The sequence below is a fragment of the Nansenia antarctica genome (assembly GCF_963989245.1).
Source record: "Nansenia antarctica genome assembly, chromosome: 7".
Taxonomy (NCBI): Eukaryota; Metazoa; Chordata; class Actinopteri; order Argentiniformes; family Microstomatidae; genus Nansenia; species Nansenia antarctica.
Genome location: NC_137677.1, coordinates 4,248,496 through 4,320,584, shown reverse-complemented (window position 1 = coordinate 4,320,584; position 72,089 = coordinate 4,248,496). Strand labels below are relative to the sequence as shown.

General features: G+C 43.0%; 3 protein-coding genes across 3 annotated transcripts in view; all 3 read left to right on the top strand.

Annotated features, from left to right (window-relative positions):
- zfr2 (zinc finger RNA binding protein 2) overlaps nucleotides 1-15,743 on the top strand; it is a gene marked incomplete at its 5' end in the record, with an annotated part of 23,277 nt that extends 7,534 nt beyond the window's left edge. The window contains 14 exons of the mRNA XM_080535841.1: nucleotides 135-323; nucleotides 1,774-2,002; nucleotides 2,656-2,792; nucleotides 3,288-3,407; nucleotides 4,095-4,240; nucleotides 5,299-5,425; nucleotides 5,695-5,957; nucleotides 6,298-6,466; nucleotides 7,417-7,579; nucleotides 9,423-9,511; nucleotides 9,998-10,093; nucleotides 10,239-10,350; nucleotides 13,164-13,261; nucleotides 13,711-15,743. Coding sequence (XP_080391967.1) covers nucleotides 135-323; nucleotides 1,774-2,002; nucleotides 2,656-2,792; nucleotides 3,288-3,407; nucleotides 4,095-4,240; nucleotides 5,299-5,425; nucleotides 5,695-5,957; nucleotides 6,298-6,466; nucleotides 7,417-7,579; nucleotides 9,423-9,511; nucleotides 9,998-10,093; nucleotides 10,239-10,350; nucleotides 13,164-13,261; nucleotides 13,711-13,890 — 2,118 coding nt within the window. The 3' untranslated portion in view covers nucleotides 13,891-15,743. The remainder of the gene's footprint in view (nucleotides 1-134; nucleotides 324-1,773; nucleotides 2,003-2,655; nucleotides 2,793-3,287; nucleotides 3,408-4,094; nucleotides 4,241-5,298; nucleotides 5,426-5,694; nucleotides 5,958-6,297; nucleotides 6,467-7,416; nucleotides 7,580-9,422; nucleotides 9,512-9,997; nucleotides 10,094-10,238; nucleotides 10,351-13,163; nucleotides 13,262-13,710) is intronic.
- Nucleotides 15,744-17,508: 1,765 nt separating this feature from the next.
- Nucleotides 17,509-53,258, top strand: matk (megakaryocyte-associated tyrosine kinase; the record flags this gene model as incomplete). Its single annotated transcript, XM_080535902.1, has 16 exons — nucleotides 17,509-17,529; nucleotides 17,877-17,990; nucleotides 18,612-18,727; nucleotides 19,311-19,530; nucleotides 21,129-21,222; nucleotides 21,762-21,827; nucleotides 22,243-22,342; nucleotides 23,723-23,807; nucleotides 24,024-24,097; nucleotides 24,497-24,692; nucleotides 25,144-25,230; nucleotides 27,652-27,850; nucleotides 32,620-32,683; nucleotides 37,556-37,624; nucleotides 43,550-44,630; nucleotides 53,181-53,258. The coding sequence occupies 16 exons, from the start codon at nucleotides 17,509-17,511 to the stop codon at nucleotides 53,256-53,258; spliced, it is 2,664 nt and encodes an 887-aa protein (XP_080392028.1).
- A 5,219-nt stretch (nucleotides 53,259-58,477) lies between these two features.
- Nucleotides 58,478-67,602, top strand: rx1 (retinal homeobox gene 1; the record flags this gene model as incomplete). Its single annotated transcript, XM_080535457.1, has 3 exons — nucleotides 58,478-58,778; nucleotides 65,269-65,522; nucleotides 67,153-67,602. 3 exons carry the CDS (start codon nucleotides 58,478-58,480, stop codon nucleotides 67,600-67,602), a joined length of 1,005 nt encoding a protein of 334 aa, XP_080391583.1.
- Between the last annotated feature and the right edge of the window lie 4,487 nt (nucleotides 67,603-72,089).

Sequence of the window (72,089 nt, the reverse complement as noted above, 5' to 3'; positions counted from 1 at the left end):
GTAGTTAGTAGTTAGGCGGGCAGAAGGGATGACAAGTTGGTTGGCAGAGGAGGATCTGAGACTACGGGAGGGAGATGATATAAGACACGGGTTGGAGTCTATCCTCTGACCTGGTTCCATCCTTGTTTCCACAGACGTACCGCGAGCATCTAGAGGGACAGAAGCACAAGAAGAAGGAGGCGGCCCTGAAGTCAGGTGTCCAGGCGGGGAGCAGCAACGGGCCGAGGGGGGTCCAGACCCAGCTACGCTGCGAGCTCTGTGACGTGTCCTGCACCGGGGTGGACGCCTACGCTGCTCACATCAGAGGAGCCAAGCACCAGAAGGTCAGCACAGCTGCACTCGCTGCATATGAAACGAAATCAAACAACTTGGTGTCTGGTTGGAGGATATCAGAAGGCAGCTGTCTTAGCAACTGTTAGCATGCCGATTAGCCTCAGTTGGGATGTTAAGGGCAATACGTGTTGGGTGTTTTCTTTGATATCCCTCCTCACCACTCCACCCCTCCCTAACCTCACATATGTGATGTGGTATTTGTTCTCTCTCTCTCTCTCTCTTTGTTTGTTTTTTGGGGAACTTCAGTTTCAGCAACTTGTACAATCATGTCATGTTTTGTCTACATTTTTTTCCATTCTCTTAGCTGTACACGTATTAAGGTCTATGAATGTGGTTCAAAGCAAGACACACACAAAGCAAAAAATGAGCGATCAACAAAAACATTGAGATGTCAGTGACGGAATAAAAGGAAAGATTTTGAAAGGAAAGAAAAAGGGTTGGGGGGGGGGGTAGGGTCAAGTGGGGCGGGGGGTTGTGTGTATGTGTGTGTGTGTGTGTGTGTGTGTGTGTGTGTGTGTGTGTGTGAGTGAGAGAGAATGCGAATGCAATGCAGGCGTATATATCTATGTATAGTGATATGAGGTGAGTCTAGGACACAGAAATATATGAGTCAAGATGTGTGGAAGGGTTCACTGTATTAATATGGACATGACAGGGGCGCTTAGGTGGCGTAGCGGGTTAAGTGTCGACCATGTAACCGCAGGGTCCCTGGTTCGAGTCCGGCCGGGGACATATCCTGCATGTCAACCCTCCTCTCTCTCTCACCCATGCTTTCTGTCTAAATCTTCACTGCATCTGTCAAATAAAAATGAAAAATATGAGTGGGACTGCCCCACTCAGAAAAAAATTAAATAATAATAACAATAATAATAATATGGACATGACAGGGCTCCATCTTTTAATAAATATATAGTGATGTTAGAATTATAAGGTTCTATCTAAATGTTTGGTCAAAATCTAGTTTTTTACATAATCTGATCCATTAGGTGTTTATTAATGCCTGTGTGGTGTTATTTTTAAAATGTTGACATTTTTTAGTTAGTAATTAATAAAATACAAAGGTTCCATCTCACAAAACATAATGGAATGTAAAAACTTTGACGCTCAATATCTCTGAACTGCCCTAAACGGAGATAGAACCTTATCATTCTAAACGGAGATAGAACCTTATCATTCTAAACGGAGATAGAACCTTATCATTCTAAACGGAGATAGAACCTTATCATTCTAAACGGAGATAGAACCTTATGGGCCGGTTTCACAGACAAGGCTTAAGCCCAATCCTAGACTGAAAAACATCTTCAATGGAGATTTTACATTGAAAGTGTGATTTAGTCCAGGACTAGGCTTAAGCCTTGTCTCTGAAACCAGCCCAATATGTTTTTGGACTTCTTTTTATTTTTTAAATGATGTTTTCTTTGTTTCTCTGTTCTCTCCCAGGTGGTGAAGCTCCATACAAAGCTAGGTAAACCCATCCCTTCCACGGAGCCGGTCCTGGTGAACTCTGCTCCAGTTTACACAACGGCGACAGCTGGGAAGCCGGCTCCCGTCTCCGTCACCACGCCAACCGCCCCGGTCGCGCCTACCAAGCCTGCGGTTGTAAACGCTGTCAAGACCCACGTTGTAGCGCCCGCCAAGAAGCCAGTCCCCCCCAAAATAACCATCGTTGGTAAGTCTCTCTCTCCTCACAACCACTGCTTGTGCAGGATCAACTTGATTGTACAGCATTCAGGGTTCCCGCGCTGGTCTTAAAAAGCCTTAAAAGTTCAAGTCTAAAATCCAGTGAATAGAAATTCAAGGCCTAAAAAGGTCTAGAATTGCAGTTATTCTGTCTAAAAATGAGGTGCTAGGTCTTAAAAACGAGATCCTGCAAGGAAATCAGTCCGACCACATCTATTTACGCGGAAATTAATCAAGCTGGAACCCAAAAAATGCCAATTCGCTTCCTTTTTTGTCTGTATGGCAGTGAAATCCCTAATTTCCTCACCTCGAGGATGACAAAAAGCTATCATATGGTGTCGCGAATAGGTCTAAAATTATATTCAAAGAAGTCTAAAAAAAGGTCTAAAAAGGTCGTAAATTTGACTTGTTGAAACTTGTAGGAACCCTGAGCATTGTACAGGATTGTATAGTCTATGTTATTCTGAAACTTCTGCTCTGTCAAACCTATTTGGGCCAATTTCCTGGACTCAAAAGATCCCTTTGACTGAAGTATTAGGCTTAATCTGTGTCTGGAACACTAGCCTGTAATTATACATGTTTGTTGTCCAACGACATTATGGGATGTACTTCATACTGACCGTTGGTCTGTCCCCTCCTCAGCCAACAAGCCTGCCACGCCCTCGGTTTCAGCAGCCAAGCCAGACGAGGCCAAGAGCGAGCCCCCCAGTGACGACGAGGAGGATGGAGCGGGGGGGCAGGGGGATGTCCAGCCCGTGGGACACGACTATGTAGAGGAGGTAGGAGGACGTGTCCTGTGACTGAAGACGCTGGCGTTGACATTCTCAGTCGTGTAACGTCTCCTCTCCTTCATACTCTCTTCATACTCTCTTCATACTGTGAGCGCTGTGTCAGAGGCAGAGCCGGGGCGGCTGTGGCGCAGGAGGTAGAGCCGCCGTCTAACGATCGCAAGGTCGGTAGATCGGCTGTTCGAGCCACGGCTGGCCACAAGTCGAAGTGTCCTTGGGCTAGACACTGAACCCCAAAATTGCTCCCAGTGAGCGGGCCGGCGCCTTGCATGGTAGCTTGCCGCCGTTGGTGTGTGAATGTGTGTGTGTGTGAATGGGTGAATGAGAGGCCGTTGTAAAGCGCTTTGGATAAAGGCGCTATATAAGTGCAGTCCAGAGGGCCGTTGTTTCAATGTTTTAAACAACTACAACTACAACAACTACTACAACAGTCTGTTATATCTTAGATTTCTAACCGACTTGCACGGTGTCTCTGTTGTTCCTCAGGTACGTAACGACGACGGGAAGGTGATTCGTTTCCACTGTAAACTCTGTGAGTGCAGCTTCAACGACCCCAACGCTAAAGACATGCACCTGAAGGGACGGAGGCATCGACTGCAGTACAAGGTACGAAAACGTCTAGCACGGACCTCCAAAAGACGTTTCTAGAACAGCTGCCGCTGTACTACAACATAACAAATAACCGCCACTAGGTGGCAGACTCTCAAGGCAGAACGATGCACTGTTTTGCTCACTCGAAACGTGTCATTTTAGTTGAACAACGCACATGCCTAACACACTTGCGTCAACTCTTTCTTGACATTGTCGTAGACTGAAGACCCATCTCTTCGGGTTACACCTTAACTGCTCCTCCTGAGACATCTACTGCCCCCCAGCACTGCGTCTCCTGAAGACACCCGCTTTTCCCCTCTACTGTGTCCCCTAAAAACTTCTATTGCCCCCCTTGTACTGTTTCTCCAGTGTCTATATAAAAACAAAACAAACAAAAAAAAACTAGGTTTAGAAGAAGGTGATAGAAGAAGGTTTTTCCTTCTTTCAATGGCCCCCCGGGCCTGAGCTGGATGACTCTTCCTGCTACGACTGGTGGATTGATGATTCACTTGCTTAGTATTCAAATGTATTGATTGTAAGTCGCTTTGGAATAAGGCGTCTTGCTAAATGCCAAAAATGTAAAATGATGCACCCGGCTCACTATTTTGCTCACTCATTGAAACGTGTCATTTTAGTTGAACAACCAACGTGCCTGCCTAACACACTCTTTCTTGACATTGTGTCCCTCCCCCCCCCTTGTAGAAGAAAGTCAACCCTGAGTTGCCGGTGGAGATCAAGCCCAGCAACCGGGCCAGGAAGCTCCAGGAGGGCAAACTGCGGAAGCAGAAACAGAAGGCGGTGCTGAAGAGACAGAGGGATGACGAGCAGCGCTGGCACATGGAGATGAGGTCAGCCGAGGACTACGGGGGGGCTCAGGTTACACACTGATATCCAGTCAGCTGGACCCCCTCCTCCTCCAATCCTGACCGTAACACTTTGTGACGTTAGAATTATAAGGTTCTATCTCCATTTTTGTCAAAATTTCGTTTTTTTTACATAATCTGATCCATTAGGTGTTTATTAATGCCTGTGTGGTGTTGTTTTTAAAATGTTTTTGACATTTTTGAGTTAGTAATTCATAAAATACAAAGGTTCCATCTCACAAAACTTGTTTGGAATGTAAAAACTTTGACGCTCAATATCTCTGAACTACCCTAAACGGAGATAGAACCTTCTCATTCTAAACGGAGATAGAACCTTATCATTCTAAACGGAGATAGAACCTTATCATTCTAAACGGAGATAGAACCTTATCATTCTAAACGGAGATAGAACCTTATCATTCTAAACGGAGATAGAACCTTATCATTCTAAGCTCACGACTCAGGGGATGAGGACACTGTAGATTAGATGTTGATGTGTCTCAGTCTGTGGCGACTTCATCCTGCTCCATTAGGGGATAAGCTGTCATAGGGAGATGAGGTCAGAGTCAGGGCACGGTTCATGTTGCCCCCTACGCAGTGGAGATCCACCTTAAGGGGCTTCCCATAGCCTTCGTTAAAGGAGCGTGTTCCTTAAATATCACTTCCCCTTCCCCCCCCCCCCCCCCCTCATCTTTCCCCCCCTGACATGGCCTGTCACTCACATGATGACTCACAAATGTCACAAGTGTTTGTTTTCAGTCATTTGGCTCACACAGTGGGAATACAGTACATGTGGGAAAACTAGGGTTAGGGTTAGGTGCTACGTCGACTTGGTACATGTTGGCATGTCTAACCCTAACCGTAATCCTAACCCTAACTCTACCCCTACCCCTACCCCTAACCCTAACCTTAACCATAGCACCGTAGCACCTAACCCTAACCCTAGTTTTCCCACATGTACCGCATTCCCACATGTACCGTAACATATCTATCTATCTACCTCCTCTACCTAACAGTGTGCTGTCTGATGTCTCCTCTGTCAGGCGCTATGAGGAGGACATGTACTGGAGGAGGATGGAGGAGGAGCAGCTGTACTGGGGTGAACAGAGGCGCAGGATGGCCCCCCCGCCGCTCATGAGCCGGCCTGGCATGCCGGTGCCCCCCCTACTGGTGAGCGGAGTCATTTAACATTCACCAAAACAGGCGCCACGTCAGGTTTCGGTCCGACCGTTGATGTACTAAACGACCTGTTGTTATCGTTGTAAAGCGCTTTGGATAAAGGCGCTAGATAAGTGCAGTCCGTTTACCAAAAAGCAAATTGAAAGTCATCTCAACACCCGAAACCAGACATCCCATGTCTTTATCTATGTATAGCGGTCTCTCTCTGTTTGGTTCTGAGAGAGAGGGCCCTGGTTTAATCCACCTCTTCTACCCACAAGCCTGTGCGTCGTCCAGACTCTCCTGACGACCGCCACATCATGGCCAAACACTCCACCATCTACCCCGTGGAGGAGGAGCTCCAGGCGGTGCAGAGGATAGTGTCCCACTCGGAGCGAGCCCTCAAACTGGTGTCGGACTCGCTACTGGAGCCGGAGACCCCCGCTGCGGCAGCGGCCACTACTGATGCCGCCACGGCGACCACTACCACGGCGACCACTACCACTACTGCTACTGCTGCTGATGAGACGACAGAGGAGAAAGGGTCAGCTGTGTGCGTGTCTGTCAGGCTCTGTCCTCTATTTGTCTATCTCTACCTTATTCTTTTTCTCTGTCTGTCTGTCTGTCTTACTCTCACTTTCACACTCTGTCTGTCTTTCTCTTGTTTTCGTGAAGTCAAATACGTGGTATTCAACAGTACTAAAGACTGATGCCCCCCCCCCCCTCTCTCTCTGTCTCTCTCTCTGCTCCCTCTCTCTCTCTCTCTCCGTGTCTCTCTGTGTCTCTCTCTCTCTCTCTCTCTCTCTGTGTCTCTCTCTCTGTGTCTCTCTCTCTCTGCTCCCTCTCTCCCCCCCCCCTCTCTCTCCTCCCTCTCTCTCCCCCAGGGCTGACTCCCAGCCACGGATGCTGAAGGGGGTGATGAGGGTGGGTATACTGGCCAAGGGTCTGCTGTTACACGGGGATAAAAACGTGGAACTCATCCTGCTAGCTGCCAAGAAGCCCACTGTCTCTCTGCTCAAGAACATCGCCAAGGAGTTGCCCAAGGAACTAGCGGTAAGAAGAAGTCTTAATTTCTCTCTCATGGAAGCACTGTGCAAGCAGCCTTGTGACTGCTTCTGTAAGTACCATTTGATTTGGGGATCCACTGTGTGAGTGTGAGAGGCGGGGGCTTTAAGATTGCGGTTGGATTCCACTCCAGACATTTTAAAACACAACCTTTTTGAGGAACTGTTAATGTTCACAGAAACACAAAAGCAGACCTTTTCCCATCATATCTGTTGGGCAAGATGTCACGGTGTCACATACATACATATGCAATGCAGAAAAATTGGGAAATATGTCGTTTTCGTTGTCCAAAAACCACCCTATAGGCACCTGGTGGTTGGAAGTGTGTGAAAGCAGAATAAACTGTGAAATGGGAACTGATTGCCTTCTGATTGTGTTAATAACTCAGGTTCAGATGTATTTGAAGTGTATTTAATTGATTATAGATACTTCAGAGTTCCTTTCCTTTGGTAAAAACAAACACAACCTACAGGTACAGTAGGGAATAGAGAACGTTACACCGAATAAAACATGTCGGTTTATATGTGGAGTGTTCCAATTCCTTCCTGCGTTCTCTGCTGTACCTGTGTCTCATCAGAAGTGCTTTTGACTGATCTTTAGATCCCCTGCCTGGTTACGACACCTGAACCCTACAGAGCGAGACTGGGGCAATTGCTAAAAAACTCACTTAGTTAGTTCCTTTGAGAATAACGTCTAACGGTGGTAAAACTGTTAACGCTCATGCCCATGTTCATAACTCCCTTATCCGACACAGGGGGCTTTTGTAATCTCTCAAATACAGTTATTGTGAAATCATTTGAATAATGATAATCTTAACATTATTACCCCCCCCCCCCCTCTCCGAAAGCTATTTCACCCCAACCCCCTCCCCAGTCCAAAAGCCAGCCCCGCCTCCTCCTCTGTAGTGAGTTAATCCACAGTGTCCTTTTAACCGGCAGACATTTTCTGAAGATCAGTATGAGGTGCAGCCTCATCCTGAGGAGGCCACCATCGTGATATTTTCGAGCAAGGAGCCCAAAATGCAGGTGACCGTCTCTCTCACCTCGCCGCGGATGAGGGAGGACGCCCCCCCCCCTGAGAAGGAGGAGCAGGCCGAGAAAGGTTAGAGAAGCCACAGCTTTTCCAGTCCAAATGCACACTGTGTCACCTGACCCCCCTCCCGTCCCCCCCCCAGTAACTCAACCACCCCTGAAAGGAGAAAAAACAAACAAAAAAAAGACTCAAATGGGACTTTTAACCAAGCCCAGTTCAAGTTGACTTCATCCAAATAGAACAATACTTGTGCTTTTCCCCCCTGTACCTTAGATCTTAGCCCCCCCCCCGTGAAATGAAGTCCAACTAATAGACTAGTCCAGTGATCCTCCTAACTCCTTGTCCGGGAGAGCCACGGGAGTCGGGACAACAGGTTTTTTGTTCCAATTCAGCAGCGACAGACCTGATTCAGCCGATCAAGGTTTTGATGTTCAGTCGGGTGTGACGGCGCTAGGCTGGGACAAAAACATGGCTGGCACCCAACTACTGCTCTCCGGGAACAGGGTTGAGTATCACCGGACCAGCCCATTAATGTGTCTCTGTTTTAATTTCAACCCATCATTTGCAGTCCCAGTAGGCCCCCCCGTGGTTTTACTTTTCTTTGGTCCAACATGGGAATCTAAAGCAGGGCTCTCCGACCTTTCTGTGCCAATAGGGTGTGTGTATTAATGGACATGTGCTCAGATACTGTAGGCCTTCTGAAACCATGGCAACCATTGTTGAGTCACAATTAATGAGCAATGTTCAGACGATGCACAGGGATGAGTGGTACACTTACGTTCAATATTAAAACCTTTTACAGTATTATATTAAAAAGATTGACAGACTATTTTTTTGACATTGAACACAATGTAGGCTGTATCAATGTGTACTAGTCATCATTCGATTGGTCAGTAGTTGGTTTAAGAGGCGCTCTAAAGTCTTCCAACTTGCCCCGACCCTTCTCATCTCTCATCCCTGCTAACTGAAACGGCATTGTCGTTATCGATTGACAAGGTGTCAGAGTGTAACTCGATCTCCACACAATGGTTTCTGTACCGGTAATTAAATAAGTAACAATCGATAAATTAATGAATTCTACCTGTTGTCGTGCAGGCCACGGCCACGTTCAGAACCATTGGGAGATGTAAGCACTGCACTCCTTCACCTACAGTATGTGAGCCGATGAGCATTTTACTATTTCTGTATGTTTCTACTCGGAAAACTTGCTAAGATATTTTCCTTTGTATTCTGTTTGGGTTTGTTGATCAGTGTCCCTCTGTGTCAGCAGACCTAGGCAACATGATATCAGGGGTGCAAACTTGTCACCTTTCTGCTAAATTAGCCGTTTTCTATCTGCTGTTGAGATAACTTTTAGCTTCAGGGAGCTAGGTACAATTCCAGACAGCGTAGAGAACACAGTCACAGTAAACAGTTTTCGAAGTAATTCTGCAGGTGTTGAGGTCAGGGCTGCCGCTACTTACACATGCATTATTGTTAGACCACCGTTAGTGCTAGCGGTATCTATTTAACACCATTAGTGCTAGCGCTACCCCCCCCCCCCCCCCCCCCCCCTAAGGTTAGCCGCAAAAAAAAAGTGTCACCTTTTTGGGCCATCACCAGTTTGCACCCCTGGATCTACTGTCAATGTATTTCCTCAGTAGCAGAGCCCTCGGAGGATGAGAAACCCCCTTGGCCTTTTCTCTGTAAATATATTTCACCACAGCTCTCAGTCACTGCCGTGGTACACCCTGAACTGTCAACACGTTTCCTCCATTTGTTCATTACCATTTTTGTTCTTGAATGTGATTATTATGTGAATCCACTGTCGACAGACATGACAAAGGATGGATTTGTGTTGAGTTATATCATCCTTGTCCTAATTCAGGCGTAGAGAGCGACATACTGTATATACTTCTCTCTCTTCCTGAAGGCGTGGCTGAGAAGGACCCTCCTGACGTTCTGAACAAGAAGAAGTGCCTGGAGTACCTGGCTGCTCTGAGACACGCAAAATGGTTTCAGGTAAACGCAGGAACGACTAGTACAAACAACATGGCGGTTTGCCCACCCTAAAGTACAGCACCTATGTTGTCTAAGGAATGGGGTGTGGAATCTTTGTAAACATAGTAAGTAAGTAAGTAAGTAAAGCTTTATTTATATAGCGCCTTTCGTACATGAAATGCAACTCAAAGCGCTTTACAATAGAATAATACATACTACATTTAACAAACAATGAAATGGGGATTAGACAACAAGACCTCACCTCTGAGTACCTACTTGCCCAAAGAACGGGATGCAGAATCCTCATGAGCAAACTCCGTTAGCAAACAACAAATGAATAGAACAGAACTAGAACACAAACGTTTTTATTTGTCTAAAGTCTAGAGATCCTCAATCCTGCTCAAGCTTTGCACCTTCCTGAGGATCAAGGTAGATATGCAGTCAGTGTAGGACAACTATTTGTGGAACACTGTACTGTAACAGGTGTGCGTTTGTGATGTCTGTCAGGCGCGTGCCAACGGTCTGCAGTCCTGTGTGATCATCATCAGGTTGCTGAGGGATCTGTGCCAACGTGTGCCGACCTGGGGCAAGATGCCAGCCTGGGTGAGGATCAGCTCTGTTATTTATGTGTGTGTGTGTGGAGATGGAGATAACGTTTATTGCCATTTATGCATACACATTAAGCGTGTGCGTGTGCTTATACATATACATATACATACATACTGAAGTATCTTGTGCCCCCTCCCAGGCCATGGAGCTGCTGGTAGAGAAGGCCATCAGCAGCGCCACCGGGCCGCTCAGCCCAGGAGAGGCCATGCGGAGGGTTCTAGAATGCATCGCCACGGGCATCCTGCTGCCAGGTGAGAGAGACGTTGTTTACTTAACACTTAGTGCGGGGTAGTGGTGGTCTAGTGGATAGTGAGTTGGACTTGTGATCGGAAGGTTGTGAGTTCAAATCCTGCCTGAAACCACACCACTACTAGTGTGCCCTTGAGTAAGGCACTTAGCCCTCAGTTACTCCAGGGGGGATGTCCCTGTAATTTGTAATTGTAAGTCGCTTTAGCGTCTGCTTTAGCTTTGCTAAATGGTAAAGTTAAAGTTACTCAATCAGCCGTGAGCCCTGTGAGTAAAAAGTGTTATATCTTTGCACTCTATCAAATTTCAGGACCCTCCTTTCATGACTTTTCCTAGATATGTGCGTTCTACCACCCAGTATCCTTACATTTTCAATATCACTTTAGGATAAGCTAATATAAAGGCTAATTTACAAGCAGCAGCCAACTAGTGGGCGTTGTGTGTAAATAACAGGTTAGCATTTTGGCGGCTCTTTTGGTAGGTAAAAAGGCACGGCTGTTTTAGTGTTAAAGAGGTCCATATGGATATGTGCTGTAGTAGCAGGGTTGGTATGTTGGTCATGTTGGGGTCCAGAAAAAGGAGAAGCGACTTTGGGGCAATCAAATGCAGGCGGAAGGCAGAACTGACCTTTCCAGAGCAGAACACACAGTTGGATTTTGACCTTGTCCTTGGTGCAGAGTCAGACCATCTGTTGTTTTGGATGATAGGCAATGAATTATCTTCTACCACAGGGGTAGGCGTAGGCTTAGATGAAAAAAGACCCATGTTTTGGAGGCCGTATTGGGGACTGACTCGTGAACCATTAGGACAGTCATTTCTGTAGGAGACCCAAGGCTAGGGTTGGGTACCGAAAATCGGTACCGGTAGGTACCGGTTACTTTACATTCGGTATAGTACCGAACCGAATTGCAAAGGAGATTTCGGTGCCTCATTTCGGTACTTTTCTATCTCGCCCCCTGGTGTCCGGTGTCATGCAACAGTCAACTGGTGACTCGTGACGTGACATCGCCTGTTAAATTTCCACTCAGTGCGTGTCGTGGTAGTGAGCTGAGCAGTTGTGTATCATCATATTATCGAATTTCGCTAGCTAGCCTAGCTACGAGGTCACCGAGAAGACCTCACAACAAAAGCTCCAACAAAATTGTCTCCTACAGGCTGTCTACTGCGCTAGATAAAGCAGGGGATGACGCCATTTCTGTGGCTCCAGCTGCAACACAGCGAGGGCTGCGTTCGTAAATTCGCTCCGAGAGCGCCGGAGCGCACACTGGGCTCAACGTCATAAAGCGACCCAGTAATTTGATTGGACAAGAGGCGTTCCACGAGTGCTGGTCGGATTTCCTGAGCGTATTTACGAACGCACCCCCAAACACTTCAGACAGTAGTCAGGATTCAGGAAAGGTGAACACACACACACAATCGCGTTTGTGACCACCGTCGCAATTCACCTGTGTTTATCTGAATCATCCCTCTCTCTTGGACGTGACAGTCCTTGAAATGAATGAAGCCAAATGGCCTAATGATCATTTATTACTCGATTCGCTCTCAGTGTTGTCTTGCATACGCAGCTCTCCGCGGACAATCATCGGTATATCTTCTTGTAAGTGCTATGATAACAGCCACGGAAATATCAAACAGAACTAAACTATAATCGAAACAAGCCAGTGGTATTATATATAGTCAGTTATAGGCCTAGATGACGAGCAAACAATATTTGTTTACTTTATGTTTATAAATCTGTGCCATTAGACAATTATGTCAAAACAAAACAAAAGTCAAAATGACAATAAAAAAGTCAAGAGAGGTGTCGTATTTTGCCAGAGAAGGCAAATATGCTGATCTTTTTGCAAAAGAATTGCTGAGGTGGGAGTTTTATTTTTATTTATTTTTATTTGAGTGTATATTTCACTGTAATATTATATATATATATGTATATTGTGCCTCAGTCAGCAGGAGTTTTATTTTCATTTATTTTAATTTGAGTGTATATTTAACTAATATACGTATATTGTGCCTCAGCAATAAAAAAGTGAAAAGCTGTTTAATTTTGTGGACCGTGTTATTATTATATATATATATTATGTCATTTTAAAAAATCAAAAGTACCGAATTAAGTACCGTTTCGGTACCGGTACCGTTTTTAAAGTATCGGTTAGGTACCGGTACCGGATAAAACCCAAACGATACCCAACCCTACCCAAGGCACAACCAGAGGGGTTCAAATAAATTCACAGGCCCTGTGACTGTCTGCACCTGCACAGGTATGTTTGAAGACGGGGTTTTTCCATCTTCGTTCTCCAAAGAAATCTCAGTCCACAAGAGAACGCCAAACCGTACCACAGAAGAACATTAGGAGCGTGTGCGTTGACAGGCTTCTCCTTGAGCGCCTCTGGATGATATAAACAGATATGCCATCTGATTCCTCCTCCTAACCCCCCAGAGACGGGCACAGCGGGCACCGCCCACCCCCCCACGCAGCCTGTCAGCAACACAGTTGGCACCACCTGCTGTGGCCACGGCTTTAAAGTCCCCAAACTGTAAACAGAGATAGCGGCGCGCGTTCTGACGTCACAAGTCAAAAACTCGACAATGAAAACAGTTTCTGAATACCTTCATATCGTTTTTCCAAAAGGTCTGTTTGCAAAAGGCAGTTTGCGTGTGGACCCAAAGGCCAAAACGTATAGAAAAAGCTACGTTTTAAAAATACCTCTGTACGTGTAGACGGGACCTTAAGCTTTATCCCCATAAACACCCTCCAAATCTGAGTCTGTCCTTGGAGGACCGTACAGTCTGATCTAAATGTGTCCGTCTCTCTGCTCAGACGGGCCTGGTCTGCTGGACCCCTGTGAGAAAGACCAGACTGACGCTCTCGGGAACATGACCAAACAAGCCAGGGAAGACATTACTGCCAGCGCACAGGTACGTACCGCAGGTCTCTCTACACACAGATGCATCGTGGGATTTGTTATGTCGTTATTACACTCTCATCCTGACATTGGTTATGGGGCGCGGGGGGGGTCACTTTTGGGGTCGGGGGGACATAGTTCCACCATTAGGATTTGAGACTTACAATTTACATACAACAGATATATGTAATAAGGAAAGGTTTGAAGGGACAGTTCCACTCAATAAAATCCCAATTATTTATTTTTTTCACAACTTTGTTTATTGATGTTTTCATGACAATACAAAATGAGCAGTAGGTCAAACTGTACATATATACGGTAGACATATTGCACATACCTACATACAGTATATGTAGTATACAATCCCAATTTAACCGCTGTTTATAATACTTACAGTACTGATGACAATACATTTTCTACCCCCCTCACCACCACCACCACCACCCTTTTCTCGGCTCCCAGCATGCCCTGCGGCTGCTGGCGTTCCGTCAGATCCACAAGGTCCTGGGGATGGAGTCCCTGCCGGCGTCCAAGGCCAGTGCCCGCAACCGCAAGAGGCGACGCGACGGGAGCGACACGGGGGAAGGAGAGGGGGAGGGGGGAAAGAAGGACAAGAAGGAGGAGACAACAGAGGAAGCTTGACCTCACCCCCCTAGAGTAGAGTGTAGTCGTAGTCTATAACTGACACACATCACTTACATTTATCTTTTAAAAAATAACCTATACCTGTACATCTATATGAAAAATAACTGACATAGTCGTATCATTTCTGCCTCTTCTAGAGAGAGGGGAGGGGATGAGGGGGTAAAGGTGAATATTCTTTACTGTAACTCTTTCCCACACTATACTGTCATGTACTGTAGATGTACGTCTAGGTAGAGGGCAGCTATTATGACATCTTCCCACACAGCCGGGGCAAAGTACTACTGACAGTGTAATTAAGAACAGAGTTAGAGTTTTACAACGACTGCCCCTCATTGGCTCTTCCCAGTACGTGCCCTCTCTTGAGGTAACGCGGGAGAGAGTCAACAACGGAACAATGGTGTTTGATGTTCGGTTTGGTTGTTTGTTTGTCTGTCGGGGTGAAGTCGTTCCACTGTGTCTGACGATGTCATAATTGTCGCGTCTACCTTTTTACAAGTGTGCTGAAAATTGGCTTTAACGTCACCGAGGTTTAAGGGAGCTAACGATTGCATCATTCCATATCCAGAATATTTGCCCACAAGCTACTGAAACCGACCTCCCCCCATTTGACAGTACTTGTACCAGCCACTGTTACTTACCATTGTCTTCTACTGTAAGTACTCTTGACAGAGATGCCTACATTTTAATGAAGCACTTTTAGCTTTTTTTTCCTTCTTTTTTTTTACCCCCACCTGTCAGCTTTTCTTTGTTAAGGAAGGTTTTAATCCCGGCTGCACAGGCCAGTTCAAGTGTTTGGTTTGTGATACACTCTGTAGGAGCGACTAACGTAGGTGCATGTACTGAGATGTTTAAAGGGGGGAAAAGATGGCTTCTGTTCATCGGTCTAGGTTCAAATTAAAATCGGACAAATTAAAGAAAGTTTCAAAAACGAAACGTACTGTTCATTGTGCCTACAGGTGATGACAAATTGATCAGGGGTAATGTCTAGGAAAAGAAACTTGGGGAGGGGGGGGACGTTACTCTTTGAAAAGCACTCTCCATGTGGTCTAGAAAAGAAAGTACTGCTTTTAAAAAGATGCCCGTGAATTTGTCAGATATACCTGAGAGGTGAAATTCTATTTTATCTGATGGTCACCACATTTTTCAAAGCTTTTGAGGAATTGAATCACTGGGTAGTGTTGTTGTTCAACATGTTTTGTCTCAAAGACAGGAGTTACAGAAAGCTCTTATGTTGCACAGTCGTCTAGCATGCTTAGAGAATGAAGCACTTATAAAAAATGACAATGATGTTGTTGATATGCAGCCATATTTTTATCATTTCACTTTGCCTATTCACAATCTGTTTTTTGGACTGTTGTAAGTGGAGGAAACTTTGTCGTGAGTGAGTGAGAAAAACTAGGAGAGAAGAATTAGGGACTATCTAGTATCTACTGACAAGATCAAGGGTTTAGGTAAGTCTTGGACTTTATTTCTTCCTTTGTGCCTGCATTGTTTTTGTGTATACTTGTAAGAGATGTAATAGCTATCGACTGAAGGTTTGGAAAGGGGAACACTTTAATAAGACACTGAATCATGCAATATTTTAAAAGATCTGAATATCCATAACGATGTATGATGAACAGCGTTGGAGAAATGCACAGATGTTTTGTAAGAAGCTTGTGCTTTTTATTTCACGTTGATTTTTATTTACAAAAGGTCATCTTTCACAAACCCATTGTTTTTGTTTTTTAATTTAGGGAGGATTGTTGCAATCAAACTTTGTATTGTTAAATGGAGTGTGAACGTTGCTGTTATATTATTTGAATGTCTTTGTAGTGGCGCCTAAAACCAAGGATCAATATTAAAGACTTTAAAACCGTTTTTTCTGAAGTCGTGTTTTTATTATTGATTGGTAACCCACTGCCACACACATCGTGAGTTTAGAATGATAAGGTTCTATCTCCGTTTAGAATGATAAGGTTCTATCTCCGTTTAGAATGATAAGGTTCTATCTCCGTTTAGAATGATAAGGTTCTATCTCCGTTTAGAATGAGAAGGTTCTATCTCCGTTTAGAATGAGAAGGTTCTATCTCCGTTTAGAATGATAAGGTTCTATCTCCGTTTAGAATGATAAGGTTCTATCTCCGTTTAGAATGATAAGGTTCTATCTCCGTTTAGGGCAGTTCAGAGATATTGAGCGTCAAAACTTTGACATTCCATTATGTTCTGTGAGATGGAACCTTTATATTTTATGAATTAACTAAATCAAAAATGTCAACATTTTAAAAATAACACCACACAGGCATTAATAAACACCTAATGGATCAGATTATGTAAAAAACTCAATTTTGACCAGAAATGGAGATCCTAGAACCTTATCATTCTAACGTCACGACATGTTGTTGTCAATACATCTTGTGGTGTATTGTTCATACGAGATCATTCAACCATAAAATCTCAACTGTCTATCACCCCCCCCCCTATGCATAATAATGCATATTCATAACCGCATCAGAGAGAAAGGATATCAACAATATTGCACAGTGACGCGTGGCTCATCGACACAGACGGACTTCAGATGTTGCGCTCGGAAATGGGTTTTATTACTAGGAGGAAGCAGCGAACAGATCGTTCTCTCTCTCCACCCTTGCATGCTTTTTTCAATGTCCACCGCTAATAAATAAATAACGGAATAAGGGAGAATATAATAGCCTAATGCGGTAGACTAGTACATCCATCATCAGCGTCTTTGAGCCTCGGAAAAGCGCTATATAAATTCAATTTATTATTATTATTATTATTATTATTATTATCCATCCTCCGTACCCGCAGAGAAGCTGGAATGGTAAGAGATGGTAGTCCAGATGTTCAGGGACAAAAGGCGCTCCAGGTTTATTATGAGACAACCTGCGCTTCGTTCGGGAAATAGACCGTTATGTTGTTCGAGCGCCTGTTGTAGGCAATAGACTATACCGTTACTTTCTCCTATAATTAAGCTCTAAATACCTGCTGCATCCCTGAGCGCTCGCCAGCCTCCTCTCTGTCCTTGGACCGCTCAGGACACCTCATCTCATCTCATCGCCGAGCCACAGGTACCAGCTACCTTCTCTGCTTTACTGCATTGCTACATGACATTGTTGAGCAATTCCACTTCCAGACAATGCGTTATATATTGTGATATATCGTGACGTTAGAATTATAAGGTTCTAGGATCTCCATTTTTGGTCAAAATTGAGTTGTTTACATAATCTGATCCATTAGGTGTTTATTAATGCCTGTGTGGTGTTATTTTTAAAATGTTGATTTTTTGTTGTTGTTAGTAATTCATAAAATACAAAGGTTCCATCTCACAAAACATAATGGAATGTCAAAACTTTGACGCTCAATATCTCTGAACTGCCCTAAATGGAGATAGAACCTTCTCATTCTAAGCTCACGAATTTATGACTTACTGTAACCTAGATAAGGTGTAGGATAGGCCATATATACAGTTCATTTCAGATATTATGTCGACAATGTATTTCTCTGGTCTGGATAATAATATAATTGTGTTCAAAGTGATATACTTTTTTTCCTTTCTTAGATTGTTGTTGACATTTGCTCTCGTTGAACAGGTGTGTCGTGTGTGTGCCCCTCATGATCTGCAGGATGACGACGGTATGTTTACAACACTGACATGGTCATGTAAAAGCTTCACGTAATGCCTTTTAAAATAAAACACAAGCTACTTTTTACCATGAAACTGGCCTGTTCATAGTACCAGAGTACTATAACTCTACCATCAAGAGCGTCCAACACTTAATCATTTCTGATGAAACACTTACTTAGAAGTCTTTAGTAACATCTAAATGTTATTTTGAAATGGATCACAAGGAAATGTCTCATTACAGGATGACTCAGAGTTCAAGACCAGATGATAGCGTCAGTGTTCAAGCTCTGTCATGCTCTTTGCCCTTCCCTTCTCTTCTCTACTATACTCTACTATACTCTACTTCCCCCTGTAGAAGAGCTGGGTGCCTGGCACACAGTGTGTGGCCAAGAGTGACCACAACAAGCCCAAGGCTGGGGAACTGGCCTATCGAAAGGGGGACATCCTCACTATCATGGAGGCAGGAATGGTAAAATGATTATGTTCCAATATCCACACTAACGTACATTACATACGGTAGAATGAAGCCATGTATTGGCTATGCGTTCTACAGTTAAGGGTATGTTAGTGTTGACATTCAAACATAGCCAATGATTTATATTCTGTTTTGGCAGCAATGCAGGTTTAAGAGCTTGTTATGTCAAGGGGTTTATCATGTTATGGAACAAAAATGTACAGTACATTAGCCTACTTGGAATAATGAAGCAATCTGCTGTTTTTGTACTGTGCTTTCCGAACAATACTGTTAAGAGTCTTCACAGTTGCTCTACTGTAGTAATAATAATAATAATAATAATAATAACAACTTTGTATAGCGCTTTTCCTGCAAACGTTGCAGCTCAAAGTGCTCCAATCATTACATAATCATCATTTAATTATTTAGTCATTTAAAGGCAATATTAAAAAGATGGGTTTTTAGTCTTGACTTGAACATATGTACTGAGGTTGCATCCCTAATGTAAACTGGCAGTGCATTCCACAATTTGGGTGCATAACATGAGATTATTGTACTGTATTATAGCAATTGATCATTGAACACAAAATGTATGTATTTGAGTTGTATAGAAGGTTATTTTATGTTGTTTTCCAGGGGAAGGGGCATTACAAGGCTAGACAAAATTCGACAGAAGAGGAAGGTGTCATTTCAGCCACCGGTGTGCGAGAGCGAGGGGCCATCCGTATAGACTCCAGCCTCAGCCTGCTGCCGTAGGTCATGTTCAAGTCGACTTCTCTGTCTGTTTCCTTTTTCCATCAGACCACTGATGTCCACTTCCTGTTTTCTCACCCTGTAGTACACGTTATACAAGGAGTTTAATTCCCCTTTTTGTTAATCATTAATCAACATCCACACCACAAGTGTTTGAGTATGATGTTAATATTTCCTGTATGAGTAGTATGATGTTGACATTGCTAATGTTTCCCAGCAGTAACAACATGCCACACCTATAGTACAATCACCGAAATATATGCCCATATGTGCTGACTTGTGAAACACAAGTTATGCCAAATCCTGGAGTAAATTAGGCCTTCAATGGAGAGTCTACAAATTATTTTTTAGTCTTGGATTAGGCTTAATCCAGGTCTGGGGACCAAACCTGACAGTACTACAGTATGTGTGTTACGGTACATGTGGGAAAACTAGGGTTAGGGTTAGGTGCTACATCGACTTGGTACATGCTGGCATGTCTAACCCTAACCCTACCCCTAATCTTAACCCTAGCACCTAACCCTAACCCTAGTTTTCCCACATGTACCATAACATGTGTAATTCTCTGATCTCTGTGTCTAGCTGGTTCCATGGGAAGATCTCGGGCCCGGAGGCCGTGTCTAAACTGCGGCCCGTGGAGGACGGCCTCTTCCTGGTGCGTGAGTCCGTCCGCCACCCCGGGGACTACGTCCTGTGTGTCAGCTTCTCCAGGGAGGTGGTCCACTACAGAGTCATCTACCAAGACAACAAACTGACCATCGACAACGCCCAGTACTTCTACAACCTCATCGACATGATAGAGGTGAGACAAAGACAGAGAAATACCTATGGCCAAACACTAATAATAATAACTTTAATTTCTATAGCGCCTTTCAAAAAACCCAAGGACGCTTTACAATTCTAAGGGAAATGATCAGACAGACAAAAAAGAAAACAAACAAAGCAAGACTGAAACATTGACTAGGGGCCAAAGGCCTTGGAGAACAGATGTGTTTTAAGGGCTAATTTGAAGGGAGTCCAGGGTGGGGGGGGGGGGCGTTGCGGATCACTATGGGGAGGGAGTTCCAGTAGGTGCGGCCACGCTGAAGGCGCACTATTGTGTCTTTGAGCTCTCGGATGATATAAGATCATCAAAGTGACACAGTGAGAGTATTCACAATTGGATGGAGATACTGTATACATCAGTAGTTTTTCTGTTGAGCAGAGCAACTAAGAATAGAAACTATTGAGGATAAGAATAAACAATTTCCACATACTTATACACTAAAAGCTGAAGTTCACTGTCATATAGCCATATACTGGGAAGTGGTCCAGGCAGGAAACCTCTGGTAGAAGGATCACTTTGAGCTCAATTTGAACCCACCAAGGTACTACATAGTGTGACATATTACAAATACATGCCAGTTCCTTTTTACAGTTCGAAAGGAAGCAGACCTCTTAAAGTTTATCTGCCTCAGGCTTTCCAGAGGCTATTGAGCTCCTGAGACTGAGAGCACCACGGCCATGGAGTCTGGAGATAGAAAGGACTAAACACTAAATATCCCTCTCCTCTCCCTTATCTATGTGTTACAGACATCTTTAGGCCTGACTCAGAGCGCTGACTAACTCTAGCGAGGAAACTCACAGAGAATCATGTGGTACTCTATTAACAGACAGTGGTAGACAGCTGCGTGCGTACGGTCTGACAGCTGAAGTGCAAGGCAGAGTGTCTAACAATCTTCGAATCTGTGATATTTATGATGTTGTGCCAAATGCATTACAAAGAGTTGCAGTGTTTCCATTATCTAGCACGTACTGTAGGATATAGTCACCGATTACTGAATGAGTAATGAATGAATCAAGAACAGCTTTTTGTTACCTTCTTTGCGACTCTCAACTCTTCCTTCTCTCACACTGCATGTGGGCCAGGTGAATTAGTACTGGTGTGTTACCTTGATGTCCAAAAGTGTTGAGAGCATAGTTCATTCACCATGATGTGACGTTAGAATTATAAGGTTCTATCTCCATTTTTGTCAAAATTTTGTTTTTTACATAATCTGATCCATTAGGTGTTTATTAATGCCTGTGTGGTGTTATTTTTAAAATGTTGACATTTTTTTGTTAGTAATTAATAAAATACAAAGGTTCCATCTCGCTCAATATCTCTGAGCTGCCCTAAACGGAGATAGAACCTTATAATTCTAAGCTCACCATGAGAGAGAAAACTATCCTGAAATCCTTAAAAGCAAGAACACATGATAGTTATGGCACATGATAACCTATGCCTGAACAAAGAACATTACGTTATACCAGTATGAACAACAATGATCATATGATCATTTGAACTGATGTTGTGACGTGATGTTGTGATGTTGTCACTCGATTGTCACAAGATCCATCACTTGTGTCATGTGTCTTTAGTTTTACTCCAAGAACAAGGGAGCGATCGCCACAACTCTTCTGAAGCCCAAAGAGAAAGAGGGAACCAAGTCAGCCAAGTTAGAGCTGTCTAAATGTAAGTAATCACACCAATCCATTTCCTTCCTTTAGAATGAATGAATGAATGGTCTTTATTGTCATTAATACAGTACAGGTACCAAACAACGAAATTTAGGAGGGGGGGCTCCCCTGGTGCTTGGAAAAAAGACTAAAGACAAGAGGGCCAAGGGTAAAATAAAAAAGGGAAAAGAGCTGTTTTACATAAATAAAGGCTATGTACACTATCTACTATACTATACTACTATACTATACAATAAAACACTGTGCTGTACTCTATGCTATGCTATAAATATCCTAACTTTTTCCTGTATCTGAACCTTATGTACACAAGGGTTGTCATATTGCACATAGTATTTTTGCACATTCATTTAAAGTGTCGCAGTTAGCAGGTTTGAAATGTTCACAGTTAGGCTATATATAAATACGATATTTTAGGTGAGAAGGTGAGACTTCCTGTGAAATATGTGTTGGTGTGTTGGTGTGTTGGTGTGTTTGTGTGTGTGTGTGTGTGTGTGTGTGTGTGTGTGTGTGTGTGTGTGTGTGTGTGTGTCACAGCGGGATGGCTGTTGGACATCAGGAAGCTGACCCTGGGAGAGACTATAGGAGAGGGGGAGTTTGGAGGTGAGGCTTGACTTATCTTATCTTTTTTAGTTGGTACTGTACACCCATGAAGAAATGTCAATGTTTTAAAGGCTTTTTTAGATATATCTTGAAAGATCTTATTCTAGATGTGGCAGGTCGTGAGCTCAGAATGAGAAGGTTCTATCTCCGTTTAGGGCAGTTCAGAGATATTGAGCGTCAAAGTTTTTACATTCCATTATGTTTTGTGAGATGGAACCTTTGTATTTTATTAATTAACCCTAACTCAAAAATGTCAACATTTAAAAAATAACACCACACAGGCATTAATAAACACCTAATGGATCAGATTATGTAAAAAAAAAAAAAAAAAAATTGACAAAAATTGAGATAGAACCTTATAATTCTAACGCCTCATGGTGTAACCGACGGTCTCTGTCTCCTCTTGTCCCTCTAGCGGTGTATGAAGGGGACTACATGGGCCAGAAGGTGGCGGTAAAGAGCATCAAATGTGATGTCACCGCCCAGGCCTTCCTGCAGGAGACCTCAGTCATGACGTGAGTCTGAGCCTGTGGGTTGCGTCCCAATACTCTAAAGTGGCTTCCTCTCCTTGTCTAGCTCTGTTTCACCTACAGTATTCCCATGTGCAGGGCTGGACTGGCCATCTGGCATACCGGGCATTTGCCCGGCGGGCCGCGGCAGTTTTGGGCCGAGCCGACCGGCAAAATAAAAAATATTATTATTATTATTTTTTATTTTTTTTTTACCAGCCGGCCCGGCCGAAAGCTACCATCGAACGGCCCATAAATCGAAAGCTGCCACTGAACGGCCCATAAATCAGGGACAGCGGCCCATTGGCCCATTTTCGATACAGACACTGGGCTGGCCCAATCAACAGAGAGAAGGGGGGGGGGGGTCAGGGGTCACGCACGCACGCAGCACCAGACCTCCGTCTCAGTTTCGCGGTAGTTTTGGGTCGAGCCGGCCGGCAACATAAATTTAGTTAGCCTGGATAGTTACTAGATAGATACTGAGAGAGATGGAGCGCAAAAGCACACTAAAACGGAAGGGAGGCTGGGAAAAACTTAGGGAGAAAAACAAAAAGAAACTCGAGGCAGATGCTGCCAAATGTGTAAACATTAGGGACATGTTTGCTGCACCCTCAAGTTTACCACAGCAGCAACAGCAACAGGTTGAAGAGGAGGCTGGCAGGGAGGAGCGGGAGCAGGGTACAGATACAGAGGATAGAGAGGATACAGAAGAAGCGGGGCCGAGTCAGCCTGTAACCGTTGACCCGGTAAGGAAAATATAGGTAGCTGTTAGGGGTGTAACGGATCGCCCCCCACGGTTCGGCACGCATGTGTACCGCGGATCAATTGCAAAATGTAACCAAGTAATAATATTACTTAATATTAGTTAATATCCCTTGTAAATCACAATGTAGAGTTGCCATGAAAAGATAGACGCGACAGTTGCGTGCTTTGTTTTACTCTAAAGCGCAATGATAGGTTGATAATGGGAAAAAAAATCTAGAACAACAAGGCTGCGTTCGTAAATTCGCTCTGGAATCTGATCACTGAGTACACTGGTCTACTTGCACTGGTACCATTGCTTACTGTATGTAGTCGTCTTTGTAGTGGTTTGGGGGAATACTACAGTTTGTCATATGACTGTACAGCACAGTATATAAGACGAGTATATAAGGCAAGTATTTTTGTGCTGGTGGGTGTGGTCCGACCGATTGGGGTGGGCCTGTCTGGGCCAAAAATGCCAGGGCCTAATTTTTGTCCCAGTCCAGCCCTGCCCATGTGTATATACTAAATACATTTATGATTTACAGTTTCATCATTATAAAACAAAGAAGTGATTGATTGTGTAATTAGCATTTTATCGTTTAATATCTTCTACCAAATACCTGGTCATTTCTCTCTCCATAGGAAACTCAAGCACAAGAACCTAGTACGATTGTTGGGGGTGATCCTACACAACGGACTTCATATAGTCACAGAACTCATGGCCAAGGTACTTCAGCTCTGTGTCCCATAGTTGTGGCTGGACTATGGTTCAGGGGAGGCATGTTTGATACCATGCATTACAATGAGCCCGTCCTCTGATTTCTACCTCCGCCAGCCTCCCCTGGTGTGGTTGAATCAGTGGTCATCATGAAGACGACTGAATAATACATTACAACATATAACAAGTTATAAAAGGGTGTTCCTTGTCATCTGTGTGTTGCAGGGTAACTTAGTTAACTTCCTAAGAACAAGAGGACGTTCCGTCATCAGCTCTGGCCAGCTATTCCGCTTTGCTCTGTGAGTCTCCAACAGTACAACAATATACTTTGATATTTCTTGTATTTTGACCACTGGAAGAACACATGTGGAATTATTTGTCAATATACACCAAATGGCTTCCTGTGGCCTTAGTTTGCATAATATGCCTAATGCAAATGGCCCCCTAGATGTTGGTAGTCGATGCAAATTAAAGTGTTATGGGTAAGCTATTGGTGTTTTAATTACTAAACACAGCTATGCACACAGTTACAGTACAATTACAATAACACTGGCACATATTGAGTTCCCTATCAGCCTCAACATCAACCCTGTCTTGGAAGATAGAGGGAAATAAATGACAGCCTTCATTTAGAAACAATGCGTATGTGGTGTGTGTGTGTGTGTGTGTGTGTGTGTGTGTGTGTGTTGTTTCTGCAGAGATGTGTGTGAGGGGATGGAGTACCTTGAGTCGATGAAGCTGGTCCACAGAGACCTGGCAGCGCGTAACATCCTGGTCTCTAACGAGGGCGTCGCTAAGGTCAGTGACTTCGGCCTCACCAAGCTGGACTGTAAGACCTCAGACAACGCCAAACTGCCAGTGAAGTGGACCGCCCCCGAAGCCCTGAAGAAAGAGGTGTGATGTTTACCTCTTTACATTTATGTGGCGTTATACTGTATGTTTACAGTAGTTGTTTACTTTGGTGACCGTGCCTTTTCACGAGCTGCACCCCGCCTCTGGAACTCTCTCCCTCAACCACTCAGAGACTCACCCTCACTCCCCACTTTTAAATCCCACCTCAAAACCTACCTGTTCTCCCATGCTTACAACCACCCCTACCCCTAACCATCTCCTCTAACCCTGCCACCCCCCCCTCCCCCCCTGACATGCATACAACCTCCCCTACCCCTACCCATCTCCCCTAACCCTACCACCCCCCCCTCCCCTCTCCTCTTTGAGCCTCGGAAAAGCGCTATATAAATTTAATGAATTATTATTATTATTAGTAGTAGTAGTAGTAGATGATATGGATGACAAATGTTGTTATTTTGTGGTTGTTTTGTGGTTGTTTCTGGTTGTCCTGTAGAAGTTCTCCACGCGGTCAGACATTTGGAGTTACGGAGTTCTCCTCTGGGAGACGTTCTCTTATGGTCGACAGCCCTACCCCAAAATGGTGAGTCCCAAAAATGTTATCAGGTGCTGGGCTGGGGCTCAGGTGGTAGAGCATGGCGCTCACAATGCTTAAGTTGTCGGTTTGATTCCCACTGGGACCGTATATACTGAAAAATGTATACACTCACTGCAATGGCCTCTCATTCACCCATTCACACACACATTCACGCACCAATGGCGGCAAGCTACCATGCAAGGCGCTGGCCCGCTCACTGGGAGCAATTTTGGGGTTCAGTGTCTTGCCCAAGGACACTTGACATGTGGCCAGCCAGGGCTCGAACCGCTGTATCTGCCAACCTTGTGATCATTAGACGCCGACTCTACCTCCTGAGACACAGCCACCCCCTTCTACCTGAGCCTCAGGGGGCAGGAGGGCCATGTCCTTGACCTACAGGCAGAGGCTGGGCTGGGCTAGGAGGTATAAGGGATTGACACAGTGTGTGTCACAGGGGGAGCTGTAAGCACCATAATCTCTTCCCCTCCCAACACACTCACACACACACACACACACACACACACACACACACACACTCATCCACAGCCTAACCCCCAAACTTTCCTACGTTACCTATTTATGGCTCATCACCAACAGGAGCTGTTGCCGTAGAAATGAGGCCTACAAGCCTTAATCTGGGTTTATCCCGGTCGTTATTACCTGCTTAGGGCCGTTACTTTGATTTCTCTGGTTTACATACAGTACAGGCCAAAAGTTTGGACACACCTTCTCATTCAATGCGTTTCCTTTATTTTCATGACTATTTGGTACATTGTAGATCCTCACTGAAGGCATCAAAACTATGAATGAACACATGTGGAATTATGTATTTAACAATAAAGTGTGAAATAACTCTAAATATGTCTTATATTTTAGATTCCTCAAAGTAGCCACCCTTTGCTTTTTTGTTGTTAATAAAATATATAATAATATTATTAAATATAATATGTGTTAATAATAATATGTTATTATATATATATATTTAATATTATTATTATATATTTTATTAACAACAACAATTTTTTATTTTATTAACAACAAAAAAGCAAAGGGTGGCTACTTTGAGGAATCTAAAATCTAAGACATATTTAGAGTTATTTCACACTTTTTTGTTAAGTACATCATTCCACATGTGTTCATTCATAGTTTTGATGCCTTCAGTGAGAATCTACAATGTAAATAGTCATGAAAATAAAGGAAACACATTGAATGAGAAGGTGTGTCCAAACTTTTGGCCTGTACTGTACATGTGTAGTGAGTAACTGAGACTCCCTAACAACACATACTACTGATCAAGTGGGTTGTTTATATAGAGTTAAGGAGTTAGGATATAGAGTTGAGGAGTTAGGATATAGAGTTGAGGAGTTAAGAAAAAGAGTTGAGGAGTTTCAATAGCAGGCCTTAGGTTGCAACTGTACTAGCAATACCATATAATAAGAGAAAGACCAATATAAGCTCTTTCAGAGCAAGGTGTGCTTCTTCACAAACACACGTCATGACAATGATATCAGTCAATGTCATATTTATCCCCCCCCACCCTGACTGTCTGTCCTCAGTTGGTCCTCTCGTAGGGTTAAGGCCAGGTGAAAGTGCTATCTACGTATCTAGGGCAAATCACTATCCTAGTGCACTCACCTCACCCCTACTAACATTTCGTGAGCTTTACTCCTAGAGTGTGTGCACGTATAAGGGAAGAGATTAGGGTACTTACAGCTCCCCCTGTGAGACACACCGTGTCCCTGTCAATCCCTTATACCTCCCTAGCCCAGCCCAGCCTCTGCCTGTAGGTCAAGGACATGGCCGTCCTGCCCCCTGAGGGTCAGGTAGAATTACTTAGGTGAAATATGCAGTTTGGGCTCTTTGCTGGCCTCTGTGGCCACACTGAAACTTGTTAAACGTAAATATGCCTGGTCATTGCCATTTAACACGATTTTAAAACTAATATCTACATACTGGACCTTTAAAAGAACCCCCATTCTGGCCTGAATCCTAGAGTAATCTATGTGAGTAATTTTGTGATGAATTGATCACTTATTCCTACCTGTTCTTTCTTTTCCCTTTCTCTCTCTCTCTCTCTCTCTCTCTCTCTCTCTCTCTCTCTCTCTCTCTCTCTCTCTCTCTCTCTCTCTCTCTCTCTCTCTCACACACACACACACACGCACACACACACATACACACACACTCTCTCTCTCTCTCTCTCTCTCTCTCTTTCACACACACACACACACACACACACACACACACACACACACACACACACACACTCTCTTTCTCTCTCTCTCTCTCTGTCTCTCTCACACACACACACACACACACACACACACACTCTCTCTCTCTCTCTCTCTCTCTCTCTCTCTCTCTCTCTCTCTCTCTCACACACACACACACACACACACATACACACTCTCTCTCTTCCTCCACTTCCAGTCTCTGAAGGAGGTGAAGGAGAAGGTGGAGCAGGGCTATCGTATGGAGGCTCCTGAGGAGTGCCCCCCCGGTGTCTACGTCCTCATGAGGGGCTGCTGGGACGGCGAGCCCAGGAAGAGACCCTCCTTCCACAAGCTGAGAGAGAAGCTGGAGAAAGAGCTAGCCAAACAGAGCCCCGGTCTGGGCCCTGGACCTGGTGGTACTGACCTATTCGGTTGTTAAGTCGTGACGTGTTTCCGGGTCCAACGTTGGCTGAGGCGCTCACTTCGAAATGCCACAGTAATGATAATAATTCATTATATTTGTATAGCGCTTTTCCGAGGCTCAAAGACGCTGACAATATGGGAAAAGCAGGAAGGTGCCGTGTCCCTTGTTGTATGAATAGATCAGAGTCTAAAAAACGATTGAACTGTCATTCTATCGCTTTAGTACACTGGTACTCTGGTGCAGGGAATGTTTTATTTGGACCCGGAAATTGCTAAACGTCACGCGTGACGTCAGACTTTCACACCTGGGTCGGAAGAGCACTGTAGGCCAGCGGAAGGTGGGAGGTTCGACACTAGGCCTGGTCCATAGTGAAGACACAGTGACCCAGAACCAACCAATCAACATTGGCCTGGCCGGAATGCTGAGGAATCCTGGATGAGGCTGGATCCATTGTTGGTGGTGATGTCATAATGGGATTGGATTGGATTTATAAATTGTAGCACTTTTTCCTGGTGCTGAAAGTACATAGTATGCAGGACATTTACAGTAAATAGTATGGGGGGGAAACTCACCTCATCTACTACTGATACTGTATGTACAGTAGCATCCACCTGGAATAGACCACCTGGAATAGAACACCTGGAATAGAACACCTGGAATAGACCACCTGGAATAGAACACCTGGAATAGACCACCTGGAATAGACTATTGGATGGTTCTGCAACAATGGGATTGTTTTGGGAACATTTTGTGGAATAACTTTACTCAAATACTTAATAATAATAATAATAATAATAATAATAACAATAATAACCAAGACCTGAGCTATTGATTTTCCCATATACCTTTATTGCCAGCAAAAAGGGAGCTATTCTGCCGAGACACCGCAGCTCCAGAACACATCTCAGCACAGACCTTTATACCTTTTCATAGTGACCCAAACATGGACCTGTGAACTGGACCCCTACCCTCATCTGTTGCAGAACTGTTGGTTGAGGAGACCCTCACTGCAATAAAGCCAAGAGAACTAATGTTCAACAGTTTCAATTCATCTTGAAGCTTGATTTGTTCTATTTTAAAGCACATGGCTTTAATAGGCAACATTTATCTTAACCTAAAGAATGTAAGTTCATGTTGTGCCGTCAAGGATGCAGGATATCATAAGGCGTAACGCATTTGTTGATTATTAATGTCACTTTCTAATGTAATTAACTATTGTAAAATGACTTCTACTGTTTTTAAGTGCGGTACTGTATAACATGCAGGCTGTCCGCTCAGCTTGCCATATCTCTGATATGCCATAATGTCTTCAACATTTATTATACTGTATCAGGTAAATCTCACTGAACTTCTTTTACAGAAATAAACTAGTTGAAAAGGGGGGAATGATATCTGTGACAAAAATATGGCCGTATGAAAGGGAGGTGGAGGGAGAGAGATAGAGAGAAACAGGATGGTAGAGAGGGAGGTGGACAGCAGTGGAGCGAGAGGGAGAGTAGATGGAGAGAGTGTGGCGTAGAGAGGAAGGAGGGAGGGAAGGAAATTGAGAGAGGAAAATGCTTATCCAGGATTAAATCTCAGATCACCCGTATCTGCTTGTTTCAGAGTGTAATTGTCCAGCAATATGCCCCGCGACTCAGAGCTTAATATGTGAAATCTTGAATGTTATTGCTGATATAAGTAAGGAATTACAAAGCTGACAGCAGTTTTGTCTGTGAACCGGCTCTTAGGAGCTACAGGGGATTGGCGATAGAGTAGATGTGATCTTAGAATTATAAGGTTCTATCTCCATTTAGGGCAGTTCAGAGATATTGAGCGTCAAAGTTTTCACATTCCATTAGGTTTTGTGAGATGGAACCTTTGTATTTTATGAATTACTAACTTTTTATTTTTTTACATTTAAAAAAATAACACCACACGGGCATTAATAAACACCTACTGGATCAGATTATGTAAAAAACTCAATTTTGACAAAAATGGAGATAGAACCTTATAATTCTAACGTCAAGAAATAACAATGTACATCTGCAAAGGTGAGAAGAATTCGGTATCCTGGATTTACAAATGGCGTACGTACACTGACTTTCTAAAGAAAACAAAAGAAAACAGCTTCCTCTCTCTGTCTTCCAACAGCTCTGAATAACTCAACCCAGATTAAAAGGACCAGATTTTTTTTTTTTTTTGCATTGTCACGTTACAAGCCAAATTAAAGATGTCATGGGGTGTAAGTCTTTGTAAGCCTGGTGTTTGTCTTTCGCCCATGGGGATGGACACCAGATGTACTGTCTTGATCCACTCCCCTCCTGTTACCATCCCAGCTAGCAATTTTTGGTTCTAAAAATGTTCCCTAGAACGTTCTCATAATGTTTTCAGCGGGAAGTTTTCTTTAAGTTCTCAGAATGTTCTAGGATAACATTCTCTAAAAACATTTTTAAAATGTTGTGTGATAACCTTCTTAAAATGTTAAGTGACAACATCGTGAGAACAGCACAGAAGATCACCGGCGCCCCCCTCCCCTCTCTGGAAGAGCTGTACAACACACGCTGTCTCAGGAAGGCCTCCAAGATCTCCAGGGACCCGACCCACCCTGGGTACGAACACTTTACCAGGCTGCCCTCGAAAAGGCGGTTCAGGACCCTGGCCGCAAGCACAAACAGACTGAAGAACAGCTTCTACCACAGGGCCGTCCAGGCCCTGAACACAGCAAAGACCTAAGTTCTGGGCCCTGGACAGTCTGGACGGATTGATGGCAGCTGCTGGACTGAAAAAATCAGGTGTAGTGCTGAGGTACAAACATGTACATTTCAAGCCTGCAAACTGCGACACTTTAAATAAATGTGAAATAATACTATTGTGCAATATGACAACCCTAGTCGTCTATCTGTACAGTATAGTACAGTGCATAGTGTACATAGCCTTTATTTATGTAAACCAGCTCCTTCCCTTCTTGTGATTTTTTTTTCTAAAAGTTATTTTTTTCCCCTTCCTAACACCAGGGGAGCCACCCCTCCTAAATTTCGTTGTTTGGTACCTGTACTGTAGCAATGACAATAAAGTCCATTCATTCATTCATTCATTCATTCATTCATTCATTCATTCATTCATTCATTCATTCATTCATTCATTCATTCATTCATTCATTCATTCATTCATTGCTAGAACATTATGCCCTAATGTTCTTGAAAACGTTTTCAGCGGGAAGTTTTCTTTAAGTTCCCAGAATGTTCTAGGATAACATTCTCTAAAAACATTTTTAAAATGTTGTGTGATAACCTTAAAATGTTAAGTGACAACATTGCTAGAACATTATGCCCTAATGTTCTTGAAAACGTTTTCAGTGGGAAGTTCCCACATCAACCACACCTACATAAGAGACTAATTACCTCCCAGCTGTTTGGTGTCATCAACCACACCTATAAGAGACTAATTACCTCCCAGCTGTTTGGTGTCATCAACCACACCTATAAGAGACTAATTACCTCCCAGCTGTTTGGTGTCATCAACCACACCTATAAGAGACTAATTACCTCCCAGCTGTTTGGTGTCCCAGGTCTCCTGCCCTGTGTCTTGTTCTCCTCAGACTGTCACGAAAAACTCAACTTTTCAACAACATTCAACATTCAACCTTCAACCTTCAACCTTCAGCCTTCAGCAAATAGACTATAGGACTCCTTCTGTGTGTCAGACATGTGGGACACTACAAGAGGCATGAAAGAGGCGAAGTTGAGGAGTTAGCAGGTCTGCTGGCAGGTGTGCTGACCGAAGGTAAGGGCATCATTAGCGCGTTTAGTTGAAGCCAACGGCCGTTTTATTTCTCTGTTTGACTGTTATTCTGTATTGTTGGTGTTTCATTCACTGCGCTGTTATTTGGCTACTTGGTAATATATTGTGTATCGTTGGTAGGCTATTATATTCACTGCTCTGTTATTTGGCTACTTGATAATTGAGTGTGTATTGTTGGTGTTATATTCAGTGTTAAGTTGGTGTTGGAAAGTCACATGCTCTGTTGAGAGGCAGCTCATAGTAGGCTAAGCATTGTTGCAGGGCTCTCCTGTGCACATGTATAGGCTAATGTATATATTTGAATTAAGTATAGATACATTTATTTATACACCTTAAATACATAACCAGAATAGAAGTCCAAGTAGTACAATACTCATTATTGTATTTTAAACAGTTTTTCTGTGCATGAGGTCAGCTCACTGCCTGGGCTAGAGGTACTCCTGCGCCTTGCCCGAGCGTTTTCCCCTCAATCAGGGTGGCCAGATGTGGCGGGTTACATAAAATATCAATGCTAGATTAGGTGTTAGCTAGCGAGCTTGCATGAAGCTTCTGTGGCAAACATTATAGTTTTATCCAGTAGGCCTATGCCGTTTAAAAGAAAAAAAAGTAGCAAGTTCATGACACATTTGTTCAAGTGTTTTAGTTTACAAGATCGAGCGTTAACTTTATTTAGGGCCATATTTATTTAGCCTATATCATGAAATTGTTTACATTTCGTCTGAATCCATCATTGCTGACACTGAACATAACTAATCCTATTCTAACCATTGTTTAAAGAAGTTTAACTAATCCAGGGTTAAAATTAAGATGTGCACACAACGTCTCTGATTAATTATAAACCAGTTTAAACCTAGATTTACTAACCCTATCTTAAGTCTAAAACATAATTAATTTAATCCATGTTGGTGCAACCCAGCCTAAATTTGATATACTACTACAGTGTTAAATTGTATCCTATAATGTAATGTTGTCTCTCAGGTCTGCAGCATCTCAAGGCACCTGTTCTGGTCTGGAGAATCCCAGTCCTGGTGGAGACCTTATGGTAGGTGTCAATTTAACACCACACTGGACACATGTGTTTGTTCTAAAACCCCAAAATGGATACATTTCACAGGTATTGTAATAGTACACTGAACTGTTTGTCTGTAAACTGCTGTCTTGACTATTTGTCGATAGAATGCAGTAAGAGCAAAACATTGTAATACATTTTATATATAGCTTCAATTCATGTCACCTTCAAATCATGAGAACAAGAATATATGGATAAATAAAAAGTAAAACAAAAGCACAGATAGTAAAAACATCGATACAAATGGTTAAAGATTATAATCTGGTTTAAAAGATCAGTGAGAGCTGAGAATTTTAACACATGCCAACAAATCACCCTGAGATAGTAATTGAACCTGTATTTTGTTTCCAGGTCTTCAAATAATGACATATCGTAGACTGGGAAGCATCACCAGGTAGGAAAATTGGTTTCAACCATGCATTCATGGATTGAACCTTTCTACCTAAAGCTGTGAGAGTAGAATGAGTAGGTTTTTTATTTTTTTTCTTATTTTTCTTATGGTGTATTTGGGAGTGACAGGGTACATCAAAGAATGCACCAGAATGTTTCATCCATAGTCCCGTAGTTTTGGTTTACTCTCTCTGCATCATTTCAGCACCCTTTTTCATCCATAGTTCCATAGTCCCGTAGTTTTGGTTTACTCTCTGCATCATTTCAGCAAGACAGGGTAGGCAGGATAGGCATTTCAACAAGACGTTAGGGCAGCCATTTCAACAATACGTTAGGATAGTAATTTCAGCAAGATGTTAGGGTAGTTATTTTAGCCAGATTTTAGGGTATAGTCATTTCAGAAAGATGTTAGGGTGCTCATTTCAGCCAGATGTTAGGGTAGTCATTTCAGAAAGGTAGTAATTTCAGTGAGGCCTTGGGTAGATAGGCATTTCAGCAAGGCCTTGGGTAGGCATTTCGGCATGGGTTTGGGTAGGCATTTAGCAAGGCCTTGGGTAAGCATTTTAGCAAGGCCTTGGTTAGGCATTTCAGCAAGGCATAAAGTTTGCCACTGTGTTTCCAGACTCTTTCACGTCTGTCACATGTGCTCAGTGTGAACCTCTTCTTATCTGTGATGAGAACGGGGCACCAATGGCGAACATGCCAATTCTCCTGTTCTCTGGCAAATGACAATCGAGCTGCACCACTGTCCTAGGGGACTTACTGTTCTCCCTCTATGCCAAGTCTCTTGGCTCGGTAATCTCCTCACTTGGGTTCTTCTACCACAGCTATGCAGACGACACTCAACTCTTCCTGTCTCCCCCCCCCCCCCCGAACTACATGTGGCAACACATGTCTCTGTGTTTCTTGCTGACATCTCTACATGGATGTCAGCCCACCACCTCAAGCTCAACCTTAACAACACTGAGCTACTCTTCCTCCCTGGGAAACCCTGCCCTCTCCAAGACTTCTCCATCACAGTTGAGAACTCTACTGCAACCTCCTCCCAGACAGCCAAGAACCTTGGAGTGATCCTGGACAACCGCCTATCCTGTGCGGACAACATCGCAGCAACAGTGCGCTCCTGCAGATTCTTCCTCTACCACATCAGAAGGATACGTCCATTCCTCACCAGAGAACCAGCTCAACTCTTTGTCCAGTCACTGGTCATCTCTCGCATTGACTAATGTTACATGTTAATGTTAATTTTATTTATAATGCGCCCCCCATCCAACTTTTACATCGGCCCGGGGCGCAGACTACTGCAATGCACTCCTGGCTGGACTTTCCACCTCCATCATCAGACCTCTGCAACTCATCCAGAATGCTGCTGCCCGTTTGGTTTTCAACCTCCTCAAATTCTCTCATGTTACCCACCTCCTTCACACCCTTCACTGGCTCCCGATAGCAACTCGCATTCCCCCAACCCCATGAAGATGAGGATGATTTCAGTCCGTCCCTTCTTTCATTCGTTTATTCTTCAGTTCTTTCATTCGTCCCTCAGTTGTTGTTTTCTGCCAGTTCTTCCATCTGTCCGTTCTTCATCTTTTTCATTCTTCTGTTTGTTCTCCTGTTCATTCTTCAGTTCTTTCTTTTGTGTAACCATTCTTTCATTCTTCCGTTAGTTAGTTTTTGTTCTTCCTTGTTCATGTTTGTTCATTCGGCCGGCCCTGGGACTTTTGTGGCTCTAAGCAAGATTTTTTTTATAAAAGCAACAAAATTGCACATAACAAGGTCTATAAATAAACACAATGACAAAAGAACACCAATACAAATATATATTTTTTTTTGACAAGTAAATAAAAATATTTAAAATAAATAAAGTGAATAAATAAAGTGAACACAAAATGTTCTGTTAACTACAAAACAAACAGCTATAGACTACTGTAGAAGCTAAATAACAATTTACAACTGCAAAGTATTCAAAATAATGAAGTCAAAATGTAACCTTTAAAAGCAACAAACTTGCACATATCAAGGTCTATAAGTAAAGACAATGACAAATGTACACCAATAAAACCCAAAATATTTTGACAAATAAATAGCAATGAACAATCAATTTAAGAGTGCAAAATATTCCAAATAAAAGAAGTGAACACTCCAAAATTGTTCTGTTAACTACAAAACAGCTATAGGCTACTGTAGAAACTAAATAACAATTTACAACTGCAAATTATTCAAAATAAGTCAACATTTAAACTATAAAAGCAACAAACTTGCACATAACAAGGTCTATAACTTAAGACAATGACGAATTAACACAAATAAACACCAACATACTTTTGACATGAATAGCAGTGAACAATCAATTTAAGAGTGCACATATATAAATAAAGTGAACCCTACAAAATAGTTAACGATGTTAACCACAAAACAACAGGCTACATGCTTTGGGCCGGCCCTGGTTTGTTCTTCAATTCTTTTCTTCTTCATTTCTTATATTCTTTCATCTGTTAATTATTTCGTTCTTCCATCCCTCTGTTCGTCCATACTTGCTTCAGTGTTTTTGTCCATCTGTCCCTTCAACTGGTCTCCATTGTCTCAGGTGTAGAATGATTGCTGAACTGGTCTGTTGTCTCAGGTGTAGAATGATTACTGAACTGGTCTCCATTGTCTCAGGTGTAGAATGATTACTGAACTGTCTCAGGTGTAGAATGATTACTTGTGAACTTGTCTCCATTGTCTCAGGTGTAGATTGATTACTTATGAACTTGTCTCCATTGTCTCAGGTGTAGAATGAACTGCTCTCCATTGTCTCAGGTGTAGAATGATTACTAATGCTGATTTGCTCAGATGGACCCCTCCCCCAGTTCCTGCGCCTCAAAGGTAATTTTCAATATATACAATATTAACCTTTACAATGTATATTTTATCCCCCACAGGGATATCCACCATACTCACAGCCCAGCAATGCATGTACATGTTTGGCATTTAGCAGACAACTTATTCCAAAGCAAATTACAATCATACATTTGACTAATATAAGTGAATCAATCATCTATCCAACAGTCATAGCAGGAAAAGTAATCTATGCATAGGCCAGGGGCCATTGGCAGTCGTAGTGCTAGAAGAACGTAGAATTATAGACATGGGTGAAATAGTACAAGGGCGTAGTAGATGTCTCAGGAGAAACAGTATGGGGGGGGGGGATGCAGGTGTCTCGGGAGACACAGTGCTGGGGGGTAGTCGATGTCTCAGGAGGAGCAGTTAAGGTGTATCCTGAAGTGATGAGTCTTCATTATCTGACAGATGATGGGGTGTGACTCTGCAGTTCTGACAGCCATGGAAAGTTCATTCCACCAGGGGCAGTGAGTATAGTGAAGAAATGTGACTGAGCAGCATCACTGCCGCATTGGCGTAGAGGTGGTGGGGCCAGTCGGCCAGCAGAGGTGGAGAGTGGAGTGAATGGGCTGAAGTTACCCCCCCAAACTTAAGCCTGTTAACTCCACTCCTCCACCTCAGCTGGGGGACTGGTCCCACCACCTGGATGCCAACGCGGCAGTCACGCTGCCCCGTCACATCTCTTCACTACACTCGCTCCCTGCTGGTGGAATGAGCTTCCCACGGCTTTCAGAACTGCAGAGTCACTCCCCATCTTCCGTCTGAGACTAAAGACCCATCTCTTCAGGTTACATCTTAACTGCTCCTCCTGAGACATCTACTACCCCCCAGCACTGTGTCTACTGAGACACCTGCTTTCTCCTCTACTGTGTCTCCTAAGATGTCTACTTTTCATTGTCTCAGGTGTAGAATGATTACTTATGAACTGGTGTCCATTGTCTCAGGTGTAGAATGATTACTTATGAACTGGTCTCTATTATCTCAGGTGTAGAATGATTACTTATGAACTGGTCTCCATTGTCTCAGGTGTAGAATGAACTGGTCTCCATTGTCTCATGTGTAGAATGATTACTTATGCTGATTTGCTCAGACAGACCCCTCCTTCCAGTTCTTGTGTCTCAAAGGTAATTTCAATATATACAATATTAACACAATTAAACCTTTACAATGTATATTTGATTCCCCACAGGAATATCCACCATACACACAGCCCAGCACTACATTTACATGTTTGGCATATAGCAGACACCTTATTCCAAAGCAACTTACAATCATACATTTGACTAAGTAAGTGAATCATCTATCCAACAGTTGTAGCAGGAAAAGTAATCTATGCATAGGCCAGGGGCCATTGGCAGTCGTCGTGCTAGAAGAACGAAGATTTATAGACATTGGTGAAATAGTACAAGTGGGTAGTAGATGTCTCAGGAGAAACAGTATGGGGGGGGGGGGGATGCAGGTGTCTCAGGAGACACAGTGCTGGGGGGTAGTAGATGTCTCAGGAGGAGCAGTTAAGGTGTATCCTGAAGAGATGAGTCTTCATTATCTGACAGATGATGGGGTGTGACTCTGCAGTTCTGACAGCCATGGGAAGTTCATTCCACCAGGAGGAGTGAGTATAGTGAAGAGATGTGACTGGGCAGCGTGACTGCCGTATTGGCGTAGAGATGGTGGGGCCAGTTGGCCAGCAGAGGTGGAGAGCAGAGTGAATGGGCTGAAGTTACCCCCCCAAACTTAAGCCTGTTTACTCCACTCCTCCACCTCTGCTGGGGGACTGGTCCCACCACCTCTACGCCAATGCGGCAGTCACGCTGCCCGGTCACATCTCTTCACTACACTCGCTTCCTGCTTGTGGAATGAGCTTCCCACGGCTTTCAGAACTGCAGAGTCACTCCCCATCTTCCGTCTGAGACTAAAGACCCATCTCTTCAGGTTACATCTTAACTGCTCCTCCTGAGACATCTACTATCCCCCAGCACTGTCTCCTGAGACACCTGCTTTCCCCTCTACTGTGTCTCCTAAGATGTCTACTTTTCATTGTCTCAGGTGTAGAATGATTACTTATGAACTGGTCTCCATTGTCTCAAGTGTAGAATGATTACTGCCCTGGTCTCCATTGTCTCAGGTGTAGAATGAACTGGTCTCCATTGTCTCAGGTGTAGAATGAACTGGTCTCCATTGTCTCAGGTGTAGAATGATTACTTATGAACTGGTCTCTATTATCTCAGGTGTAGAATGATTACTTATGCTGATTTGCTCAGACAGACCCCTCCTTCCAGTTCTTGTGTCTCAAAGGTAATTTCAATATATACAATATTAACACAATTAAACCTTTACAATGTATATTTGATTCCCCACAGGAATATCTACCATACACACAGCCCAGCACTACATTTACATGTTTGGCATATAGCCGACACCTTATTCCAAAGCAACTTACAATCATACATTTGACTAAGTAAGTGAATCATCTATCCAACAGTTGTAGCAGGAAAAGTAATCTATGCATAGGCCAGGGGCCATTGGCAGTCGTCATGCTAGAAGAACGAAGATTTATAGACATTGGTGAAATAGTACAAGTGGGTAGTAGATGTCTCAGGAGAAACAGTATGGGGGGGGGGGGGGGGGTGCAGGTGTCTCAGGAGACACAGTGCTGGGGGGTAGTAGATGTCTCAGGAGGAGCAGTTACGAGGAGAGCTACAGGTGTAGAATGAACTGGTCACCATTGTCCCAGGTGTTGAATGATTTCTTATGAACTGGTCTCCAGTGTCTCAGGTATAGAATGATTTCTTATGAACTGGTCTCCATTGTCTCAGGTGTAGAATGAACTGGTCTCCATTGTCTCAGGTGTAGAATGATTGCTTATGCTGAAGAGATGAGTGTTTATTCTCTGACAGAAGATTGGGAGTGACTGCAGTTCTGAGCGCTGTGGGAAGCTCATTCCACCAGCGGGGAGCGAGTATAGTGATTAGACGTGACTGCCGCATTGGCGTAGAGGTGGTGGGGCCAGTCTGCCAGCAGAGGTGAAGGAGTCGAGTGAACTGGCTGAAGTTTGGACTCACGAATTGAGCAGTAATTCTACCTCCGAGCTGCTTCTTTTCATTCCACCGATATCTGTCGCGATCCCCTGTAGCATGGTCTTGATGTTAGCTAGCTCCGCACCTGTGTCAAACTTGGCCTCCTCAGTCGTTGCCATCTCTTTTCCTTCTTTCTTTTCCCCTGCACATATACGGTCACCTGGCATTCTCAAGTTGTTTACAGCACTATTAGGCTTTTAATCTGGTACTTGTAAATATATTACCGTATTTTCTGGACTAAGTCGCTCCGGAGTATAAGTCGCATCAGCCCGAAAATGTGTCACGAAGAGGAAAAAAACATATATAAGTCGCACTGGACTATAAGTCGCATTTATTTAGACATGTATTTCACAAAATCCAAGACCAAGAACAGATTAAGACATTTAATCTGGAAAGGCAAGTTATTCAACTACACAATAGAACACAGAACAACAGGCTGAATAGGTCGTCTGGGGGCCATTCCACTAAAGGTGGATCAGTATAGCGGCGATATAAATAAATGCTGCGATCAGGCAACTCGAGATTGGAATTCAAGCCTCTTGGGGTGGTGGGCTGACATGCATGCAGAGATGTCAGCAAGAAACGCAGAGACACGTGTTGCCACATGTAGGTCGGGGGGGGGGGGGAAGACAGGAAGAGTTGAGTGCCACCTGCCTAGCTGTGGTAGGAGAATCCATGTGAGTTGATTACCGAGCCAAAACACTTGGCATAGAGGGAGAACAGTAAGGACCCTAGGACAGTCGTGCAGCTCAATTGGCATTTGCCAGAGAACACCAGGATTTGCAGGTTCGTCATTCGCGCCTCGCTCGCTTCACAGAAGAGAGCAGGTTCAGGCTGAGCACATGTGACAGACGTGAAAGAGTCTGGAGACGCCGTGGCGAACGTTATGCTGCCTGCAACATCATCCAGCGTGACCAGTTTGGCTATATGGCGCGATTCCGAGTTGTTGTAATGTTGTTGAAAAATGTATGTAGTTGTATGTTTTTGATATATGCCTAATAAAGTTGCCTCCTAAAATCCAACCCCTCGTCCACGTCGTAGGAGGCGGAAACGGATAAGTTACAGGTGACATTTAGCTCACTAGTAGCAGCACCTGTGATTTACCTGGCAAACGGGGCACTGGTGTTGTATGTTTACATTTTTAAGAAATAAATATAGTTGAAGACAAAAAGGATAAATGTTATATTTTCTCACCAACCTGTGAGGTTTAATATCAAGTCTTAAATATGTTAATAAAGCCAAGTCTTAAATATGTTAAGAAAGCCAAGTCTTAAATATTTTCAAGGCAAGTGAAGTCTTAAATATTGGGACTCAGTGGTACAAAGTCCTTCAGCATTTTATTAAGGCAGTGGAACCTACATTTCGGTTTAGGGGATAGAACCTCACTTGTGTGACTGTTATTAAATGTTTTATCTATTTATTTCTTACATTTGTTTCTCTTCTTTTATTGCATTTTATCTTTACTTCTTTTTACTGTTTTATCTAGTTCCCCCGGTTTTATATTAATCTTATGCTTGGAAATGTTTTTATATTCACTTTATGTTTTCATCCCTGTTGTAAAGCACTTTGAGCTGCATTTCTTGTGAAAGGTGCTAATGTACTCACGGAGGCGCTACAAGTCATTGTCCACAAAGACTAAAACGCTTCACCAACAGCCCCCTCCTCTCTGTCATGCATACCACGATTGTCTGTTGTTTTATTTATTTATTTTTTATGTTTTTTCCCCCTTTTTTTCTGATGTTGTCTATTGTGCACTTCCTTGTTTTTGTCATTTGTGTGCTGCAGTGATTAATATGCTGTACTGAGAACCAATTCCACCGGCTGTGGTCGTGTGGCTAATAAACTATCCATCTAGTTCAAGTTTATTGTGATATGTATTAATACAATGCCATTCTTTAGCCTCGTCTCTCTCTAGTATCACACACAACAAACAGTCCACAATACAAACAAAACAACAATACAGTACCAGGTGCTTAGTGCAGGGTGTAAAGGTCTTAGTGCAGTGCGCATGGTTCAGCTGTTCAGCAACCTGATTGCCTGTGGGAAGTAAGTTGATACTTCTGTAGCGTTTTTGGGATGGGAGGAGTGTGAATAGTGCATAGGCAGGGTGGCTGGTGTCTTTAATAATGAGCTTTCTTTATACAGTCGGTGCTGTAGATGTTATTGAGTTGTGGCAGTTCTGTCTTTGATTATTTTGACTGCAGTCTTCACTGTCCTCTGTAAGCATCTTCAGTCCTGGGCAGTCTGGTTGCCGAACCACACTGATGCATCCTGTCAGAACAGCTATGGTGCTGCGATAGAAGTTCACAAGAGATTTGGTGCTCAGGCTCTCTCTCTCTCATATCATGTTCTTATGTCACTATATACTGGTGGCCTTCTACCGCTGCACAGTGGAGAGCATCCTCACCTACTGCATCTGCAACTGGTTCTCCAGCTGCACAGCCGCAGAGAGAAATGCGCTACAGAGAGTCGTGAGAACGGCCCAGAAGATCACCGGCGCCCCCCTCCCCTCTCTGGAAGAGCTGTACAACACACGCTGCCTCAGGAAGGCCTCCAAGATCTCCAGAGACCCATCCCACCCTGGGTACGAACACTTTGCCCGGCTGCCCTCGAACAGGCGGTACAGGACCATGTTCGCAAGGACAAACAGACTGAAGCTCAGCTTCTACCCCAGGGCCATCCAGGCCCTGAACACAGCAAAGACCGAGGTTCTGGGCCCTGGACAGTCTGGACGGATTGATGACAGCTGCTGGATTGAAAAAATCAGGTGTAGTGCTGAGGCACAAATGTGTACATTTCAAGCCTGCAAACTGCGACACTTTAAATGAATGTGCAATAACACTATGTGCAATATGACAACCCTAGGGTACATAAGGTTGCAGAGAAATAGGAACTGTTAGAATAGGTATAGCATAGCATAGAGTACAGCACAGTGTTTTATCTGTACAGTATAGTATAGTGGATAGTGTACATAGCCTTTATTTATGTAAACCAGCTCCTTTCCCTTCTTGTTTTTTCTCCTTTTTTTTCTTTCCTAGCACCAGGGGAGCCACCCCTCCCAAATTTCGTTGTTTGGTACCTGTACTATAGCAATGACAATAAAGACCATTCATTCATTCATTCATTTACACTTTTTTGAGTTGTATACAGAACACTAATAAAGATAGAAAGTGCTTGAATTGAAGTCAAGTTTTATCCTAATAAAGACATTTAAATAAAAATAACAAACTGTGTGGAGGTGTGTGTTTTTGCTGTTCTGTGACTGCTGTCGATGTGTGAGGGATGGTCGCTCACAGTGCTGCTGATGCCCCCTGCTGGAGATAAAGTGAATTTTCTGTCACTGTTGTGCGCAAAATACTAACGCATACTCAATTAAATCAACGTGGCGCTCAGAATATGAATGAATGAATGGACTTTATTGTCATTGCTACAGTACAGGTACCAAACAACGAAATTTAGGAGGGGTGGCTCCCCTGGTGTTAGGAAAGAAGAAAAAAAAAATGCACCAATGCATATCAGACTGAAAGGATATTACTATGGAAGGAGTCGCAGAGCTATATTTACAGTGCAATAAAATATGAAATAAAATTGTATTGGTCATTCAAACACAATATGCAAGACACAGCGTAATGAAGTGCTTTTGGGCAAACAATGATGCAACAATCAACAATACAGGTGACGCCATGACGTCATAATAACATAACGTCATCATACATTGCTATATAGCCCATAACAATCATCAACAACATTCAGAAACGCTGTATCTATCAGAGAGTACACGTATTGCGACAGACTGCGCTTACTGTTGCGCTTACTTATCTATATATCTTACTATATCTATATCTATTATCTATAGCCATGGCGATGTTACCGGACCGTTAACATGTCAGCCACTTCAACCCAATTCGTGCGTTTCCGAATTCGTGCGCTTCAGTCGTCTGCAAGCTTGGATCCAAGCTCGGTTCCAAGGTTGGTCCCAAGCTCGGAGCTTCCAGGTTTCGATGCGGTCATTGGTTTGCAGCTCATGGTGTGTATCCTCTCCTTGCTCTGGCTCCTGAGCTGGATGATTAACCGGAGGAAAGGTGGCACCGCGCTCCCGGCCAGCGAGGTAAACTGCGCGTCAATATTAATATGAATTAGCGGAAAGCACCGTTGGGCTAGTGCTGTGTGTTTTAATGCTGTGTGTGTGTGTGTGTGTGTGTGTGTGTGTGTGTGTGTGTGTGTGTGTGTGTGTGTGTGTGTGTCAGGGCTGTGTCTTAGGGCTGTGTGCTAGTGCTTGTGTATTTAAAAGGCTAGCTAATACTTACATTCCCATTTTGTATTTGAACAGGAGGAAATCTCGACACCAACAATTGACCAAAAAATGTAAGTTCCATTAATTATGATTTGTCATAGTTCTTTGTTAAACTAAAGTGGGTTGACGATAACATGAACAGCCTAAATGCCTGCTGTGTTAGCCGGAATGAGAGCCCTGTTTGTTGTCCTCCTGCAGAAAGCTGTTGAAGGAGCGATTGGAGAAGATGCTGGACATCCTGGGGTTTAAGGTGGATGCTCACCTGGGCTCTGACTCCTCCTCTGACTCCGCCTCCTGCTCCAATTGGCCCTCCTCCTCGGCTCAGTCGTCCAGCTGCTGCTCTCAGAGGCCCTGTAGAACGTGTCGCCATAGGCACAGAAGAGGGGGGGGGGACAGGTGTCCAGGCGTGCCAGACTTCTTCCAGTCAAAAAGTTCAGCCTGCCAGCAAGACTCCAGTGCCTGTCACAGTTCCTCTGAGAACACGACCCGTGACCCCCTGCTGTCTCTGGATTTTCAAGACTCTGACCCGGACCTCCATCACTACCAGCACAAACAAGACCTGACCACTAACCCCCACGCCACTCTCAACCAGAGCCCCGAGCAGAGTACTACCCACGCCACTCTCAACCAGAGCCCTACCCCCAGACCGGGCGGGCTGGTCGCGCAGTGGAGGCGTGGACCCCCGGAGGCCCGGTGCCGCCCCAGACGCCCCCTGGAGTCCGGCACGAGTGCCTCCTGCCCACGGTTCACCACGGCAACGGAGGGCAAGCCCATCATGATGTTCCTGCAGGGCGCCTCCGTCCCCTTCATCTCTCAGGAGACCAGAGAGAAGTTGGAGTCGCACGTCCGAGGCAAACTCAGCCATCGTCTCTGGGGCTTCCCCCAGCGGGTCACCAGGTACGTGGGAGACCTGACACCTCTTCTGGTGCCCTCGCTGGCCACGGGAGACAGCAGGGTCATGGGCCATGTGACCGGCTCTGTGGTGTTCTCTCTGTGGGACAGCCGGCTGAGGGACAAGAGCAGACCACAGGTTAACCCCAACCTGAACACAAAGCCTAACCTGAGAACGGTCATCCTGCCCCAGCCGGCTAGTACTGGTGACACCAACCCTTCCCAGAGGGCTTTGCAGGAGCAGCAAGAGCCCAGGCTGGACATGAGCCTGAGGAGGAAGTGTCTGGAGGTCAAACGGTCTGACTTCCCCCGCCTGGTGGTCCAGTCCTACTATGCAGCCGGTCAGCCAATCAGGGAGATTCCCTCCATGAACCAGCCAATCAGGGAGGTACCCTCCACCAAACATGTCATCAAGGAGGTTCCCTCCACCAACCAGCCAATCAGGGAGGTACCCTCCACCAACCATGTCATCAGGGAGGTTCCCTCCACCAACCAGCCAATCAGGGAGGTTCCCTCCACCAGCCAGGTCATCAGGGAGGTTCCCTTCAGCCAGCCTATCAGCAAGCAGCAGCTCTCCTCAGCAGCTCTCCCCAGGAGGAAGGTATCGTTTATGACCCAGGAAGCTTTGAGGCGTGTGGAGGAGAACCTGGTCATGAAACGCCGGAATAATATTCCACAGAAACCACCCCGGAAAAAAAAGCTCTCATTTGAGTGAGGATGCTGCAGTCATGGCTGATGCAACAAGAAACAGCAGAAAAGCTGGTTCAACCCCATGGCTCCCGGACATATTAAGCATTATATTATTAAGCATTATATTTTGGATATTTTGGATACAGTGGAAGATGTATACATTAAACTGTCTATCTTTCTCTACATATTTCTCAATTGTGTGTTCCTGAGCTGATTGTTGACTTCATGAAGGTTATCACACAACATATTAAAAATGTTTTTAGAGAACGTTATCCTAGAACATTCTGGGAACTTGAAGAAAACTTCCAGCTGAAAACGTTTTCAAGAACATTAGGGCATAATGTTCCTGCAATGTTGTCACTTAACATTTTAAGAAGGTTATCACACAACATTTTAAAAATGTTTTTAGAGAACGTTATCCTAGAACATTCTGGGAACTTAAAGAAAAATTCCCGCTGAAAACGTTTTCAAGAACATTAGGGCATAATGTTCTAAAAATGTTGTCACTTAACATTTTAAGAAGGTTATCACACAACATTTTAAAAATGTTTTTAGAGAACGTTATCCTAGAACATTCTGGGAACTTAAAGAAAACTTCCCGCTGGAAACATTACGAGAACGTTCTAGGTAACATTCTTTGAACATTTTTAGAACCAAAAATTGCTAGATGTGCATAAAAACGCTACTACTCATCATGCTGTTGTTCGCCCCCACCTATTCCCAGGGGTCTGACACTTTGTTACTAAGCATCCTCTGCTCCAGCCTCTCCAAAGGGCAGCCCCCCTAGATCCACCAGAACAAAAGATATGCACTTTTGAATGTGTACACAGTACCAATTGTGCATTATTGGGTACAGTACCTGTTTGTGCCCACAGGAGGCGCCCTTTAATATTATGGGCTATTTTGGGGCTTGCAAAGGGTGTCTTGCACCCTGAGTATACCCCCTTGTACGGGTCACCCTTGGGACTAGGAGCACCGTGTCAGGGCAAGTGCTTTTAAAACCCCAATGATGTCCCGGGTCAACTGGACCCGAACAGTACGAAAGGGTCCAAAAAGTGAACATCACACAAGGGTTAAGGAAACCTATTTCAATATGCTATCTATGCGTTTCTTATTACATAATAAATGACATGCTCATTTGTATAGAGCGCAACAGTGTGGATCCGGAAGTACATTTTGCGTTATCGTGTAACATTGTGAGAACATTTTGTAAAAGAACATTCTATAATCTGTTACCTAAACAATGTCTCCAAAACATCCATGGAATGTTGCAGGTAAAACGTTCTTCCTTTGTTTACATATCACATTACAGGAACATTCTAGAAAAAACGTTTTGTGATCTGAGGCATCAATAACATCCTGAAAACATTATCCAAATGTTGCTTTGAAAATGTCCTTCCTTTGTTATCGTGTAACATTGTGGGAACATTTTATAAAAGAACATTCTATAATCTGTTACCTAAACAATGTCCCCAAAACATCCTCAGAATGTTGCACCTAAAACGTTCTTACTTTGTTAACATTTAACGTTATAGGAACATTATTTGAAATGGTAAACATCCTTAAAATGCTCTTTGAACATTAGATGAAAACGTTTTCTTTAAAACATTAGCAGAACTTGTAGGGAATGTTAGCCAATGTTAGGGGAACATTCCCCGCTAGCTGGGATAGCACTATGTTCTGGATCTTATTTGTGCCCCTAAATCTCCTAATCGTGACGTTAGAATTATATGGTTCTATCTCCATTTTTGGTCAAAATTGAGGTTTTTTTACATAATCTGATCCATTAGGTGTTTATTAATGCCTGTGTAGTATTATTTTTAAAATGTAGATATTTTTTAGTTAGTAATTCATAAAATACAACGCTTCCATCTCACAAAACATAATGGAATGTAAAAACGTTGACGCTCAATATCTCTGAACTACCCTAAACGGACATAGAACCTTATCATTCTAAGCTCACGTAATAGGATGTATTGTAATATTCCCCAAAAAGAATTTCGGAAGAAGAATCAACAGTAATGTCAAGAGTAGGGTTTCTGCCTTCTGTGCCCCAAGCGTGCGATAATAATCATGCATGCAATCAGCAAACGCTGTCCTTAGAACACTGTATCTAAGACACACAGCGGGGAGCCAAGCTTCCTTTGACTGATCCTCAGTAATGTCCAGAGTAGAGTTCCCGCCTTCTGTGCCTGAGCGTGCGATCACAACCATGCATGCAATCACACAAGTCTGTTCCTAAATACTGTATCTAAGACCACAGCTGGTCACCAAGCTCCTGTACTGTTTAGTAATCAACCAGGGTCAGATCTACACACAGACACATGCATACATACAACGTCACTCTCCTGGAACATTTGGTACCAACATGGTGCCCATGAAAATTCAAAAACTCAAAGTTTTCCCAACTCTGTACATCTATGGCTCTGTCTTTTACCTCCCTCCCTCCATCCCTCCCTCTTCTCCCTCCCTCCCTCCCTCCCCCCTCCCTCCCTCCTTCCATCCCTCCATCCCTCCCTCCATCCCTCCCTCCCTCCCTGCCTCCCTCCCTCCTTCCCTCCATCCATCCCTCCCTCCCTCCATCCCTCTCTCCATCCCTCCCTCCCTCCATCGCTCCCTCTCTCCATCCCTCCCTCCTTTCCTCCATCCCTCCCTCCCAATGAGGTTATTGTGCTCAAATGCTGTCTTTGATTTGCGTCAAACATGTCTTCTGTTACTGTGATTAATCTGTCATCATTAGTGGACTGGGCCATAAATACTGTTTGGCCAACATTGGGCAACAAATCTCTTGTATGCCCCCTAATACATATCTAATACAGTACATCTTCACATGTTCACTACTAATCTACCAGTAGATTCTTCTACTGACCAGAGACAGCCAGCCGACCACAGCCAGTGCGCCACCACACTCATTACTGGCTGAGTAATTAAGCAGCACAGTTATCAGGACTTCTATAATCCAGGTTTATACGGCTACAGCGGAGACTGCTCTTTTGACACTTTCTAAGCTGCTCTAAAATCTTTTTGATCTGCCTCCTCTTTTTGGATGATCAAACTGAGTGAGATTGCATGGGCGACTTCCTCTATAGAGCAGGGCTTAGGAGAGGTAATGCCATATCGTCACTCGGTCAAGGGTTTCCAACCATGACAGATAAACATGATCAAGGGGGAAGTCTACAACAGCATTCTTCTTGGTGAAGGAACTCAGGTGCTTTTCAACCAAATCACATATTATATGCAGTATCATATTATATGTATCATAAAATGATATCATAAATCATTTCATCTTTGTAAAGAATTCTAATATATTCTAATATATCAACAATATTATAATTCTATACAAAGATTAAATGATTGATGATATCAATGATACATATAATAAGATACCGTGAGCTTAGAATGATAAGGTTCTATCTCCGTTTAGGGTAGTTTAGAGATATTAAGCGTCAAAGTTTTTATATTCCATTATGTTTTGTGAGATGAAACCTTTGTATTTTATGAATTACTAACTCAAAAATGTCAACATTTAAAAAATAACACCACACAGGCATTAATAAACACCTAATGGATCAGATTATGTAAAAAACTCAATTTTGACAAAAATGGAGATAGAACTTTATAATTCTAACGTCACGATACTGCATATAATATGTGATTTTGTTGAGTGAGGAACGGAAGAAAAACGGGCAAAACAAAAACCATGGGGTCATCCAAGAGTCATTTTAATCTGGTAATTTGCAGGTGTCAAGTACACTCACTCACTCACTCATAGGAATCTAATCCCAAACTCCTCAGATCTAATCCCAAATGTTACCCATTCAAACTCTTCTCAAAGCTTCTGAGTCTTGGGCTGGGCACACTAACACAGTAGCACTGCTTACCCAGTGGGAGATGAGGAAGAGAAGTCGGGGGCAGCCAGGTTCAGTGGTGCTTGCATGACACAGAGAGACTGTTGGCATCAGTGGTTGATGGGATGGAGCAGGAGAGGGAGGGAGGAACACAGGGGAGGTTGGATTTTGGAGTGACCCTGTTTCTTTCAGGAGTATTAGACACAGGGTAGTCCTGTTGTAGAAGGGTGTAGAGTAGCCACTACCTATCCCTTAGCTACTTGGTCTAGTGTACCAGCAGCCTCCCCATATGAATGAATGAATGAATGAATGAGTGAATGAATGAATGAATGAATGAATGAGTGAGTGAATGAATTAATGAATGAATGAATTAATGAATCTTTTTTTTTTTAGAACATGATTTAAAATAATAAAATAACAAATAACTAATATGAAGAGTACAGGCCTATCAATGTTGGAAAGGGAGTAGGATGAAGCCTAAGCTTATCATGTCCTACCCCTATCCCTCACTCTCAAGTGAGAACAAGTATACTTAAATTATATAATCCAATTAATTAATTCATACATTTCAGTATCAACAGTACTAATCATTTTTCATCCTTAATATTGAAACAACACAAAATAAATAAATAAACATAATTTTCCATTCTTAATACTGAAACAACACAAAATAATAAAAAAATAATGTAATACAAAAGAAAACCACATCTTAGCATGCATATCTTAGATATGCGTCTACACAGGAGCCTGGGGATGACGGATGTTCCAGGGCCCAAACACACACTGGGCCGCTGATTCTGCTGCCTTCCAGTTTTAACAAGATTACACCAAATTAAATTATTCCTGTTAGGCCTGCTAGTTCTCCTACTTTACTCATTCTCTGATGTGTCCACTTTGCTTTGAGAGGAAGAGAAACCTCTTATTCTCACCAGAATAATATCTTACGCTGGGGTGATTAGGCCTTACGTACACTACCCACTTACTGTGCTCTAATAACATACCGTGAGCTTAGAATTCTAAGGTTCTATCTCTGTTTCGGATAGTTCAGAGATATTGAGCGTCAACGTTTTTACATTCCATTATGTTCTGTGAGATGGAACCTTTGTATTTTATGAATTACTAACTAAAAAAGTTCAACATTTAAAAAATAACACCACACAGGCATTAATAAACACCCAATGGATCAGATTATGTAAAAAACAAAATTCTTACAAAAATGGAGATAGAACCTTAGAATTCTAACGCCACGATACACTACTTACTGTAAAGACCTTCTACGCTCCATCAGAGCATGTGGACGAGGCCTGTGCCCCCCCAAAAATCTAGGGTCAGTCTTGGCGAGCCCCACTTAATGGCATTCCACAGAGACATGATCAAGACATGATCGTAGACTGAAGACCTCCATCTCTTCAGGCTACACCTTAACTGCTCCTCCTGAGACATCCACTACCCCCCAGCATTGCGTTTCCTTAAGACACCCACTTTTCCCCTCTACTGTGTCCCCTAAAAACTTCTATTGACCCCCTTGTACTGTTTCTCTGTTTCTCCAGTGTCTATATGATTAAAAAGAAAACAAAACAAAAAAAAGACCTAGGTTTAGAAGAAGGTGATAGAAGAAGGTTTTTCCTTCTATCAAAGGCCCCGGGCCTGAGCTGGATTACTCTTCCTGCAACGACTGGTGGATTGATGATTCACTTGCTTAGTCAAATGTATTGTAAGTCGCTTTGGAATAAGGCGTCTGCTAAATGCCAAAAATGTAAAATGTAAGTATGAATCAATTACTCCAAATTTATTGGCTTAGAGCGTAACGACTCCCTGTTAAAAGACACCTCAGAGCCCCACAGCACTTTCTTCTTCTCCTCCGATTTCTCTCACTTCATGAGTGTTAGGAGAGTTCCAGCAAGGAGAGGGTGGGTGAGGAGAGAGGACATGATGAAACCAAGTAGAGACATGTGAGATTTGAGATCGTGGTTGTCTGATGGGTTCCTTCTGGATGGGCCGAGTCGTGGCCCAGGATTACACACACAGCCCCCTGGAGAGATAAGACAAGGCTAGATCAGCAGACACACTCTCACACTCACCCAAAACAATCTAAACTGTTAAAGCAACGTTGTTACCTGAATAATGAAGTTACCATACAGGTTCAGGGGTAACCAAGGTGTCAGTAGTGGCTCCTTAGGGCAATCTAATATAAAGTGGGATCATTGGAGTATAATGGGGTAAGAGGACCAGTAGAGCTGGGTTGAGAGGGTAGGCAGTGGTGTAGTCTAGTGTTTTCTAGTGGGTTTAGGCTACTGTGATTTTTCCCTCCCAGCCTCATATCGTTCATTTCGGAACGCCATAAAAATAAATCTGCACTCCCTGTCTAACGTTATATATATCTAACATTACATGTTATAAGGCTGATCTGTGCATGACAGTGCTGCATTTTGACATATTTCATGTCACATCTCCCCCTGTTGATGACGTTATAGTCAGTCCCAATGGTCCAAAGGTCAAGTGCTTCGTAAAACACAGACGGGGTGACTTTCATGAATGAAAGTGTGAAAGTTCTCTCACAAAACGCGTATCCTCGCACATTTTCAAGTGGGTACACGGAAATCCTTGGGAATCCTTTCCTAGTGGGTACACGGCGTAGTCCTGCGTATCACGTAGACTACACCACTGAGGGTATATAGGGTAAGAGGAGAGCCGGGACAGCTGGGGTCAGAGGAAGACATGAGGGCAGTAGAACAGAGGGTCACAGAGGGTAAGCGGCCCAATGGCTCACTGGGAACGTCAAAGGAAGTCTGAGAGGTGTACCGAATCAACAGATTAAATGCCAAAGTACGTCACTGTGACTGTCTTCCAGGACACCCTCATGCCAACTAACGTTAAGACTGTCAGATTAAGTGATCGGGACGGGTTGATGTCTCTCTCTGTCCGTCCGTTTTGTACTTCTGGCAGTGGCCCATATAGGCTCCTCACCTCACTGATTACCACCTATGTGGGGTCAAGTACTATAGGGATTGCAGTAGATCAAGCAGTAGGTAAAACCCCGTAGCAGACATGCTACTATTAGCCTACCTGGCCTGATGCCATGTGTGTGAATGTGTGGATGAGAGGCCGTTGTAAAGCGCTTTGGAGCAGCTTTGGAGCAGCAAAAAAGTGCAGTCCATTTACCATTTACCATTACAGAAGAATCTATATCCCTCATTTGAATGCAATTACAGTGACGTTCTATTCATTGCATACACACAAATACTTTTTAGAGGATTTAAGTTTAGTTCTGTATTGTTAAGAGGTCGTCTTCCCGTGTTTATTCTTTTATAATGTGACAGACCATGTCACATCAGTGTTATTATCCCTCTAACTGTAGTAATCCGGGGCAGCGGTAGCTTGTAGATCCCGCTCACTGGGAGCAATTTTGGGGTTCAGTGTCTTGCCCAAGGACACTTCGACATGCGGCCAGTCGGGGCTCGAACCGCTGATCTGCCAACCTTGTGATCATTAGACGGTGGCTCTACCTCCTGAGACACAGCCGCCCCGTGAAGAAATGGACATGAACATTCTAGCATAATGTTTTGATTTGACCTAATGTCTACCTACATTGGTAGTTGATGTGAGATGATTGAGTTTGCCTCCTGCCTGGAAGGGGGTGAAGGGATGGCAGGGAGAGGGGTTTGTGAGACATGAGAGGGGGCAAGGGGGGTTTGGGTGTGGGTGTGGGGAGGGCGAGTTGTGTCGATGGCTCCAAGCTAGTTGGGAGCTCAGAGTCAAGCTGGAGAGTTTTCAGGGAAAAAAGACTGAACGTTGTGTGTTAGGCTAAACCACGATGAGAGGGATTGGGGTGAGAGGTGGTGGGGTTACGGGGCATCACGTGCAGCTCCCCCCTCCTCATCTTACACCATTAACCCACCCCTCCCCCCACTCCCCCCTCCATCCCTCCTGCTCTCCATCCCCCCATCTCCTCCTCCTTGGTAAGCTGACACAGCGCATTTAAACGTTAGCCGCTTTTTCTCTAATAGGATCAGGGGGACTTACGTTTGTCATCTGATAAAACTAAGCAGCTTGATAACTACGCTGCTCCTTCTTAACCAATTTGTACTCTATTAGGATAATGGGGAAACAACAGTAATGACCGGAAATGTAGTGGAATGATACAACAATTCAGACGCCCCCGTCCCCGGCAAACACACACACTGCACCCCCACCCCCGCCCCCACCACTACCACTTTAATACTTTAATTTCCCCCAGAGCCTGCTTCTTTGAGGTGAGAGTTGAGAGTAATTCTCCCACTAAACTGCTCACTCTCTCATTGTCTACTTAACATTCTACTGTCTGTTCCCTGTTCATGGGATAAGTGGTTAGCGTTTAGCATGGTGATCCAGTGATTTCCATATCGTTGCTCCTGAACTAGGCCGACCCAGCCAAGGAGACCATGCCTGTCCTGGGCACATGTGAGGAGCACACCCACAACCTCCACTCTACAACTTAGGCTCTGTCTGTCAAGGCACCTGCAGAGTAGAGGGGCTTTCTGGAAGGTGTCATTTCACTAAGACAGTTAAAGAATTAGCATGGTTGATAGATAGTTGAACATCTATAAGCCATTGGAGGGGTGGGGGGGGGCTTTGGAAAGTGAGGAGGGGGCTTTGAGACACCAAGATCATTATCGTCCATTGTAGGTCATGGACCTAAAGAGGGTCTTCTCTAGTGATGCTCTGTCAGCCATCTGCAGTTGTTTGTTTTGAGGTATTTTAATGACTTAATTCTCATCTTTCAGCACATGAAATGCATGTTTGATTGGAGTGAAATCTGGAGTGTGTGTGTGTGTGTGTGTGTGTGTGTGTGTGTGTGTGTGTGTGTGTGTGTGTGAGAGAGAGAGAGAGAGAGAGAGAGAGAGAGAGAGAGAGAGAGAGAGAGAGAGTGTGAGTGAGAGAAAAAGGTACCGGGGTCTGGTACTGTAGAAGGTATGATGATGGGAAGTGTTAGGAGTTGGAGAGGTCTGAGGAGGAGGAGGAGGCGCCCAGGTGTAATAATCAGAATGTGTGACCTAGCATGCTAATCTGCTGACAGTATACATTAAACAGTAGCATTTCAAACAGTAGCGTTGTCACCCTTTTTGTTTCCTGGTAATGGGTAAAGTGCTTATTACTATAATCCAGTCAGTGATTTCCATATAATCCCCTTGGTCTCTGATCTGGGCCCAGACAAGGTGACAACGCTCAGATCTTTACCCATCTGTAACTTCTATAGAAGTCTTAGAGGATCCTAGACCTGTTCTAGAAGGAATGTTCTAGAAGGAATGCTTTATGTCGACTCAGCTCAACAGAGGTAATCTGAGCCTGGGGGATTCTTTAGAAAGATTTGTGGCACTAAGATCATAAGTCTTATGTGTAGTTCTATGGAAGTGAAGATGAGATTGTAGGTAATCTCCCCTCAGATGACCCACAGTATGATGACCTTCCAAATGTACAGTACGTGACGTTAGAATTATAAGGTTCTATCTCCATTTTTGTTTTTTTTACATAATCTGATCCATTAGGTGTTTATTAATGCCTGTGTGGTGTTATATTTTAAATGTTGAAATTTTTTAGTTAGTAATTCATAAAATACAAAGGTTCCATCTCATAAAACATAATGGAATGTAAAAACTTTGACGCTCAATATCTCTGAACTACCCTAAACGGAGATAGAACCTTATAATTCTAAGCTCACGATTTGTAGATAAAATCATGAGATTACATGCTGGCAGCACATCAATGACACCCTTTATATTAGATGTAGAACACTGATATCAACAGCTATGCCCAACTCTGTATAGTGTATAGTTCATATAGTATACCAGAATACATTTTTGATTAAAAAGAAATATGGCAAATATAGCAGATGCATTAAGACATACATTCAGTACACACGTGGCCCAGGCTAGGACTTCATGTATAACTTTTAAGTCAAACTTTGCATTAAACTACACCTTTATACCTGTGTAGTAACTGCAATTATATGGACATGCTCTTACATTACTCCATCACATACATTACCTCAATGATAGCATGAAGTGCTTATAGCTTATCCTGCTTTAGAAGAATTGACAACATTGTCAACAGTCGGACTCTGACCAATGTCATTGTTGTACCCAAACTCACTTCTAAAATTCTCCAAATTGGACCAGCTGAAATAAATGAACAGACAGAGCGTCTTAAACATATCTTTTAATTTCTCCTGAGAAGTCCTTAGCCTCATTAGAAAGAGGGCTGACCTCTGTGACACGGACCTCCCTATGCCCAGCCATGTCTTCACCGTGGCCCTGCACTGCACACTCACTTAACGATGCAGCCTTATCTCAAACACCATGAGAGACACAGACACAGGGAGCACAGTAGCAGTTAGGCTATTCTACTAATGGGTAATAGTTGGGCTTTGATAGTAGGCCTACTTTCCAATTGAGTTAGTAAAGCTTGTTTGTTACAAATTACTGTGTGATTCTCTTAATAGATAATAGGTAATTATAATTATAATAAATAATTATAGATAATTGAAACAGAGAAACTGGGCAAACATTGCATAACTTAGTTATGTAGTAATCTGTTTAATTTGATCTCTTTGATGGTCAGTAATTTAATCTACGTGGCTTGATTATAACACGTAATGTGTGTTCCTGTAACAATTACTTAAAGCCAATTGCTAAATACCAAATGCTCCGTTAAACAAGCTTCAGATAGTCTTGAATTCATCTGGCCCACTAATTGTTTGTTTTCTTTACGTAACAATTTACGTTTTTAATTTTAATTCTCTCAAAAGTAACCTGCTGGATAAGCATGTTAACATTAACAATGTCATAAACACAGTATGAATGTCTGAGTTCTATATAGTTATGCTGTTGGACATGTTTACTGTAGGCGTAAGTGTTAATTGAATAATTACATTACTTAATTACATAATTATTATTACTCGTTTTCCCCAGTAATTAATTAGTGCTGGGTCATTGCCTGATTTTGAACTTGCCAGTATTCTCAAGAGGTAGGTTTAACATCATCCTTTACTGGTAATTAAGGATGGTAATTAAGTGATAATGCCACTTGTTCTTCCTTTCGAAACATGTTTTCAGGAATGTTCAGGAATTGCGTTGTTTTTAACAAACAAACAAAAGCATTCGAATCATATTGCATACACTTTTTTAGATGTGTTTTATCAGTAATTCATACATTTCAGTGATCAATTATGGTGAAACACAGACTGTTTCTAGCAGTGTAGACTCTGAGGCACAATCTCATTCTCTATCTAATATGATGTTTTTAGGGTATTTTCGAATTAAAATAAAACCTTCTTAAAATGTTGTAAAAACAATTGTTTAAAAAAAAACATTATACTTTTTTAATTATTATTGTTTAAATCCTACAACTTTATTACTGCTGCCTTCAGGTCCTTCAAATGCCTCTCTCTCTCCACTCCAATGTAAGTTATCACTACACACAGTTTGTACGTAGTCTTTTAATGAGGGGATTAGTGAAAACTTTCAGTCAGTCTCTTTTGTCTCTAAAACAATAGTTTGTTTGAAAGAAAGAAAGTCTCGTCCCGGCTTCGTTAGCCCCGGCCTCCTCCTGCTACATTTAGAACAATTACTCCACCAGAAAACAACTGTCAATCATTCTTAAAGGGGAAGGATTGCAATTATTAAACCTTTTTAATCCCCTCGTTTTATTTCCATTACCGCTTGCCTACCTCTTCTCTCTCCCTGTGCTTTGGTTTGGAGAGGCTTTCAACAAAAAATACATTTAGAATTAAATTAAAGCTTGTTTTCTGGACATACCTTTGTTTGCATTTTTTTGTCAGCGTAGTTATAACATATGGATTGTAAACTATAGGGGAGTAAAGTCTTTAGGATGCAAAGTGGACTGGATTGGAATTTGTACGAAGCTTTGTAGTGTGCACTTTGTAGTGTGCATGACGGGGGCGTGAGCGGCTTCAGTAGTTGAAGTACACTGCCGGGAGAAACAGGTGGAATATTGACAGTCGCGCAACTTCAAACGCAAAGCGCGTCCGTTTTCTGAAAGGTAGGTCCCAAAAACCTTTTTTTCATCCACTTTTTCTTTGATATATCGTGACGTTAGAATTATAAGGTTCCATCTCCATTTTTGGTCAAAATTGAGTTTTTTTTTTACATAATCTGATCCATTAGGTGTTTATTAATGCCTGTGTGGTGTTATTTTTAAAATGTTGACATTTTTGAGTTAGTCATTCATAAAATACAAAGGTTCCATCTCACAGAACATCATGGAATGTAGAAACTTTGACGCTCAATATCTCTGAACTGCCCTAAACGGAGATAGAACCTTATCATTCTAAGCTCACGATATACCGTTTTCTAAATGTTGACATGGCATTGATTTATGTCGGATTAGACAGTCACTTAGTTATCATGCATATTTCTGTGTCTTCTTCGTTCAATCATTATTAATTATTTGCAGTGTAGATCTAAATACACTTTCAAAATAGACCGTTATTTCTAAGGCATTGCCATGCCAGAAAGGCGTTAGGACCTTGTCAGCTTCAAACCATGTGATCTCCCATAGCAGTCAATCATGTATGCACGTATAATTGGTCAATTTCACATGTGTTATGTTTAATCTCGTTTTTGTAAATCTTCAGTCAAATGCTCTCTACTTGTATAAACACTTACTTGTTTAGTATTATTACAGTATGTGTTTCCAGCCATAATAGTATACCAAGATTTGCTTAGGGCTCAATTAATGTTTTTCTATGAAACTCAACATGCCTGAGTTTCAAGCTATGAATTGTATTTGATAGAAACCTATTTAACTGACAACAGACATGTAGTGGCATTAGATAGACTTTAATGTATTGACAACTATTCTAAAGTGTGTTAGACCATTCCTATCACATTATGTCATGCATTTAAGTTGTATTTCAGATAAGATTGCCTCATTTAGGATGATACTGCAACAAATGTTGTTTGAAAACTTCACATACAGTCCAGTTTGTTATGTTATGCGTATAGAGGGTCACAGCAGTACACATTACACATGTGTTAGTACTGGCAGCCAGGCAGCAGATTTGATCCATTTATTTTCACATTAGTAAAGTTAAGCATGTCAATAGGTCTATCAATCTCATTGCACTCGATATGCTCCATAATGAGTTTATGTAATATAATAAATTGGCTCTGGCCTTGCTGATCCGCTTGTGCATAATTGAATAATATGTCTCGTTAGAAGAGATACTCTGTCTACCGATAGAGGATGTGCCTCAAGCTATTGCTAGGATTTTCCAAATAATTTTGAAATATTACTGATATTGAGTAGATAATAATATATAAAAAGTAATACAAAAATAAAATATTCTTTCAATATTATTATTAGTCATAGTTGTTGTGTGTTGTACTGTAGTTGCTGTAATATTCACACGTAAGAAGTAATAGTTTGTTAGTATTACAACTCAACAACGTTTCAATTGAATTATTGATAACTGCTTGAAATATCATTCGTATACAATTTAGGACGTTTTATGTGGAGGGATAGTGATACTAGGCTTTAGGACTGTCTCCTCATTATGTAGCCTAACAACTCTGTTGACTGTTCTACAGGTGCACAGAGAGTTTGTGGAGGAGACAAACACAACCTCAGGATCTCCTCTTCTATCAGGACAAGTCGTCTTTTCCCCGCTGGAGGACTGTGTTAGCGTCCAAACGTCCAAATGCATTTGTCACTGGATACCATGAGCATGGTGGACGACGGCTGCCTCTCGCCCAGTAACTTCCACGAGATGGTGAAGGGAGGGGGGGCCGCGGTGGGCGGCCGCGTCCACAGCATTGATGTCATCCTGGGCTTCAGTAAGGACCAAGACCCCTTGCTCAACCCTGTGGGGGCGGGGGGGCCGGGGGGGCCCCACAAAGTAGGTGTGGAGAACCTGGGAGACCCTGGGAAGCAGGACGCGCCACACCCCTACGGTCACCTCTCCTCTCTGAGGGACAGCGCAGAGCAACAGCCCTACCATGGTGAGTCTCTCACACTGGGTTCACGACCTTATGAATGACTGAATGAATGAATGAATGAATGAATGAATGGTCTTTATTGTCATTAATACAGTACAGGTACCATACAACGACATTTAGGAGGGGGGGCTCCCCTGGTGCTAGGAAAAAAGACTAAAAACAAGAGAGCCAAGGGTAAAACAAAAAAGAGAAAAGAGCTGGTTGACATAAATAAAGGCTATGTACACTATCTACTATACTATACTACTATATTATACAATAAAACACTGTGCTGTACACTATGCTATGCTATAAATATCCTAACTTTTTCCTATATCTGAACCTTATGTACCATGTTGAGTTAGTAATAATAATAATAATAATACATTTTATTTATGGGCGCCTTTCAAGGCTCTCAAGGACACCTTACAAGACAGTTTAAAACCACATATCAAAACATTAAAATCAACAAAGCCAAAATGAGATAAAAACAGCCTAATCAGATATAACAACCAACAAAATACAGGAGATCAAACCAAGTAAGCCATTGTGAAAAGGTGTGTTTTAAGACTGGATTTGAAAGAAAGTGGTGAGAGTGTCAATAGTCGAGTAGTCTCTCACATATAGCTATAGTATAGCTACAGACAGTGCTTGGTTCATTAATGAGTGACAGACAGTAGAAAGAAACATATCAACAACATTCTGTGTTCCTTGTTCCTGGTGATACACAGGGGTATGGTTCCAGCCCAGTACTAACACACCTGATTCAACCAATCAAATGAAAGCCTTCAGAACCTGTGGGTGCCTATAGGGTCAGGTCTGGTTAACTACGCCACTACGTACATCACTGAGGAACTCTCTCAGGAAACACACTGCTCTCTCTATGGGTTACTCATCACACTTATACACTCTACAGCCTGTATTAGAATCATTATTACACTGACAAGTTAATGTGTTATAGAAATATCGAACCCCTCGATGCAAGCTTTGTAACATCTGATAGGAACTTATTGCAGTTTTAAACTATATTTTCTCCTTTTCCCCTCAATTGTTAATCAGTTTAGATTCATGAATATTCCTCATATTACCTACCCTTACCCTGGAAATTGTATACACATTTTTTCATCTTATATCTGAATAATTAGCACTGGATACTACATAGGACATGGGTGGGTCGTTAAGAGCTTTACTTAATTAACCTAAAGTCATTAGGGCTAAATTATTTCCATTGCATCGGTACTATGTGCCATGCGAGGTAGTGTAGCCATGACCTCAATTCCTTTAATAGTTGTACAGTATGGGTTGTTCGTGCATCAGACGGAGGGTCACATTTAGGGATATCTACTGTAGTCAAATACTTTTCCCAAGTGCTGGATTTGAGGAAAATATAGTAGCAAAATACATGTGTACAATGCTATGTATTGCACGGTACATATGAAGCATATACTAATTTGAGGATTGATTTTGTAGTTGAAACCAGGGAGGTGTACTGTACAGCGAGTACTGTAGCAGCACTTAGGCTATTCTACTAATGGGTAGGATAGTTGGGCTTTGATAGTAGGCCTACTTTCCAATTGAGTTAGTAAAGCTTGTTGTCACAAATTACTGTGTGATTCTCTTTGATATAATTGAAACAGAGAAACTGGGTAAACAGTACAGTGAGCTGTGGCTTGTGTGGGCATGATCAGATCTACAAACAAGACAGTGAAGGGGTTCGCCCCCAATCCCATGATCCCCTTGTGGAATTCAATTAACCTTCCCATGGACATAGATGAGATTATAATTGTATTCGCAATTGTTATTTTATATCGACATCAAATGTGTCATCTTTAGTCTGTGGTGTTTGTTCTGACGTCAGGGGTGTGGCGGGGTGGGTGTGAGTAAAGAATGGGTCTGGTTGGGGGATAAAGTAGCACAAAAATATAACAATGTTGAATTAATGAACAGAAAACACACATCCGTAGTATTCAAACACATCCTTCTGATGATTGATGTCATGACAACAACAGAATATGATCATAATAAACTCAATGATAGAAGTGGGAACGGCTTGCTTGCGTTGACTTGCGCATGAGCACAAATGAAAATGAACACATTAACAACCGACACGTAGCTAACTCAGTTGTTAGTCATCACCTCTGTTCCTTCTGAATGGGCACTTCTCAGCGCATCGCATCAGTCTGAAGCCTCCACATTGAGTTGTGCTGGTGGACTGTAAACACGGGGATGTCTTCAGACGGCTGGTTCCGACAGGCCGGCTGACAGGCAGAGAACTGGGCACTGACCCTTACCTGACCTCTGCATTGTGCTAGCACTGGGCTTTGTCATAGACTGTTAATGAGAGGTTAATCAACCCACCACTAAAAGCCTTCTCCTGTTTGGTCTTTTGGAAAGTCTTTCTGTCCTGTTTGTCTCTCTGAAGTGCTGGTTTTAAGTCACGGAGATTAGTTTAGTTTGTATAGTAAGTGTTTTTCAAATGGTGGTGGGTGACCCCAATACTGTGACCCCAATACTGGGTCTATAGGTTTTGGACTGGGCACATTCGGATTGTACTGGGTTGTGCTTGGATTTCACTTATTGATTTAGTCTTTTGACCAAGATAATCAAACCTTCAAAACACTCTGTCTATACGTATATCCATCCTGGTGTTTTGTGGGTACTGTAGCTATGAAGATCACTCGATAATATATATATTTTCTTTTTCGAATGTCCCTCTGAAAGGGTGTTTAGCTCTGTATCCAGCACTAGCAGTGATATCAACACTATAAATATGTAGAGAGGGCTGAGGAACTGATCTAATTATAATCTTTGTACCTAAATTAATCCAATTACCCTTTCGATATGAAAGCCACATTGATGGTGTTATGGCTTTAGTTTGTGGTGTTAATACTGTCGCTTTTTCCTGATAGTGTTGACTGTATGTTGAGTGTATTTCCTAATCATGGCAGTGATAGTGATACACGTCTAGGCCCTTCTGTAGGTAGATTATGGCTTATGTCCAGGAAGGCGATGGAGGGTATTAACAGGGTGCATCTGTTTCTCCATGTATTAGAGTGAGTGAGGGTCACGGCAGGTGAACGCCTCAGAGACTCAGTGTGGAACTTACCAGAGCATGTGAGGACAGTCACATTTACATTGACATGTTTGGCATTTAGCAGACGCCTTATTCCAAAGCGACTTACAATCAATACATTTGACTAAGCAAGTGAATCATCAATCCACCAGTCGTAGCAGGAAGAGTCATCCAGCTCATTGATAGAAGGAAAAACCTTCTTCTATCACCTTCTTCTAAACCTAGTTTTTTTTAAATAAAAAAATAAACCAATTATATAGACACTGGAGAAACAGAGAAACAGTACAAGGGGGTCAATAGAAGTTTTTAGGGGACACAGTAGAGGGGAAAATGAATAAATGAATGAATGAATGAATGAATGAATGAATGAATGAATGAATGAATGGACTTTATTATTGTCATTGCTACAGTACAGGTACCAAACAACGACATTTAGGAGGGGTGGCTCCCCTGGTGTTAGGAAAGGGAAGAAAAAAAAAACTTTTTAAAAAAATCACAAGAAGGGAAGGAGCTGGTTTACATAAATAAAGGCTATGTACACTATCCACTGTACTATACTGTACAGATAGACGACTAGGGTTGTCATATTGCACAATAGTATTATTTCACATTTGTTTAAAGTGTCACAGTTTGCAGGCTTGAAATGTACATGTTTGTGCCTCAGCACACACCTGAGCGGGTGTCTTCAGTAGACGCAGTGCTGGGGGGCAGTAGATGTCTCAGTCAACATAGTCTATAAGGCCAAGCTCCACCATGGCCATCGAGCGTTGCGTCTAATGTGCGTTGCGTCCGAAATTGGGATCAAATGCATTGTAATCAATGAAAGGTGCTCCACCTGCTGCGTCGCGTCGCGTCAGCGTTGCGTCAGATGGCTGCGTCCAAAGTAGACTTTCAAAAAAGTTAGATTTTTGACGGTGGATGGACGCAGACGTCACAATGAGACGCCCCACGTGGGCGTCAATCACCGCACTTGCGGTGAACTCTTGTTGCAGTAATGGACGACGAACGGCTCATCCTTGAGGTCGAAAAATATTTTTGTTTAGATGGGGGTGAGATCGGGTCCACACTTGGATTATCAGGTAAAATATAATACGACAACTACTCAGCTATTGCGAATTGCTATTCACGGGAGTCAGCTGTCAATCACCACAGGTGCTTGAAAGCTTGTTGCAGGAATGGACGACGAACTGACAGATGCTTTTAAGTTTTAATCTTCACATTTGGTGCAGAAATATATTGGAACAGCAAACGTCAATCAACATAGCTTTGGATGCATGCCTTTTTGAGATAACGAATAGCTCCTAACAACAATTGATTGAATTCTTAACCCGGTAAACAGTGGTAGACCTTGGGTATGGGGGGGAGGGGTGCTAAATGATAGCATGGTGCAGAGCGTAAATCAGTCCCACAACATTTAATTACAGTATGTAGGCTAGTTTTTATTAGTTTTTTTTTTTTTGCTTTGACTATAACATTACTTATTACCTAACCTAGATTCACATCTGACATCAGCATTCCATATAATTGACTGGGAGGACCTTTCAGCTGGTTTGACACCAGCTCCTACCCCCCACATAATCCCCATCAACCTCTTAAGGGGTGTTTGGGAGGGTCATATTGGAGTACAGTGGGGGACAGTAGCGTGCTTCATGGTCTTCACTGTCGCCTATTGTTGTAGGTGTCAAACCAATGTGTGCTCTACTGGAAGGCTGTCAGTACATACAGAGTGTAAGTGAAGGGGGGTGTCTCTCCTTCTGAGACACCACGGATTGTCCCTGTGTGTGTGTGTGTGTGTGTGTGTGTGTGTGTGTGTGTGTGTGTGTGTGAGAGTGTTTTCTGTGTGTGTGTGTGTGTGTGTGTGTGTGTGTGTGTGTGAGTGTGAGTGTTAGAGAGTGTTTCTGTGTGTGTGTGTTTTCTGTGTGTGTGTGTGTTTTCTCTGTGTGTGTGTGTTTTCTATGTGTGTGTGTGTGTGTGTGTGTGTGTGAGAGAGAGTGTTTCTGTGTGTGTGTGTTTTTTCTGTGTGTGTGTGTGTGTGTGTGTGTTTTCTGTGTGTGTGTTTTCTGTGTGTGTGTGTGTGTGTGTGTTTTCTATGTGTGTGTGTGTGTGTGTGTGTGAGAGAGAGTGTTTTCTGTGTGTGTGTGTGTGTGTGTGTGTGTGTGAGAGTGTTATCTGTCTGTATGTGTGTGTGTGTGTGTGTGTGTGTGTGAATTCCCAATGTTTTCTGCCTTTGTCACCTCCCTACTTCTTTCAAACGGATATTTTTTTTTGAATGAATTGAATTTCATTTTCAAATGTTTCTTTGCCCATTCACTCCTTTTAAGCTTTTTTTTTCTGAGTGGGGCAGTCCCACTCATATTTTTCATTTTCATTGGACAGATACAGTGAAGACAGACAGGAAAGTAAGGAGAAGAAGGGAGAGAGAGAGAGGGCATGTCAGCAGGGCATGGGCCGGATTCGAACCCATGCCGACATGGGCATATGTGTGTGCACTGTAGACCGCGGTGCTAGACCACTGGACCACCCCAGGCCACGTGCCTATTCACTCCTGATGGGATAGGGTGGTCCTCTAGCCCTGTTGTGGGACGTGGACACCATAGACAACTAGCCCAGGTGGACTGGACATTGATTCATAAGAATAGCCTTCCTAGCCTCCGCCAACTGATAATTGGTTATCCTGAAGTAACCTAACGTAGCAGCAGGCAAGCACGCTAAATTGAACAATACATAACAGCTTACTTTGATTAGACAGGTAAAGTCAAACACTCTAATGTAACCTGTTTGGTTGAATTAAAAGGATCCAATGTAACTTCATAACTGGCAAAAAAAGGCCACCTGTTTACAGAATGAGCAATGAATACCTACCAGCATGCCCATTACAAGTATATACAGTACTGTGTGTTCGCCATGCATAACCCGCTCTACTGTTCCTCATCAATGTCAGAATATCACATGATTATTACTACAATGCCTGAGTTCCTTTTGAGTTAACCACATTAAGAAAGTACCACCACGAAATAAGAATAGAGTAGGATAGAATAGAATAAAATAGGTTTTGTAACTCTTAGTACCATACTCTACATTCACATATTGGTAAATGGACTGCACTTGTATAGCGCCTTTTTTGCTGCTCCAAAGCGCTTTACAACGGCCTCTCATTCACCCATTCACACACATTCACACACCAATGGCGGCAAGCTGCCATGCAAGGCGTCGGCCCGCTTACTGTGAGCAATTTTGGGGTTCAGTGTCTTGCCTAAGGACACTTCGACATGTGGCCAGCCGGGGCTCGAACTACTGATCTGCCAACCTTGTGATCATTAGACGGCGACTCTACCTCCTGCGCCACAGCCGCCCCATATGAATATTGTATTTATTTGTATTTATTGTATACTGTATATATATATATATTCTCTCCTTCCTTTCCTTCTATGGGTTGGTCAGATTCCGGCCTGTTCTCCAACAAGTGTGACGGGGATCTCAGCGAGCTGAGGAAGGATGAGGAGAGCGACGGCGACAAGTCTCCAGAGCTGGCCGAGGACGAGGTGCCCAAGAAGAAGCACAGACGTAACCGGACCACCTTCACCACCTACCAGCTGCACGAGCTGGAGCGCGCCTTCGAGAAGTCCCACTACCCCGACGTGTACAGCCGAGAGGAGCTGGCCATGAAGGTCAACCTGCCAGAGGTCAGAGTTCAGGTGTGTAGAGAACTTGTTCTCAGTTCTTCTCTTTCTTTATGAATGGGGCAGTCCTACTCATATTTGCTCATTTTATTGGACAGATACAGTGAAGACAGACAGGACAGTAAGGAGAAGAAGGGAGAGATGGCATGTCAGCAGGGCATGGGGGCCGGATTTGAACCCATGCCGACATGGGCATTATGTGTGCACTGTAGGCCGTGGTACTAGACCACTGGAACACCCAAGGCCACTTGTTCTTAGTTCTTAAATGAATATGAATTAAAAAAATTAAAAAATAGATAGATAGATTAATTTAACACATTTCCGGTACAGTAACAGTAACATTTCATACAGTCATGTAAAGATGTACAATACCTATTTTTCCAATCTGACAACTGTTCAAATCTAGAATATATTAACAGTAAATGTACATGTATATACTTTATATATGTGATGTCATCTGGTGAATAAAAGTCTGAACATTTGATCGGCTGCCGACTTGTTCGGCTCCCCAGCTGCTGTCACATATACAGTACACTGCAGTATTTCTCGCCTCTTAAGTGCCACGCAATCCAAGCATTACCCAAGTTAGCTCAGGTACACAGCCATCTAAGGACAGTCATTAAAAGTTGGAAGATGATTGCCACCATCCAGCCTAAGAGCTGGGTAAAGGGCCAATGTCTTAGCACTGACAAAGTCTTAGTGGTTGGCAGAAGGACAAAGTCTTAACAGAGCACAGAAGGGCAACGTCTTCTAAAAGTTCTAAAGTTGTAAAGGTTCTATCTCCGTTTAGGGTAGTTCAGAGATATTGAGCGTCAAAGTTTTGTGAGATGGAACCTTTGTATTTTATGAATTACTAACTCAAAAAATTTCAACATTTAAAAAATAACACCACACAGGCATTTGACTGCCAGCCATGTTCAGAGCGGAGAGCTCCACACTGCCAGACTTTTGGGGCATTTTCGCTGAACTTTGAAGACCCACCAAATATTGACTTTTCGGACTACATAAACATTGAACATATCTACCAAAACTTTAGACTCTCTTCTTTCATCAGAAAATGAAAGTTTGTTTCTAGCCTCTTTGAGTGTTTAGAAATCGGCCGTAGAACATAGGGTGGTTTCAGCAAAAACACCTGATTTTGACCAATAAACAGAGAAAACGAGCTTTTTCTGCAGAACTTTTTTTTTTTTTTTTCTGCACTTTTTCTGTATCATCCGACTCTGAACTGTTTGAAGAGTCGCGCGATGCTCCGCAATGCTCCGCGCCGCGTTTGGCACATACCCTGATCCGTTTCGCCATTACTACAACCCACAGCAAGCCACTTCCTTCTCCAGGCTTTTATCGAACTACTGCCCCCATCTGGGACCGAAATACATTACACCCAAGTCTGAAATTCACTCGCTAGGTGTAGAACATGTCAATAACGCGATCCCCGCGAAAAAAATAAAAAATTCTATAAGACGCCAATTGGCGTCTTTGGCAGTCAACGTTACTATTCTATAAGACGCCAATTGGCGTCTTTGGCAGTCAATGAGTTAATAAACACCTAATGGATCAGATTATGTAAAAAACAGAATTGACAAAAATGGAGATAGAACCTTATAATTCTAACGTCACGATATGTTTTCTCTCGTGCATTCTCTAGGTGTGGTTCCAAAACCGCAGAGCCAAATGGAGGCGTCAGGAGAAGATGGACGCCAGCACCATGAAGCTCCACGACTCGCCCATGCTCTCCTTCAGTCGGCCGCCCATGCACGGCAACATGGGGCCCATGACCAACTCTCTCCCCCTGGACCCCTGGCTGACCTCGCCTCTGTCCAGCTCCACCCCGGTCCACAGCCTCCCCGGGTTCATGGGTTCTCCCCAGGGCCTGCAGACAGGCTACCCCAGCCACGGCTTCCTCAACAACCCCCCTCCCATGGGCCAGGGCATGCAGTCCATGCACCAAGCGCCGCCTCCGTACCAGTGTCCGGCTCCCTACTCCGACAAGTATCCGATGGAGGACGTGGACCACCGCAGCTCCAGTATTGCCGCCCTGAGGATGAAAGCCAAGGAGCACATCCAGCACATGGACAAGACCTGGCAGCCCATGTGACTACCTGGGATGGGCTATTCGTGTTCATGACACTGTGTTTCCTAATCCAGCAAAAAAATACTAAATGGCAAAAAAAAATTCTGTCAGATAATACTTTTGGAAAGGAAAGAAGGTGGCAATAAGAGTTGTTGATAGTGACCTAGAGTTTTCTTTTTTTTTTCTTCTATGCCACCGACCAGTGAAATATATACCCATTAGACCAACTGTTGTTGTTTTGGTCTGTTCTCTAAACTTTTGTGATTTCAAAATCATTGGTGATTATTGAATGGTGGTTTTCGTTCACTCGTAAGTGTCCATGTTGAAGAAGGACCGCTACGATGCTACCTACCTATGACTGCCCTGGGTAAAACAGAGAGACAGTCAGACACAATAGTGACAATCATTTTTGTATGCTTTGTTGAAAAAACATGGGACATGTTTTTACTGGAGCAAAAACTCGAACAAGGATTTCACTTGATACTGGTCGACTTTTTTTATTGGGAACATTTGATTTCCCTCATCTCAAAGGTTGGATGTCTAAACAAAGGCAATAAGTATTGGCAATAGTGTATTCTTTTTTTTTTGGGTTATCAAGAGTGTTACACCAGACAAGAAGATGCACTTGTCCTGAGGTTGCTGAAGAAGTATTGCCAGTATAACATGGGGTGTGTCACACACATCTTGTGTCCCTTCTATGGTTCGGTCACTCTTAGCATGACATCGCTCCTGTGTAGTTGCTGTGTAGTTACACTGCAGTTACTGTGATAAAACAGGTTGGTATTAACAGGTTGTTACATAGTCATTTTGTTTGTTGTTTGCTGTGTAACTGCATGGTAATTGAGCAGTACTCAATTATGGCGCTTTTCCACTACCGTGCCGTACCGTGCCGTACCGTGCCGGGCCGCGTGAGCCCGGTTTGTTTTGCTTTCTCCACTGCCAACCGAGCCGGGCCGATCCGGTTACCAAAAATGACTATGTTACATCATTTTAATACAATTACAAGAGTTATGACAGTGTTATTACAAGCGTAAGAGAAACGTGACGATAAGTGTACAGTACCTTTGTTTGTAACGAAGCACAATGCAATGCACTGCCAGACACGTCATGACATCATCATGACGTCATTATGACATCACTCAAACCACAAGGTCTCCTTACCTGCCGCTGAGCCGCCTCACACACAATATCCCAAAGAGTCTCATCATTGGGTATTTACACATCTGTAGCGCAGCAGACTAGCAACATTGACCAGATGTTGATTTTGTAAATCAAAGTGATATTATTATTCTTTTCATTTTTTTTTTTTACTTTTTATTCGTTACTGTTAGCATCTAATAATGACAGGAAATACACATCATCAAGGCATTCCCTCCTCTAGATCCTTTCTGAAAGGGAATGAGTATTGAGTATGAATGAGTATTGAGTATGAATGAGTGTTGAGTATGAATGAGTATCGAGTATGAATGAGTATTGAGTACGAATGAGTATTTCTATTTCTATGTATCCAGCCGAAGTAGGAGAACGTTTCGTAGTTTCACGTAGAGCCCTTGTGGGTGCGGTTATAGATGTTTTGTTTCATGTTTGGCTGCGTTAGCTGAGGTAACAGTGGTGAGCGTCTTCTGTCCGCACCTCTCACCTCTCCGCTGGGTGTTGTGAGGTCATGCTTGAGGTGTCTTGGCTTGGCCAAGCTTTTAGCTAAAGATGCGTAAGACAATCCGTCAAGCTATTTGTTTTGGCAAGAGGAGGGGAACACCCCTTAACACCCAATTAACTTATTTAAAAGCGATGAAACTCCTTGTCCTTAATTAGCCTTATTGACAATGCGTAAAGGCAATGCTAGCCAGGTAAAATCAACATTCTGCCATAGCCAGTCAGTGTGGGTTTACCTGACCATCGATACTAAACAGTCATGGCTTTTAAAAAACAGGGTACTGGACTCGTTGAGTTCTTCTGTGTATCTGGAATCAGATGATGTCATTTGGATGTGCATCTTTGCTCGTTGCTCTCAATGAAGCTATTCTGCTTCCTACCCTGCTAACCAACACTAATCAATGGATAAGGGGAATAAGGTACACACACACACACACACACATACTGATGTCAACACTCTTTTGCACAACACTGTTGGCAGGTTAAAGGAAGTAAGGCTCTTGTGTTCTTTGAAAGCCACTCTTGAGGAATGCCAAAACAGCTGCCTAATCTGTAACCTCTGAAGCAGATCAAATCCAGAGCCATACTGTACAGACAGAACGTTTGGCCTTTGATATACGACTCTGATCACGGTCACACTGTTTCTTGGTCTTATATATCCATAAAAACCCCTCACGATTGTCTCGGGAATTACCGCTTTAGTACATGTAGCTGTAGTTTTGGCTTTCATAAGGAAGTGGTTCATGATTTCTGAACCACTGCTACACAACACAGTCTCAGTTAAAAAAGAGTAGGCTATTCTATCGAGGTCCTTACCACCCAGACAGAGAAACACGGTGCTGAGGACTTCCTCCTTCTCACACTGTAAGGGGATAACAGGGTCAGGGATTACAGGGTTAGGGATAGCAGGGGAACAGCAGAGCAAAGAGAGGCCACTAAGGTAGCGTTTTTTGTGCCTCAGTGGCTGTTGGAGAAGAAAACCTGTTGGCAGGTTGCTGCGTGTACGTGCCGGGCAGCAAAAGGATGTGTCACTCCTTCTTGTTTTCTCTTTGTTCGCCACAATTGATCCAAGCCCGTCTCCTTTGTTTAAAGTTCAAGTGGTAAAACCGTCCCAGACTGCACTAAACAGGCCTCCAATGTACCATTTTTGTTTATGAAGGTATTATTTTGTTTTACAGTCAAAGAGGTATAGCTTCATGTATGGGCGTGTGTGGGTCCTTTGTGGTATCATGTTTTGATAATAATAATAACTGGATGTGTTTTTGATGAGCAGAGATTTGGTTTACTGAAGGGTTCCTTAGAACTGGTTTGGTCACAGGTGAGGACATTGAAATTGGAATCTCAAACCCCTCTTGTGTACATTGTGGAAAATCAACGACTTTAAACATGTGTCATCCTCTAAGGGCTACTTAGGGTTGTTGAATTGTAATGTTACTATATGGAATTCAACATTTTGATCTTGATTTGAGATGTTTTATAGGTATGAATATTGTATTATTTATCCTATTGAAATTGATTATGTGTGACAGGGGAAACATTGAACTGCTGTAATTGCAGTAATATTACAACACGGAGGAATGAAATTCCTTCACACAAAAGTGCAATTTTTGCAGCATTTATTTTGAAAGGAAACTCAAGATATCTGTGCTGCCAGACCCTCTCCCAGACCAATTAAGACGAAGTGAGTCGATATTTTCTACTGTAAAATGCCAATGTAACCCCCAAACATTAATTTTTTATTTGACCATTACTGCACTGAACCGTACAGTGTGTGAAAGCTGGCTTTCTAAGTCTTGAATAGTAAACTAACTTCCCCTGTCTATCGATGCACGAAAACAATATTCTGCTTTTTTTTTTTTACTGGTTCGCAATGGGATTCTATATCATTACCTCCTCTCAAGTTAAACAAAGGTGTTTTGCCACTTGGTCATTCTTTATTTCTCCTCCGTTAGCTTGCAGTTGTCTACTGTAGTTTTAATGTTATTGGTACGTGGCTACGTGCTTTCTAGCGCCAAACCTCTTGTCAGGTGTTGCCAGGATCTCGTGACGTTAGAATTATAAGGTTCTATCTCCATTTTTGGTCAGAATTTAGTTTTTTTTTTACATAATCTGATCCATTAGGTGTTTATTAATGCCTGTGTGGTGTTATTTTTTTAAATGTTGACATTTTTTAGTTAGTAATTAATAAAATACAAAGGTTCCATCTCACAGAACATAATGGAATGTAAAAACTTTGACGCTCAATATCTCTGAACTACCCTAAACGGAGATAGAACCCTATAATTCTAAGCTCACGATCTGGCAGCCAACAGGGAAGAGGGTTAGCTTGCACAGAAGAGACTTTGTTTTGTAATGATGTTCATCATGTGATACTGGACCAAGAATAAGCCAAAGTTTAGATGTAACAGGGGGGGAAATGCACTAGAAACTTGGAAAGTTAATCTTTAGGTTTATATCTGAAAATATACAGGATGTTTTACTCCCTGTATAGCCATCCTGTTTGTTTGTTTGTTTGTTTGTTCAGTGTTCTGAAATGTAGTTTTCTGAAATGGTTTATTGTTCATGTTCAAAAAAAAGAATATCTACTTAAAATAAACAAATATAGTTTGATAGTATCTCAGTCTCTGGACTCATCTTTACCTACTGCCATTGGATGCGATGTTAATGGGATGTTACTGTAACTAAACAGTGCATATGTTACGGTACATGTGGGAATACGGTACATGTGGGAAAACTAGGGTTAGGGTTAGGTGCTACGGTTAGGGTTAGGGTTAGGATTAGGGGTAGGGTTAGGGTTAGGGTTAAGGTTAGGGTTAGGGTTAGACATGCCAGCATGCAGTTTTCCCACATGTACCGTA